The 61,897-nt window shown below is 24.9% G+C and overlaps 1 protein-coding gene across 3 annotated transcripts; it reads left to right on the forward strand.

Annotated features, from left to right (window-relative positions):
- Positions 1 to 18,444: 18,444 nt before the first annotated feature.
- On the forward strand, positions 18,445 to 35,127 carry LOC145840145 (cathepsin L-like). 3 transcript variants are annotated; one of them, XR_014370102.1, is made up of 13 exons: positions 18,445 to 18,642; positions 19,580 to 19,630; positions 19,697 to 19,772; positions 20,021 to 20,195; positions 21,108 to 21,238; positions 22,082 to 22,236; positions 23,017 to 23,194; positions 28,103 to 28,179; positions 28,504 to 28,556; positions 28,627 to 28,681; positions 30,686 to 30,835; positions 33,928 to 34,052; positions 34,699 to 35,127. XR_014370102.1 is itself a non-coding variant. In XM_082947291.1 (12 exons), the coding sequence occupies exons 1-12, from the start codon at positions 18,454 to 18,456 to the stop codon at positions 33,982 to 33,984; spliced, it is 1,347 nt and encodes a 448-aa protein (XP_082803417.1). In that variant the 5' UTR covers positions 18,445 to 18,453; the 3' UTR covers positions 33,985 to 34,294. The 3 variants fall into 3 exon arrangements, 2 of the variants coding, with proteins under 2 accessions (XP_082803417.1, XP_082803418.1); XM_082947291.1 differs by lacking the exon at positions 34,699 to 35,127 and having other exon boundaries at positions 33,928 to 34,294; XM_082947292.1 differs by lacking the exons at positions 33,928 to 34,052; positions 34,699 to 35,127 and adding an exon at positions 33,538 to 33,808.
- The last annotated feature ends 26,770 nt before the right edge of the window (positions 35,128 to 61,897 follow it).

Here is a 61,897-nt window from a genome sequence, read left to right on the forward strand (position 1 = left end):
ATAAAACTTAAACTAAGTATATAAAATAATAAACATCTTATTTGACTCAGTTTAAAAACTTTAGTACAATTATATGTATAATTAATTATTATTTTCTAATTCAGTATTATTTTTTAATAATGTTATGTTATATGTAAAGTATTTAACATTTTATTTAAGCCATAACCACGAAAGTTTAAGAAGTTTTCAATTAAAGTTATTTTGATTAGTTGTCTGTTAAATCTTAAGTATCTTTATAATAAAACTTAAAAAATGCGTTTTTTTCTTTAATAATTTTTTTTGTATTAAAGTTTTATTTGTTATTAATTAGCAAATACTGCAAAAATATAACAAGTATAAAAAATATATACTTTTAAGTACTTTGTTTGTGACTCTATAACAACAATAAAAAATATAAATACTTAAGCATTTTCTATTGTCGTAAAAAACAATTAGCCGGATAAAAATAAGTAAAAATAGTATTTCAATGCTTATAAATCTAAGCATAAAATTTGTTTTGCATTAAAAATATTTTTTGAATGTTTTCAAAAACAAAACTAAAAGTGATGTAGTTATATTTGTAATATTTCTAACTTATCAAGAAAAATTTGAAAACTTGAAAACTTATGTAAATGGGATCAAAAGTTTATGTGACATACATTAACATCATAACTGTCTGACATTTACAGACATAAAACTAACCTCAACCAATATTTAACTTGTAATATGTCAAACTAATGTGAAATGTTATGTATAATTGTAAATTAAATCTATTTAATCGCAATTGAAATTGCTAATATTTGGTTTCGAAACGTAGAAAAATAATATTCAATTAATGATACTAGTTAACTATTGTCTTACGTATCCACTTTTTAAATTGATTCATTCTTTTTCTTGTATGGTAGTATAGTTTTTTTCTCCTATCATACTTTTAAATTTATTAAACTTGTTAGAAAAACCTTAAAAGTTTAAAAACCTAGCGCCATAACTTTTGAAAAAGTTTTTAAGTTTTCGTGATGTTTATGTACAAAAAAGGCTTAATAAATAATATGTTTATCAATAGTAGTTACAAAATAGTTTTTTTTTAAACAAAGCTATTGATGTTAAAAGCAATTTAGGGCTTTCTGTATAAAATCTCGTTTATATGGGTTATGTTAGGATAATTTTTTTTTTATTCAAATATTAAGTTTAAAAAGTTTTAAAATATTTCAAATTTTATAACGTATTTAATTGAACAAAAATATAAGCTTAAATTTTTATGAAAATTTAAACATTACCGGTTATTTACGATAAAATTATCAGCAAATTAATTTAAAACAATAAATATATAACATTATCCACAAATGACATCATCTTCATAATTCTTATATTTATTAAATCTTACAAAAATTAGTTAAAAACTATATGTAATGTTAAAATATTAAATTATAAAACAGTCTAGGTGTTTACTGAAACTTTGTTTATTTTAAAAATATTTCTGTTTATACTACTGTGTACATTGATAATGTTTCTTTAAATAAATTTTTTGATTAAATAGTTATTTCTTATAACAGTGAAATGCAGCTTATACAATAATACAAGTTAAGAATTGATAACTGTAATATTAGTAATAATGAGTAATTAAAATCTTTTGAAAAGAAGGTTATCAACATATAAAAATCCATTTTACAAAAAAAAAATTATTAATACATATCCTATACCTTTTAATTAATTTATAAAGAGCATTATTATATCTAAGTGTAAAGACTTTTAGATAACAATAAAGATTTAAAGTAAGCTTTTTACGGCAAAAATTGTCCGAGAAATTAAATTCAAGGCTTTAAAAGTTTCCTGAAATAACTTTCAACGTTTACACCTATATTTAAACACTATAACTTTAAAAAAGAATAATAACAGAAAATTAAAGAATTGCATTTAATTTAGTTTCTCAGACAATATAAAAGAAAAATTATATTTTGAAGTGTACATAACTATAAATACTTTTTAAATAATGTAAGGGCTACTTTTAGAACAAGTCAATTTAAATAGAATTATCGAAGTAATTAATCTGTGGTTTTAAACTTCTCTCTAGTTTAGGGTGGTAGTTTCCTACTCTAAAGTTATTTTGTACTTTTGTAAGTTTTAAAATAACATTTTTTTATAAACAGTTTTACAGTTCAAAATTATTTTTCAATGTTGTTTTAGCACTTTCTTTAAGTTGAAAAAGACAATACATCATAAAACTAAACCTTTTAAATTAATATTGAAAAAATTTTTTTAGAAATTTATTGTGTTTAAAGAGTGAGTGTTCTTTTAAAGCCACTAAAAAACTTAATTTTTAATTGCCATTCTACTAAAGCTTTATATAAAATATCCTGGACAAAACGTTAATAGTTATTCATGGTGTTGTCTGTTCGATAACCGCGAGGTTTTTTTTTTGCACAAGGATTTAGGATATAATATTTTAAGTATCTTTTGTTTTGTAATTTAACAAACTATAAAAGAACTTTAAAAACGTTTTTATTTAACTGTGAACTTTACAGTTAAGAAAACGAGCCCACTCATTTACACAGGAAATCGCGCAACACAAACTTTATTTGTCAGTAGCTTACTACTTGCTTACTAATTGAAAATAAGAATTACTAGCTTAAGTTTAACTTACAGAGTCAAATTAGAATTTAACAAAAAACTTAAAAAAATTTGTATATAAACTCTGAATAAATTGTATTTAAATTAATATTTTATATTGTTACTGCAACAAAAAATAAATAAGTTGTTTGACTTTGAAAAATTCTTTAAATATCTTTAATGATTAAAATGATTTAATAACTTAAAGGTTTTTTTTTTGTGCAGAAGGTCCTAGGACAAAGTATTGTAAGCATCTTTGTTTTATTCGTTTTACAAACTAGAAAAGATCTTTGAATGTAAGCTTTACAGTTAAGAAAAAAAAAGAACTCATTTACACAGGAAATTATGCGCAACACAAACTTTAATATAAGCTTACTGCTAAATAAAAATATTAAAGTTTTTCTAAAACCTTAAATAAAGTTTCAACAATACCTTTGAAGGTGTGCTGTGAATGATAAAAAATAAAAATAACATGGAATTAATTTTAAAAACTTTACAAAGCAATTATGTTGTTTGAGTTATTACAGAATACAAAATAAAACTAAAACTTTTGCGAGTCATCTTTAATTTATTATCTTTACTTATGCAATATAACGTTAGTTTTCTCAATTATAACCTTGAATATTTAAAATAAACGGAATACTACTACCATGCCCTCAAGAATTAGCTTTAGTTTTTATTTTATATTCGAATAACACAACTTATATACATTTTCTTTTGTTGACCACCCTTTGCTAGGTGTCAATACGCACAGTGTGCAATAAGTTATAAAACTTTTAGAATCATAAAAAGCTTTTTTATTTAATTTTAAAACAAAATTTTTATTTACGTAAAAATAGGTCAAAAAATTATTTTAAACGGGAATAATTTTTATGTATTTTAAAAAATATACAAATAACTTAAGAGACGTAACTAACTAAAATAAGGTTTAGTTAGAATGATATACAAAAACTTGTTCTTACAACCTTAAAAAAGAATTTTAATTGAACAACATCATAAGTCTATCAAAAAGAAAGTTTCTTTTATATTAAAAAAGTTCTTATTCGAAAATTAAATTGAAGTTTTATGCCTTATTGGTTTTTGTTAGACAAAAAAAATTATAATAATAAACATCTAAAATCACTAAGTCATTAAAATTCAAAGTTAGAAGTAGTTAATTCAAAAAAAATTATTTTTATCAAACTTTTAAAATTATTATTAGCTTAAACTTTTATCATTAAAAAAAAATTGTTTTAAAACTACAATTTAACTAATTAAAGATTGACAGCAAGTTTGTTTATTTATTTTGTATATACAATATAACACTTAACTTTATTGACTTCAAAAACAATTTTCGTGTTTTTTATTAATTTTTTATGTTGTTAATCGTTGTCTTTATTCTTGAAAATAAGTATTTTGTTAGTTCCAATTTACTAAAATTGTATGTAAATATAATTATATTAAAGTAACTACTTTAGTTCTAAGTTAGCTAAAAAGTTAGCTTTAAGTATTACTTCTAAAGCTTTTACTGCCAATGTTGAGATTTTAGTTAAATTTGTTTTATGTTCTATTAAGAAAAAAAATATCAGTAAAACGAAAAGAAATAAGGTTCAACAACAGTTTATTGCTAAAACAAAACAATAGTTGTATTAAAGAATTTAAAAAAAAAAGAAAAAAGCAATCTTAAAACTTGGTTTTTACTAGAATAAAATAGATAAATATACGTAAAAATAGTAAATAACTACAATTGTGTGAATACACTTCATAAATTTCGGTAATACAAAACATTGTAAAATGTTTTCTAGGATCTTATCAGTAAATCAAAGCAGCATGGTTTTAACAAACTTTTCACAAGTTCAAAGGACTTATGTTGAAATTTTCGACTTTTGGTGCTTGAACTCGATGCGAACTCTCTTCAGCAATTGGTTTGGTTTCAGGTAAAGGTGTCTTTTCTTCGGAATCAACTTGCGATATTAGATATTGATTGAATTTTTTGACTTTAGGTGCTTGAATTCGATGCGAACTCTCTTCAGCAATTGGTTTGGTTTCAGGTAAAGGTGTCTTTTCTTCGGAATCAACTTGCGATATTAGATATTGATTGAATTTTTTGACTTTAGGTGCTTGAATTCGATGCGAACTCTCTTCAGCAATTGGTTTGGTTTCAGGTAAAGGTGTCTTTTCTTCGGAATCAACTTGCGATATTAGATATTTATTGAATTTTTTGACTTTAGGTGCTTGAATTCGATGCGAACTCTCTTCAGCAATTGGTTTGGTTTCAGGTAAAGGTGTCTTTTCTTCGGAATCAACTTGCGATATTAGATATTGATTTAATTTTTCGACTTTTGGTGCTTGAATTCGATGCGAACTCTCTTCAGCAATTGGTTTGGTTTCAGGTAAAGGTGTCTTTTCTTCGGAATCAACTTGCGATATTAGATACTGATTGAATTTTTTGACTTTAGGTGCTTGAATTCGATGCGAACTCTCTTCAGCAATTGGTTTGGTTTCAGGTAAAGGTGTCTTTTCTTCGGAATCAACTTGCGATATTAGATATTGATTGAATTTTTCGACTATTGGTACTTGAATTCGATGCGAACTCTCTTCAGCAATTGGTTTGGTTTCAGGTAAAGGTGTCTTTTCTTCGGAATCAACTTGCGATATTAGATATTGATTGAATTTTTTGACTTTAGGTGCTTGAATTCGATGCGAACTCTCTTCAGCAATTGGTTTGGTTTCAGGTAAAGGTGTCTTTTCTTCGGAATCAACTTGCGATATTAGTTTTTGATTGAAATTTTTGACTTTAGGTGCTTGAACTCGATGCGAACTCTCTTCAGCTATTGGTCTGCTTTCAGGTAAAGGTGTCTTTTCTTCGGAATCAACTTGCGATATTAGTTTTTGATTGAAATTTTTGACTTTAGGTGCTTGAACTCGATGCGAACTCTCTTCAGCTATTGGTTTGCTTTCAGGTAAAGATTGCGACTCTTCAGGATTACTCATCTCACTAATATTGAATTGAAGCTGTGGCAGGTAAGTTTAATATCAAGCTGAAACTTCAACGCTTTTAACGTTTAATCTGTAATGTGTGGTTCAACTGTGAGCAGCTGTGTATTGAACTGAGCGGAAACCCACTCGTTTCAAACGCCCACTCGCTACAAACACACTGAAACGCTTAACACGTGAAGCCGTGTTGAAAGCATGGTAAGAACATGATACGAGCGTGATTTAAAATATTCTCTTTTATTTCAATCAAAAAAAAAAATTATGAAAATTATTTAAGTAAAAAATGTTTCACTCAACAAAGCACTTTGCTACTACTATAAAATCTATTAAACAAAGCTCCTTAAATTACTGATAATGAATATGAAAAACCATTGATGTTAATTAATATGTTGTACGAAAATTAAAAATGAAAAATTTGTTTGGAAAATAGTTTGTAAATTTGCTGATGTGCTTTAAGTTAGTCGGAGCTGAAAAAAGCTTAGTCAGCAAAAAAGCTTAGTCTTTTAAACTTAGATTGACCTATAAGTATCTTTTACAGTAAAGATTAAAAGAAAGTAAATAAAATAAACTCTTTAAGCTTTGAAAAATAAAGATATATTTATAAAAAATACTCAAATATGTTTTTGTTATTTACAAACAGTTTTATGTTGATGAAAGCAATCAACTTTTTAAGAAGAGGTAAATTTAAGTTCCTATAAAGAAACTTAATTTGCTATTTGGAGTCGCTTAACATTGGAGATTTTCAAACTTCAAAAGCTGTTAGTTCCAGTTGTTCTAAAACGTTGTAAAAACTATGCAAATAATTTGTATGTCATATAACGTTTGCAGTTGATAAATTTAGATTGATTTAATTACTTTTATTTCTTGAAAAAAAAATCTAACTTTTGAGATATGAGATAAAAAATCTGTATGTTTTGATTCTGTCCTAAAACGAAATAAAAAGGATAAATGATATTATAATGAAAGTTAAGTTTTAACTACTGTTAAACATATACCATTAAAAAGATAACTACAGTATGTAAAACAATCGAAATTTCTTATAAGTTAAAAGTCAATACTTAGTTTACAATAATTTTAACTATATACGAACTTTTTCACTAATTTAATTGTGTCTAAAATACCATAAAAGTATTAATTTCTTGAATGAATAACAAAAAAATACATCTTATTTAACTTAATTTTAAGAATAAATGTATATGAAATACAACAAATTTTAAGCATTGAAAACTAAAACATTCTGTTTAATTATTAGTGGTAAAAAATAAGTAAAAATGTCGGAAGGTATTTCAGGAATTTTTCAAAGTCAAACAATTTATTTATTTTTGTTTGCAGTGACAATATAAAATATTAATTTTAGTACAATTTATTCAGAGTTTATATACAAATTTTTAAAAGTTTTTTTTTTATATTTTAATTTTATTCTGTAAGTTAAAACTTAAGCTAGAAAATCTTATTTTTAAGTAATAAGCAAGTAGCAGTAAGCTTGTATTAAAGTTTGTGTCGCACGAATTCCTGTGTAAATGAGTGGGCTTGTTTTCTTAACTGTAAAGCTCACAGTTAAATAAAAACGTTTTTAAAGTTCTTTTATAGTTTGATAAATAGCAAAAACAGATAGACTTTAAATATTTTGTTCTAAGACCATGTGTACAAAAAAACGTTGCGGTTATCGAACGGATAACACCATGAATAACTATTAACGTTTTGTCCAGGACATTTTATATAAAGTTTTAGTAGAAAGGCAATAAAAAATTAAGTTTTTCATTATCATTTAATTAACTCACACTCTTTAAACACATAAAGTTCAAATAAACTTATTTTAATATTAATTTATAAGCTTTGGTTTTATGATATATTTTCTTTTTCGACTTAAAAAAAGTGCTAAAACAACATTGAAAAATAATTTTGAATTGTAAAACTGTATATTAAAAAAATATCATTTTAAAACTTTTAAAAGAACAAAAAAACTTTAGAATGTGAAACTAAGTTTTAAACTAAAGATGAATTACTTTGATAATTTTATCCAAATTGACTTGTTCTAAAAGTAACCCTTACATTATATATAAAATATTTATGTTTATATACACATCAAAATATTTTTTTTTATTGCCTACACGACAAATTAATTTAAATGCATTGTAGAATTCTTTAACTTTAATTGTTATTCTTTTTTTAACTTATAGTGTTTAAATATAGGTGGAAACGTTGAAAGTTATTTCAGGAAACTTTTAAAGCCTTTAATTTAATTTTACTAGCAGTGATAACTTAAAATGATACAGTCAACACAATTTTACAGAAATTAAGCACGAAGTTTTAAAAGTTTTATATTTGAGGCAAAACTTAAACTTTTGTTAAATTCTTATTTCAATCTTTATGTTAAAATTTAACCAAATAAACTTTTCATTCAGAATTTAGCTAGTGTGACAAATAAAGTTTGTGTTTCACTCGATTTCTTGTGTAAATGAGTGGTTTTTATCTTAACTTTAAAACTTACAGTTTGAAATTTTGTTATATTATTTTAAATTGTTTTATAGCTTGTAATACGTCAAAAAGAGATGCTCAAAATACTTGGTCCCAGGACTTGGTGCACAAATAACCGTTCGGTCATCGGGCCACACCGTGGGCACCACGGGTGTCCTATGACGTCATAGGACCCTTGAGATTTTATACAAAGTTTTAGTAGAATAATAAAAAAACAATTTTTTCAGTGAAATTAAATAAAATGAAACACTGCTAAAAGACAATAAAGTGTTATTGAATTGCAATAAACGGTTTACTTTTATAAAAATTACTTGTGTGGTTATATTCAGTTTACAATGATTTCAAAGCAATGATTAAAAACTAATTTTGAACGTTAAACAGTTTATGTAAAAAAACTCAACCTAAATTTAGACATTATAAAGTACAAAATAATATTAAATTTGAAAATTTAGATTTAAAAAAATATTATTTACTTTGATAAAACTATGCAAATTTACCTGTTTTAGAAATACCTTTACATTATCTTTAAAATATATACACTAAATATATATTTTTTATGTATAAACTTCTATACACATCAGATTACACTTGTTAAATAAAAAAGCACTGTCAAAAATACTCACTAACTTTAATGCATTGTGTTAATCATAAACATTTGATTGTTGTTTAAACTGAAGATATTATTATTCGAAAATACTTTTTTAGAAGTTATTGTGAAATAAAAAAGGTATTAATTTCAAACTTAAAGACAATGAAATTTGCTTGAAATTAATATTTAGTTATAATACAGCACCCTTGTAAAGAACATTCACGTGAATACTTATAATTGCAGAAAACAAACTTTAATAAAATATTCTAAAAGAAATGTAAACTACGTTTTAATTATAACTAATTAAGACATGAAAAGCAAAAAAAAAAAACTCTAGGTTTATAAATTGTATCAAATTCGTTGATTGGAATATAAAAAATTAAACTTATAGGAAAATATTTTCTCTTAAACAAACATCGCGTTTTATGCTTTACTTTAGTTAAATTACTCGAGAAACGGCTTAAGTAGTTTTATTCATTACAAAAGTTTGTAACGCTTTAACCAAACCTATATATATATATATAGACATTAAATGTTGATATTCTTTGAGATTTCAACACAATAATTGACAACCAGTATTGAAATTATTTAAATATTAAATCGAAAATATAGAAATTTTTTAAATTGAAATTTTCTAAGCAAAAGCTAAAAAACATTCAGGGTTCCCCAAAACGTTTATCATAATGCCCCCTTCGTAGAAAGTAACGCCCTAACTCCTTTCCCCTCCTCCCGGGTCTTTCCAAACATCTACTTTGCGTATTGATTTTTTTGCAAATAATTGTGAATTTGTGTACACCAATAAGCACTGTGATTCATTACTGTTAATAGTTGTTAAAACACAGTTCTATACGGCTGTATAGTGCAGTGGTCGCCAAGCAGCTAATCAAATTATGTGTACACCAAGCTGAAAAAATAAAATCGATGCACCCCAAGACCTAATTTTGATAAGCGCCGCTAGTGGTGGGACTACGTAAACACTTTTAATAGTGCATTTCTCTTTAAAAGTCATAACTCAGTTTGTATTTGCATGCAGACCATTTAACAACTGAAGCAAAACTTTTTATTTGATCCTATTTTTAATTGACGTCTTTATTTGTTTTACCTTATTTTAACAATTATATTTTAGTTATATGGCTTTGTTTTACATACCCATTAATTGAACACTTCTCTGCAATCATTACAAATTCCCCCGTTCAGTATTTTATACTTTATCAAATATTAACTACAAACTTAAACTAACTCTATGCATTTTATTGTAATCTCAAATTTTCGTGCACCCCTAAATTAGTTTCGTGTACCCTAAAAATTTCGTGCACCCTAAAAAAGATTTTTTACACTAGTGGGCACTAGTGTACACCTTGACGACCACTGGTATAGTGTATACTTTAGAATTTCTTTGAAAAAACTTATGATTTCCTTTTTCAGATTTTATCAACATCTTTTAAATGAGTATAAGCAAAATTTATTAGTTATAATTGTTACTTACTGTTTTTTTGCACATTAACAAAAGTAATAAAGTTTATAATTGAAAAAAATACTGGTGTGGCTTTATTACTGTAGTGTTTTTGCCAAATTGTTAATTTTTTTTTTAGTTTAGTATTTGATTCAAAAATAACTATGTTTTTTTAATTATTATAGTTTTATCTTGAAAATATCGATTATTTAAAACTGTTTAAGATGTTTCAAACATTTAATCTTTAAAAGTATATACTTTGTAATGGCTACATTTATATAATAGATTTTAAGGAAATTAGATTGAAAGAAAAAATATTTTGGCAAGTTTGCCATAATTAAATTGAAATTAAAGCATTTGACTACTATAAGACACCAAAAAATAAATATAATATTCTACAATTAAGTTTTGATGTTTTTAAAGAAATACTAAAAACATATTTCTTTATTAAATAACTATCTACAACGAAATATTTATTTAAAAACATAAACTATTATATGGTCTGCATTACCGATTAAACGTCATTAAATCGGTTACACGCGTATATCTTAAAGTAAAAAAAAACATAAATTACCAAAAAATCAGATCAAAACTTAAAACGCGTGATTGTCAGCTGCATATTAATTGTGTTGACGTTATACTATTTATTTACAACTAATCTTCATCAAACAAAAGTTAAGAACTTGTGAGGTTTATCAAAAAGCATGAAACATGTTAAGCGCTTATTTTGTTTGATAAGTATTGTGCTTACATATAAAACCATAGTTATTCATATTAAAGTTTAGAAAAAGCCTTTTAGATTATCAGACTACAAGCTCTCAGTAGACTGAGATCCTTGTTTCGTTTTTATTAAAATTCATAGGTCAGTCTCGACCAAAGAAACTTGCAGTCGTCAAATTACCAACAGTTATTGATCATCCCAGTTTTATAATTAAAACTTAGTTTCGACTAACTCTTGTCAGACGGCATATAAAAATTCAAGGTTTGGCAATGACTATCGTCGGCTATTACAATTTTTTTGGTTTTGGTATAAATTTCTGGAAAGAATGATGTAACCTTTTAGCAAACTCAAACAGGTTAAAAGTCAATTTTGGTTGAAAATGTTAACAGTAAAAAAAAAAAACTTACGTTGTCAAGCGTGTAGTATTGACGAATAAAGTTTAAATACCTAGAAGTTTGAAAACAGCGATATTTTAATCTTTGTCTATGAAGACTATGCTTTGTAAAAAAAATAAATTCTAGTCTATTTAGAAAATTATTTATTAACCTACTTAGTTATGCCTTAAACAGCAGTATTAAATTTCTGCAATGAATTTTTATATTGTTTTACAGAAATAATAAAGTGATTTTTAGCGGACAAATATTTTATTTGAAAGCTTGTGACACAATAACTGAAAAAAAGTATAATAGCACATTAATTTAAGACCATCAAAAGCTAAGTAGCACTCAAATATATATATTTACGAAGTATAAAATATTTTGAAAATTTTAGAAAGATTTTGTTAAAATCAGTAGACTCGTTTTTTATGAGCTTCTTTGTCTAGTAGTAAAAATGTTTATAGCTATTAAAGATTGATACTCTTAATCGTTGTTACTGTTTATAAGTAATAAACTTTATTTGAAGTACCATATTAATAATTAAGTTAATATTATCATTGTACTTTCAATAAAAACAAATAATAATTAATTTTGTGTAAACTTTTACACATAGATATGAATTGTTTATAATTATCTATTGTACATTTTTGTTAAGTTGTGTCACACAAATGTAAAATAAAAACAAATTTTTAAGCTGTTTAACTGTACATGAGTATAAATAAACAAATTATTTTTTTTCATCAAAATTTTTGTTTTTTTACCTACTTTATTTAATCGATTACTCTTATTTATAAATCATTTTTATTCATAATTACTAGTTAGATAAAAAAAGTTATTACGTGTATAAAAATAAAGTAAAAAAAAGCTTTTTTTAAGAAACTTTAGGAAAAATTCTTTTAAAAAAAATTGCATTAAAATGACAAGTAATTATGCAATGCATTTTGAAGTGTTTAATTTTATTATTTTGCAATCTTTTCTTTTAATTAAATGCAGTTGGTGCTTTAATTTAATCGAAAAAAAAAAATTATTGTGGATAAGTATAAAGTAAAACTATTTGAATTTTGAAAATACATTTTTACATAATTAAATATAGAAATCAGTAACCTAGTATTAAAAGATAGAACCAATGTAATTAATTTTGCATAATGGTCTAGAACAGGGGTTCCCAACCAGGGGTGCTCGCACCCCTTGGGGGTGCGAGGCAGCATTCCAGGGGGTGCGAGATGGCTTTTTATTTTTGTATGATAAAGAAGAAGATTTTCACTCTCTGATAAAGTTTATAAAGTTAAAAAGTACAACTTGTTTTAAAAAGAAGTTGGCTAATTTTCTAAATAAATAAATTTTATTAATACGTCATAGAGCTAGAGCGCTTTTCTAGAAGTAAATTCATTTTACTATTTTTATTAATAGCTGTTAGTTTATAATTAAAATTTTAGTAAAGCTTTCTTAGAGTTTTACACCTTTAATTTTAATCATTTATTTCTTAACTGGCCATTAATTGTTTAAAACAGTTTATGAGCTAGCATCTATTTTAATTGAAATATTTAGATAAAAATTAGTATCTTCAGCAGGTTTTTTATTAGCTGTTAAGTCTATTACATTTATAGTGTTATCTTTTTTTAAGCTTAGTTGTGCAGCAAGTGGTGCTTAAAGATTTAACATCAGTAAATTGTAAAATTCTCAGCAATTACTGTGTGTTATACCATTTAATAAAACTTGTTTTTAGCTTTAGTGAAACCAATTTTTATAAATCAGCAAAAGTTATCAATACATTAACTTTATTTTATTCATTCTTTTTTTGAACTTATACCGTTTACCTTTTTCAATCTACTTTTTTCTATTTGTGTTGTAAGCATACAAACTTTTTTTGTATTTGCTTTTATACATATCTTTTGACAACTTAAGACTAAACATCTTTTAATTTTTTAAAATCTTAAGTCAAACCTATATTATTTTTAAAACCTCCTAGCTGCTAATAGTTTTGAAAATAAAAGATTACATAAGCTTAACTTAGAACAGCTGGTTTTTATTTTTTAAATACATATATTCATAACAAAATGTATAAAGAGTTTAGTTTTAAGTTAAAGCCTAATATTTATTACTTTTCTAGTATTTTTCCCTCACTTCTAATACTTTTTCAAATCTTAAAAAACTAAATAACGAAGTCATAGGCTGAAGCATTGTTTTTGTATAAACTTAATGAAAAAAAAATTCTTAGTAATTAACTTTTTTATTTTTCTTAAAATACAGTTTATTTAATTAGTACTCAATCATGTCAAAGATAAGGAAGTGGAATGATAGTTAATTAATAAATAATTACAGCATATAGTGTTAGGGGTGCGAGATCAAATTAACAGACTTTAGGGGTGCGGGGCATCAAAAAGGTTGGGAACCACTGGTCTAGAAAAACGTTTTAGTACTTTTTAAAGGATGATTCTAATTTCTAACCTTTTTATGCTCAACAGCTGAAAAAGTTTATTTAATTATAAAAATGAGAAATAAGGAAACTTAAAATGTAAGAAATTAAGTTTTTATAGGTAACAAATATTAAGCTACAATTTTAGCTATTCAATAAAAAAAAAAATAAAAAAATAATAAACAGATAACTATGCAAAATTTGCTTGTAAATTATACTCGCGAGTTGCTATGATTTTTAGCAGTATGTTTTTTATTAATTTAAAAGTAAACAGTAATCATTGACACTGTTTATTGAACACCAAAACAGGGATTAAAATGTTTGCCACAAAGATTTGAAAAACAAAAAAAAAATTAATAATCGAATCATATTCCATCGATTATAAATATAAGTAAACATATGTTAGTTGTTAAATTTAAACCAATAACTAGTTACTTATATACAGTTTATTAAACGACAAAAAATACGCTCAAATTGTTTTGTCCAAGGATCTGGTGCACGTAAAAAACTTTCGGTTATCTAGTCGCACACCACGGATACCTTTTAACGTCTTGTCCAGGACTTACTTATGAAGTATTATGCTTTTTTTGAGAACAGCCGTAATCTACAAGGTCCGTAGTATTTTTTTTTACAAAAAGTTTATATTAATTAGGCTGATTTAACTTTAAAAAAGTTATGAAATATAGGTCTAGTCGAATTTTGTTTATGTCTATATAAAATAGTCTAATAAATATAATGTATTGTACATAACAGCTTTTTTTTGTGCAATATTAAAGCAGAATAAAATTATTCACGTAATTTTTTTTTTCTTAGTGTTCGGCTTAGTTTTTTCTAACTTTTGTTATCATATAACTTTACAGATTAGGTTGCAATAAATCCGTTGAGTGTTGCAGACACAAGTTTTTGTTTTGAATGCTGAAGTTTTTGCTGCAAATATAGTCATGTGAATACAATAACAATGTTTACAGCAATTGAGGTTAATTTAATTGATTCTAACTAAATTTCAAGCAAATGCTGCAATAACTTGGTTTCAACTTAAAAACTTGATAGTTGTTGTTGAACGTTATTTTCCTTATATGTTTTTTAATTGTATTTATTATTGTTTCATGTTTTATGATGTTTCAATTTTGATTTGAAGTTTTAGTTAAAATAAGGGGTTTTAATTGTGGCTTTACAAACTCTTTGAGTTGAAGAATGCAAGTTCTGTCCTTGACGTTAAAAGGTATCCATGGTGTGTGGCTCAATAACCAAAAGGTTCTTTATACAACAGGTCCTAGGACCAAATATTTTGAGTGTTTTTTTTTTTCTTGTTTTTTGTTGTTGTTCAAAACTCATAGCCACAAAAAATTGTTTTGTTAAGGGTAGAATTTGAACTATAATTTTTTTTAAAAAACAAACAGTTTATAAAAGTATTTGTTATTTACTCTTTTAAAAGATAAACTTATGGAAAAGTCAAGCAAGCAAGTTCATCACGTATGAATTTAAACCTTTAAAAATGTTTACTGTTGTAGAAGGAAGATAAAAAATTGTTAATACTAAAAACTGAAAATTTAATTTAAAAGTTCTTAAGCAAAGAAAAAACCATAGTTAGATGAAAGGTCATCAGAAGTTGCAATAACTTATCTTTTCTCTAAACAGCTTGTCTTCATCTATATCTGTAAATAGTTATACAGGGATTGTGCGCGTCAGGCTAAGTTAGGCTAAATCAGTTTTTTTGAACAAAGTTGAAAAATGTCAGGCTAAATCAGTTTTTTTATTTAAAAATTTGAGAATCTCAGTTTTTCTCAGTTCAAATGCTTAAATATTTTTGTTAAAAAAAAATTGAGAAATTTTTTAAAGATCAAATTGAGATGTGAATTTATTTCTAAATAAATATTTAGTTATTTAAGACAAACTCAGTCAGTATTTGTAAAAATTAATGCTTAAACCTTTTGTTAAATCTCTAAAAAAATTTAAGAATCTTCATTATTTGTTTCAAGTAGATTATATACGTCATAATTATGAAAATTCATTGAAAAATACAGTTTAAACATTACAGTTTAGTTCAACAACTTAGCTGTTTGTTTGAATTTTAATACTTGTGTAAGCGTTTCATTTTAAATTTCAATAAAATACGACAAAGCACTATATTTTAAATTTAAATCTTTTGGTTATAATGTTTTTATTTAGTGCTCAATTAAGTTAAACAATTGTGTTTAGTAATATATATTAAATTTTTACACTAGAAATATATTAGTTATAATACTTATTTTAAAACTTATCACAGAATTTGTTATTTTAAGGGCATAGGGGGTAAATCACCTTTTTCACAATTTAATCTTGTTTTATTGAATTGTAACTAAGCTTATTGAGTTGCTTTTTGCAGATTTTTAAAGCTCAAAATATTTTTGAGATAAAGCTGGTTGAAGTCGGAGACTACAATAGTACTATATAAGATTACCAATACCTAAAATGACTTCTAAATGGGATTTTCTTTACTTTGAAAAAATGTCAGGCTAAATTGGTCTCATTCAGGCTAAATAAAAAAAAATGCGCGCACAAACCCTGGTTAAAGTTATTTTTTATTTAATAAATATCCTTAAAACACCACGTGCATATATATTTAAAATTTTATTTTTATACATTATATTTAATTCTTTATATATTTATATTTGTTCTTTTTATTTACCTTAAGGTCTCTATTTTTAAAACTTATTTACTTACTTGGAGCTTTTTGTTTCTATACTTGTTTTATCAAAGTGTAAAATTGAAAAGTTAAATAGTGATATTGGTGCAACATCATTCTAGGAAATTACCAACATATTTTATATTTTAAATCAACAGAAAGTTTTTTAGGCAGAATATCATCAATTTCACTCTTCCCTCTATTTTAGTATAATATTAATTAATAATTTAAAAATAATAGTTTAACTAATTAGTTGAAAATTAAAGGCATAGGGTAGTAAGGAACTTTTTTTAGGTCTTAATTCAATTTTAAGTATCTTATACTTAGCTTCAGTTGCTTTTTACCCATTCTTATAATAAAAAGTAGTTTTAGAGATATGAGGGGACAGGTCAAAGAAGTTTACTAGGGTCCTCTAAGGAAAAGCATTAAAAAAATTAAGAAAAGACTGTTCTGTAAAAATCTATCTTCTGCAGTTTTTAATCATAATTTTTTATACTTATGAGTATAGTCTTCAGTTAACAGTAAACAATCTTTTTGCTGTAATTAAACATATTTTGTTGTAAATAGTACTTATTTTGGTTACAAAATTTTATTTTAAATCAAAAAAAACAAGTTCAATATAACTTTTTCAACTTTGCAACAAGCATTTCCTGAAAATTTAAGACCAAGAGCTTAAAAATAGAAAAACCAGATAGTTTTATTATGAGGTTTTAAACTTCCGAGACAAAGTTATGGTCATTATGTTTTTATTGGAAACACCAAAGTTAATTAAAGTTGTTTCACTTTATAAAAAGTAAATCATAGTTTATACTTGAAGATCTATACAAAAAAGACAATGTTTTTTGCTAATTAAATTTATAAAAAATATCATTATTTAAAAAAAAAATATTATATTAACCAATTAAAAGTTATTCTAAAAAATATCCTTTTTACAAATAAAAACTAATAAATATCTAAATAACTGTGTTATTCTTTTTATTTAACATCTTTTTACTAATATGAAATTTTTAGGTCTTAAGCTTGATTAGCTGTTTTTATTACTAATTTTCTTCAAACTTATCATAAACTTAGGCTGACTTTCTCAAAGTCCAAAACAATTTTTTTTTGGTAATAAAATTGACTTGGTAAAAGTTTATTCTGGTGAAAGAGAACTTTACCAATAAACTTGATTCTGCTTACTTTAAATTGTCTTTTAAGTAGTTGCAAATAGTAGTTGCAATTTTTTCAATTTTGATCAAATATTGTAAGCTGTAAAGTAGTACTTTATTTATGCACTTCTGAATAGAAGTTTGTAAGATTAAGATACAAAGTAAGTTGGTAGTATAAAATGTCTTTAAAAAACAGATGACAGTAAAAGTCTTTTTTTAATTTAAGCTTTATATCTCAATTCAAATGCTTGGACTTAAAAATGTTTGGTACTAAATTATTTTTTTTATTTTGTTATAAGCTTAAAAAGATTAGTTTTTTTTACTGAGCTTTCAAATATCAAAGGTAAAAGCCTAAAGTGTCATTCTACATTACCACATTATTCCTTATGTCATTCTAAAAACTTAACTAAAATCTTTTACAGCTTTCTCCAAAATAATTACTATTGAAGTAAAAGTTGTTTGATAAAAAAAGCTAAAAAAGTTTTAAATAGTTTACGGATTTAAATTGACTCATAACAAACTTTGATTGTGCAAAAAACTAAATTTAAATTAACAAGGAACAGTGTGTTTTTGTGACTGCATTATAACTAGAAAACATGAACATGTCCAAGCAATCTTTTAAAAAGCTAGTTGATCCTTGTTTTTCTTAATTTTCACAAACATACTTACTAAACAGAAAATAAGTTTAGGTGTACAATAAACTGTGTGTGCTTCTTTAAGCAAGACTATGTTGTTTTTTGTTAATGATTGCTTTGTAATTAACAAATTAAAAAATTCCAAACATTCTTTTAAAAAGCAGGCTAGTAGATCCTTGTTTGAAAAATAAAATCCATTCACAGAAACTAATTATACATGTATAAGAAATGGTGTGTGCTTGCACTTTTTTGTACATTTTATAATTTAATAAGATTATTTTTATGTGTAGATCATTGCTTTGTAATTAAAAAAAGTAACATTTCTAAATGTTAAAAAAAAGCAAGCTAGTAGACCCTAATCTTTCTTAATTTTACCCAAAAATATTCATTACACAGAAACAAAGTATAAATGTATAATAAGTTGTGCGTGCTTGCACTTTTTTGTGCATTGGCGCGCTTGAGCCATGGCATGATGCTGGGAGGGTACAGGGTGGTCAGCCTCACGCCCATAGAAATGGAACAGCAGGAGGTTGTTGCTGAAAAGATCAGTGCACAATACAACTTGGAGAATTTGAAGCTTGAATGCGCGGAACGTCAGGTAAGATTGAAAGTTTGTCATGAATTTAGAATGATTGTTTTGTGTGTTTTGATTTTTTTAACAAAGTGAACATGTCATTGTACAAATATGTTTTTAGGATGTACTAAGCAAAAAAGGACAGGCATCAAACTAATTAAGATTTATTAGTAAAAGTTAAGTTATATAATTATTTCAAAATATTTATTTTAACAATATTAATCAAATGTAAGTTCATAATAGTTTAGTTTGAAATTTTCTGGTTATATATGTTTACTATTTATCTTTCAAAACAGTAACAACAATTAAGTGTGTTTTTAGTTTTTAAGGTAATCAGGGTTGCCAAAAAACCTGGAAAAAACTGGAATTTGCCAACTTGGCTAACAAACCTTAAAAACCTGGAATTTAGGTAATTTTGGAAAAAAAAAAAACTGGAATGTTGAACAATTTTTACAGGTTAAGTAGAAATTTTAATTTGACACAAAAAATCTATTATATAAATCAGTTTTTTCTCATCATCAAAATTTTTTTATTAAAAAGCACAATTTAAGTAGCTTTACTGTATCTTTTCAATGTTGTTATACTACTGAACATAGTTTTTAACCTTAAACTTAGCTTCAAACTAAAATAGACCCTAAAATATGTACTTATCAATCAAGTTTTTTTTTTAGCTTCAAACTTACTTAGCAATTAAGCAAAATCTAATTTAAAAATCAAAGTTGTTAAGTTATGAGGTTGCTTTATTCAATTTAAAAAATGTATATTTAGTAACATGTTTACATGGGTTTACATAATTTCGTCACTTATAAAGTTTAAAACGTTCATTATAGTGCTACTTTTTTTTTTTGATTTTCAAGCTTCTATCATATAATAAAACATTAGTTTGTCATATGTAAAGATTTTTGTTTTAAAAAATAAGAAAATAGTATACTGGTTTCAATACCTGTTAATTTTATAACAGTTGGTGAATGGATTAAACTACAGATTGTTCTACACTGCTGGGGATAAAACGGTTGGTTATAATTTTTTATTAGTGTTTTCTCATAGTATTTATTTTCTAAACTACATATTTTTTCAGTATAGAGTGAAGTATTATGTCAGCTTCAGTCGTCAAATCGATCTTAATTCAGTTGAAATGGGGAGTGGTATGGAAGGTATTGAATGTTTTCATAAAGAATTAACACTTTTAACTCTTAGCTTATATTTTGCTTACTTTTATTGGACTAACAGTTGATTTTTGTAAGCTTTAGATTGAAGTTATTTTCAACTTTTGAACTAAAAGTTTAAAATTAAAAAGTAAAAGCTCTTCATTGAAATTTCACTTGGCAAAAGTTGTCTGCCACGTTTCAAATGCAAATCAGCAAATAGAAACTAGCATTTTGCTACACGTCATAATTTCTAGACAAAATGCAATCTTGCTTGGCGGAATTGCACAAGCAGAGCGCGGGAGGCGCCAAGAGCAGGAGGCGCAGATCGCTGATGTCGACCAAGAGGAAGACTCTGAAGTTTTCAAAAGGTCAGGAATACATGGCCTACTTGTTCGACACCTTCAACACCCATTTCAACAGAACATACGGGTTTGTGTTATAATAATATTAAAAGGTAGTGAATATTATTTATAAATAGTAGTAATTTGACTACTTCAACACCCATTTCAACAGAACATGTAATAGCTTGTATAATAATGTATTAATAATTTTTTTGAATAACTTCCTGTTTGTGTTGAGTGTATTTATAAATAAGTTATCAGGGTTGCCACGAAGTCAGGAAAAGTGGGAAAAATTAAACCAAGAGTCAGGAAAAAATAAGGGATTATGAAAAAATTTTAGGAAAATTAAGAAAATTTAATATAAACATGCTCTTGATAAAAAAAAATATTATCACTACAAACTCCATTTTGCTAATGTTACTTTCAAAAAAAGATTGTTTCACAATTCTTTTTTTTTCAGGGTTTAACTGAGTATTTGGAATAAATTAAAATCTTCTATGATATCATATGTGTATTTACTATGTCAATGCAAGTATTTTGCTTATAGAGCTGTTTATTGCATATAATCGATCATGCCCAGATGGTTAAAATGGTGCAATACGAGTTATATGACTGAATCAAGCAAAATAATTGTCGTTTTAACCTTAATATAATGGATAATTAAGATTGAGAGATTTATATAGTTTCAAGGTTATTTTATGTATTTTTGAATTTGTTTTGCTTAAGAATTTTATCAAAGAGTCAAGAATTTTTTTCAGCTCGGTCTGTGGCAACCCTAGTTATACATAATATAGTGTTATTTGACAAAAACACTAAACTTTTATATATTGATAAAAGTTAAGAATGACACCTATAAAATAGAATATGTTGTTGTTTTCTATGAGGAACATAACAACATAATCTAAATAATGTTGTAACTGTATAATGCTGTACCTGACATTATTAAGTATGTAACACTTTAAAAATGTGTCTGTATTATATAATTTGTTGTTTTCTTCAGAGAGGACGACACTGAAGTTAAGCAGAAAAAATTTGAAGTTTTTGCCGAAAACATGAAGCTGGTCAGGCACCTCAATCAGGTGGAAAGGGGAACTGCTCAGTACGGGATGACCAAATTCATGGACATGACCAGTTTGTTTTAAATAAAAATTTGTATATATTTATTATTTTTATTAAAGCTGCTCAGATGACCAAATTCATGGACATAAACAGTTCGTTTACATTGATGCTTTATAATTTAAAGTGTTTTGAAAATTAGAAGTACACGATTCAGCATTAAAACTAGACTTTTAAAGTATCAAATATTGATTGTTGTTGGTTGTCACTGGTTTGTTTGTCTTGTTGTTTTTTTTTTAATTTTAACCAATTAAGAAATCATAAATTTATCAGTACTGGATGACCAAGTTCATGACCAGTATGTTTGTAAAAATTGTTGTGTTTGTATCTACATGGACTTTTGTTAAGGCGGTTTTCTAACAAAATGTGTATAAGAATGTGCTGTGAGACATTTATCGGGTTAGTTTGTCCAAAAAAAAGTGTTCATCAAATCAACAGCTCAATAAAACACATGTAGCTCAAATATTTATGACATAAAGTATTTAAATACTACAATTCATTTAATTATTACAAACTGTCTTTACACAATCCAAACATTTTTTTGTTTCATTAATGAACTTGTAAAATTACTTTTGAAACATTTACAATATTGTATTCAATTTTTCTAAATTTTTTTAGCTAAAATCAAATTACAGCCGATGAATCCGGTGAGCCTTTCTTTTATAAGCCTGAGGTTTAAATTCTTTATATGAAATATAAATATTATTTTGAAATGAGTCAAAATATTATAACTAATCTGTCATAAAATTTTTACTTATATCATTTTTGTTCACAGCCGATGAGTTCAGCATTTTTCTTAGTTTTCAATTTTGAACAAATAATAATAATATTTACAATAACTTTAATTTTTGTTCACAGCCGATGAGTTCAGCAAGCACTTCAGGCCGGGGTTCGTCGATCACTTTGGGGAGAAACCCAAGCTAGCAGACACCAAAACTTTGTTGAAATCCACCAAGATTCCCGATGAAGTTGACTGGAGAAAGCTGGGTGCCGTTACTCCTGTTAAAAATCAAGTGAGATTATAATAAAATTAAAAGATAGTGATTAGTGTAAAAAATGTATTTAGGTTTACACTACTTTATATATATATATAGGTTTAATATTGTTACCCCTGTGAAAAATCAAGTGTGAATCATTAGTTTTGCTACAATTTAAATGAAATAAATACCTTCAATTTTTTTTTTTCAAATCAGGAGCAAAATAATGATTAAACATCATTTTGATATAAAGTCTGATTTATATGCAGCTGATAATGTGTTACTACTATATGCAAATATTTAACAAAAAATATACGTTTGTGTATAAACATAAAGATTACTATTTTGGTGAAAACTAGCAAAAATATTTAAACTTAGCAAAAAATAGGTATGAAAAGATAAGTTCAGGTAAAGGTTGTAAAATTAAAATACAAAAAAAACCTATGTAAAACATTAAATAAGTTTTGGTTATCATGCTAGATGACAGTTCATATTTAATTCTTATGAAGTTATATAGGAATCATGCTGTTCTTGTTGGGAATTCTCAACAACTGAACGTTTTTTGTTATTGAGGTCAAAGTATGCTATTTATGATTAAACCTTAGAGGAACTGTCTAAAATATAAAAAAGGACTAATTTTTTTTTTTTTTTAAGCTTATTGTTTTTATTTATACTATTATAATTGATATTTATTATTTATTACCACTTATTATTTTAGTTTCAATTCAATCTATTTTGTATCAGATATATTTCAAACCTTGCAATTTGTTCATACAAACTTATCTTGTTCGTTTTTATAATTTTATTCACACACAGGGATCGTGCGGTTCATGTTGGGCGTTCTCGACGACCGGCAACGTGGAAGGTCAGTGGTTCAGGAAAACGAAGAATCTGGTGAGCCTGAGCGAGCAAGAGCTGGTCGATTGCGACTCCATAGATCAGGGGTGCAACGGGGGACTCCCCTCAAACGCGTACAACGTTATCAAGAAATTAGGTTTGTGTTATTTGTATGTACATTTTTAAATTAAAAAGACTTTAAACGGGGGACTTCCTTCAAATGCTTACAATGTTATCAGAAATTAGGTTTGATATGTTTGTATACATTGAAAAAAAAATATTTATTTGAATATTTTTGATGGTGGACTTCCTTTTAACGCTTACAATGTCATCAAGAAATTAGGTTTGTGTTATGCTTTTTAATTTTGATTATTTTATTGTAAGTTTTAAACGAAGGACTTCTTCAAATGCTTACAATGTTATCAAGAAATTAGGTTTGTATTATGCCTTTTAATTTTGATTATTTTATTGTAAGTTTTAAACGAAGGACTTCTTCAAATGCTTACAATGTTATCAAGAAATTAGGTTTGTGTTATGCTTTTTAATTTTGATTATTTTATTGTAAGTTTTAAACGAAGGACTTCTTCAAATGCTTACAATGTTATCAAGAAATTAGGTTTGTATTATGCTTTTTAATTTTGATTATTTTATTGTAAGTTTTAAACGAAGGACTTCTTCAAATGCTTACAATGTTATCAAGAAATTAGGTTTGTATTATGCCTTTTAATTTTGATTATTTTATTGTAAGTTTTAAACGAAGGACTTCTTCAAATGCTTACAATGTTATCAAGAAATTAGGTTTGTGTTATGCTTTTTAATTTTGATTATTTTATTGTAAGTTTTAAACGAAGGACTTCTTCAAATGCTTACAATGTTATCAAGAAATTAGGTTTGTATTATGCTTTTTAATTTTGATTATTTTATTGTAAGTTTTAAACAAAGGACTTCTTCAAATGCTTACAATGTTATCAAGAAATTAGGTTTGTATTATGCTTTTTAATTTTGATTATTTTATTGTAAAATTTAAACGAAGGACTTCTTCAAATGCTTACAATGTTATCAAGAAATTAGGTTTGTATTATGCTTTTTAATTTTGATTATTTTATTGTAAGTTTTAAACGAAGGACTTCTTCAAATGCTTACAATGTTATCAAGAAATTAGGTTTGTATTATGCCTTTTAATTTTGATTATTTTATTGTAAGTTTTAAACGAAGGACTTCTTCAAATGCTTACAATGTTATCAAGAAATTAGGCTTGATTTGTACTTTTTAATTTTGTTTAATATTTGCAATACTATACTAAAATTGTTTTATCATATAATGTTATTAAGAAATTTGATAAATAGTTAGAAATAGTTGTATTACTATTAGTTAGAATTTCAATTTAAATTTACATCAGTGAATTTCATTTTTTGCGTACTAAGTTACCAAAAAAATAGGTTTGGTTTACTTTTTTATATTTGTTTAAAATATTCTATTTAAATATTTGTGATGGTAAACTATTTTCTAATACTTAAAATGTTATTAGGAAATTTGGTTAATTATTAGAAATAAACTATCAGTCAATGTTAAGTTTTAAATTTACAAGAGTAGACTGCCTTCTTATGAATAAAATTTTGTCAAGAAATTGGGTAATTTGATTTATATAGTTTTAAATTATTTTTTTAGGGTTCATTTGTATGTTGTCAAAAAAATAGATGTAGTGTTTTTGTTGCACTAATTTAAACTTTATTTATTTAACTTTTAAATATTATAATACTCAATCATATAATCTAATAATGAGTACAATTTTATCAAGAAAATAGGTGGGTTGATATGAATAATACTATTAATTCTTAGACTATTGAAATTTTTTCGTAATAATAAATTTATTTGAAAAATGTACATTATAAATAAAAAATAGGTTTGTTTTATTTCTGTTTGTTCTATTTTCAGTTCTAAATGATCTATATCTAAATTTCAGTTTTAAAATTCTTTAAAGTTATACAATATAACAAATTTCTTTAAATGGTTGTTTATTATTTTTGATGGTGGTTTAAAAGACATACAATGTTATTAAAAATAGTTGTATTAGTTTATTTCGTTTAAAGTTGCTAAGAATGTTATAATATTGTTTATCTGTACAAAAAAAGTTAATTGTTACATTTGAGTTTTACACTTTTTAAAGATTAAGTGTTTTTAGTTAATATATATATATATATATATTTTTACACAACTAATATTTTTATATTTTTATCATGAACATAGGTATATTAAAAAAAAAAAAACTTATTCTTTTATAACTAAACTCCCTTGTTAATAAAGTTTTGGTGTTTTAATTCAAAATAGTTACTTTTAAGTTCTTAGTTCTACGCAAATACTTAAGAATTTTAAATTATCTCTTCATGAACTAAAAAATAAATTGATATATTATTACTACCCAAAAATTATTGTAAGTGTAGGAAGTTTTCAAATAAGCATTAAATAAAATAATGTTTTTTGGATATAGAAAGCTAAAAAATTGTAATAGACTATAATGAAGTTTCATTATAGATAAACAAAACATATGACTAAGAAGTCCTAGTCATTTTTATTTTGTTTACGCATAACTTATATAGATAAGTTTAGTTGTTTTTTCAAATTTATATAGTATGGAAAATAATGTTTAATAAAATAGATTTTAATATACAAACACCAATATATATATTTATTTTTTTATTGATTTTTCCTGTAGAAATATATACAAATTTATTTTATACAAAAGTTATTTTTAGTAAGAGCCAAAATTATTATACAATTTTTTCTGACTAGATTTGAAGATATGTTTACTTAAAAGTGAAAAAAGTGTATACTTTAATACAGTTTGGTGAAAATAGTTTTAGTTTTTAACAAGTTCTTCTTAGTACTTAACTGTTTAATAGTAAGACTGAACAGTAATCTATCAATTTAAAATTGTACTAACTTTAGAGGATCTAGTTTTAGTTTGGTCCAAAAACGATTAAACATACAAACGTTTAATTCTCACTAAATTAAATCCTATGTGCAAAGAGTGACCATAAAAAAAGTTAATTAACTTTTTAATCATTCTGACGTAAGCAATGAGAAATGTTCATATCGAAGTTAAAACAGGATATGAAAAAGTAACTGCTTTCAAAGATTTTTTAAAATAATGACGTGGTAAAAATTTAGCTTTGTAGTTTATTTTTTTTATATTTATTACTAATATTTATTAAAGTCAATGTTTGCCTTTAGTTGTTTGTTTCGCTTCTAATTGCTTGAAAAGTTTGTTTTACAAAAAGTTGAAGCATTTTAAATATTTTTCACAACAGTTCTCTTTAGAATATTTTCGTAAATATACTATTGTACATTATTAATACAACAACAGGACGTAACCTGAATATTTAGATTTAATAAAATTCAAATCCGTACAATTAAGTTCAAGTTGTTTGGAGTTGTACTAAATTAATAATAAATTTTTAATAACTAAATAAAGTAGGTGCTTGGTACAAATTTTTAAGTATATTTCAGTGTTTCACTTACGAAATCAACAGTTTAGTTTATCCAAATACTTTTTACAAACTCAAACATTAAAATATCTATAACAAGGTTGAATTTTATTTCAAAATTTATCAACAGTAATTGCAAAACAGTTATTTTATTTTTACTAGTGTTCAAACGTTGTTTAAAATTTAATAAAACTTTTAGTTTTAAAACTTTTTATAATTGAAAATTTTACTACGACTAAATTAATAAAAGCGCAGGGTTCGTGCGCGTCAGGCTAAATCAGGCTAAGTCAGGCTACATCAGTTTTTTTGAAAAAAGTTGAAAAACGTCAGGCTAAATCAGTTTTTTTATTTAAAAATTTGAGAATCTCAGTTTTTCTCAGTTCAAATGCTTCAAAATTTTTGATTAAAAAGAATTGAGAAATCTTTTTAAGATCAAATTAAGATGTGAATTGATTTCTAAATAATGATTTAGTTAATTAAGACAAAATCATTCAGTATTTGTAAAAATAAATACTTAAAACCTTTTGTTGAATCTCTGAAAATTTTTTAAGAATCTTCATTATTTTGTTTTGACTAGATTATATACGTCATAATTATGAAAATTCATAAAAAAAATACAGTTTAAACATTAGAGTTTAGTTCAACAACTTGGCTGTTTATTTGAATTTCAATACTCGTGTAAGCGTTTCATTTTAGATTTTAATAAAACACGACAATGCACGTCGTTTTGTTAAAAATCTTCTGGTTATAATATTTTTACTAAGTGCTTAATTAAATTGAACAATTGTGTTTAGTAATATATATTAAATTTTTACACTAGTATTAGATATAACACTTATTTTAAAAATTATCACTGAATTTGTTATGTTAAGGGCATAAGGGGGTCAATCACCTTTTTCACAATTTAGTCTTATTTTATTGAATTGTAACTAAGCTATGATGAGCTTCTTTTTGCAGATTTTTAAAGCTCAAAATGTTTTTGAGATAAAGCTAGTTGAAGTCGGAGACTACAATAGTACTAATTAAGACCCCTAATTATCTAAAATGACTTCTAAAGAAGATTTTCTTTACTTTGAAAAAATGTCAGGCTAAATTGGTCTCAGTCAGGCTAAATGAAAAAAAAAATTGCGCACGAACCCTGAAAGCGGTTAAATATTTTAATTTTTTGTTATAAGTCTTCTGCACACGGGCGCAAGTATTTCCTACATTTAAAATATCTGGTTAATATCCATTGGTTAAGATGTAGGCAAAATATTTGTTTTAAACTATGCGATTATAGATAATTCGATTAAATTAATTAGTATTTCCTTATCCTATCAAATTTATTTAAACCAATCACAGGGAGTCTTGATCAAGGGTTTGCATAAAGTTATTATAAGAGTTCTTAACTGAAAGTTGTGAACAATTATTTAAAATTTTTAATTATTTTTTTACAAGGCTATCAGCGCGCAACAAGAATCAGTTTTTTAGTAGAAGATAATTTGATATAAAATCTTTGTTATCGAATCGCATTTCTTTAAATTTTTATACTTAATTTAATCCGATCAAGTCACTTCACTTTTAATTTAAACCAATCGCAGGAGGCCTTGAAACGGAAGGGGATTACCCGTACGACGCCGCTGATGAGAAGTGCAAGTTGGACCAATCAAAATTGAAGGTTTGTTGATAATTCAGTTTTTTTTTTTTGTGGTAAAAAAAACATCAGTCCCAAACTCTACCCCTTGCAACGATAAACGTTTTCCGGGGATAATTTCAGTTTCAAATGATAACGATGAATCAAAGTTGAATGTGTAAAAAAGTAAACAGTGTTTATATTTCAACTGATAATCGCAAGCTGAAACAAGACGCATACAAGCTTTGTATAACAGTCTTTCACGTTTTAACGATTTACAGTAACAAATACTTATTGAAATATTTTTTTTCACTACAACCTTAAATGTAGTCGACAGTCTATTGAAAATGATTTATGTAAATATTAAAGGTGTATGTGAACGATTCTGTGGCTCTGCCTACAAACGAGGATGAACTTGCCAGGTAGGAATGTTTTATATACTTATTTTATACATAATTTTTTTCAGTTGTTTGTTAACATTATTTGTTTCAGATGGGTAGCGGAAAAAGGACCGATCAGCATCGGAATAAATGCTAACCTTATGCAGGTTAGATAATTTATTTAGTGAATTTTATTTGTATTATTATGTTTTTATTGTTACTAATAATCAGGAATAAATGCTAATTTCATGCAGTTGATATTATCTAATTAATTTTGTTTGTATTATTAGATTATTAGTCATAATGTATCATTATGAGAAATGTGTATGCATAAAAAACTGTGATACTTTACAATGTATATGTACATGTTAAAGTGTAAAGTGAATATGTTACGCAGGCAACATGAATTGATTTAAGTGACTGCATTTGAAATTATCTAAAAAAAGGGAATATAAAATTAATATTTCTAACTTGTTTTGCACTTTTTACTAGGAATGATGAATATAGTGGGTAGTCTGTCTTTTTTAAATAAAATCTAAAAAGCTTATCATAAATTTAAACATTTCAAGTTTAAAATAGTAATTTTCTAAGTTTAACAATTTTAATATAGTTAAGTAATGTCCTTAGGTACTATCGAAGTTAGTTAAACTTTTATACATCTTGAATCTTTATAATGTTTTATTAACAAAAAATAAGTACAAAGTTCAAAAGTTATAAATATATATATTACATTTAAGTTTTTCTTTGATCAATAGGTTACCTGAGTTTATTGAAGAATATTTTTTATAGTCAGCATTAAAATGTGTTCTTATATAAAACTAAAAACAAATTTTCACGTCTTTCACAACAGCAGTAGTAGAATAGTCATCAAAAAAAATATATTTTTTTTAACTCGTCAAAATAAAACTAACTAACACTGTATACTAAACATTACAAATTAAATACTCATCAAAAAATTTTTGTAATTGAAAACTCATCAAAAGTTATCGTTATTTAAAAAACTTATCAAAAAATTGTTGTGTTTTGAATTTTTATAAAAAAAATAATCGTATTTAAATAATTGTAAAAATTATTGTAACTTGAATGCTTGTAAAATAATTAACGTAATAAAACACTCATCACAAGTTCGACCACTTGCTTGACAATAGATATTCTCATAACTCAATTATCATTTTTTGACAAAACAACAAAGCGATCTTGCAATTGAGATACTTGTGATTTTCAAAATTGCAACGTAGTTTGATGATCATAAGCAAAAGAACTGTAACCAACAACTATAGATTAGCTTTTGACAAAACAATGAAATCATCTTGTTTTGAAATTTGTTACAAGCACCTACTTGACTTATTTCAAATAAATGTTAATAATCTATTACAATTCCGAACAACTTGAACTTGTTAATACGAGTTTTTCATCGTATTTAAAACCGTAATTAGTTAAGACTCAGTTTAATTACATATTATTTCTTTTAACAAAATCTGTTAGTTAATGTGTTCAAAATAACTTTCAAAAATATAACAAAATATTTGTTTTTTTAAATCACTACTAATTAAAAACTATCCATAAGTCAGTTGTTTTAAAATTTGTGTAATTTTATTTTACTTAATTTTTAAAATTATTCTAGTGTTATCAAACTTTAATAATTCTACCAAAGCTATTTTGTATTTTCAGTTTTACATTTTCTAACTCCAAATTAACTTTTATGAGCAATGTTTATATAATATTAATAGTAAAAAAGTTCAATTAAAAATATTAATTTTTTTCGAGTATTTTTGAACTTCACATGAAAATAAGTTTTCCCATTGACTAATTGTTTCACAAAATTTTTCCAGTGTTTTAGCAACCTGAAACTTTCCAATTTCCTGCTGTAAGAGGAATCAATAAATTTTACAGTTTTACTTCAGAGAAATTTCTTGAAATTCAAAAACAAAACTTAATTTAAACTCATTTAAGAGAAGTAATAAATTTTACATTAAATCATTACAAAAAAAAAATTGAGCAGTTTTACTTTTGGAGAATTTTCTACCCACGAAAGATAATCTACAGACCATTAGGGATTATTAATTTATTAAGTGAAAATTTTTAATTGACATTCAAAAACGTCTTTGAAATTTTTCAATTCAATATCCACCTGAGAGGCATAAATCAGTTGTGCGTTAAATCAATTTCAGTTTTACTTTGGGGGTATTTCCCACCCGTGGAAGATTTTCTGCCGGCCGTCGGGGATCGATCACGGGGTGCTGATTGTCGGGTACGGGGTCGAAAAGGAGAAGCCTTATTGGATAATCAAGAACTCGTGGGGACCGGATTGGGGCGAAGAGGTTTGGTTGTTTATTATATTATTGATTATATTGTTCATTATATTGTTTATTATATTATTTATTATATTATTTATTATATTGTTTATTATATTGTTTATAATATTATTAATTTTATTATTTATTATATTATTTATTATATTATTTATTATATTGTTTATTATATTGTTTATAATATTATTAATTTTATTATTTATTATATTATTTATTATATTATTTATTATATTATTTATTATACTATTAGTTGTCTTAGTCTATGGTTAACTGTTTAATTTTTTTTCAGTATTGACTTCAAAAGTATTTTAGTTGCAGAAATTTGTTAAAAGTTAACAAAAACTATAAGAACATTTTTATTATATATATTATTATATTAATTACTATATTAGTTGTTTATATATAGTATATTATAGTTATTTACTGTAAATTTAAGGCAAGGGTGTTTGATTATTTGTTTTTAAAAAGTTTATTATAATTAGGAATTAATTTGTACATTTTATAATATTCAATATTTTTATATAGTTATGGTTTTAGTTGTACAAAACAGTAATTATCAATTCAATATAATTATTAATTGTTTTTAATTTTATAGTTTTACTATTTAAGTTTTACTTTTGCTGTTTATTATATTTAATTTATTACGTTCATAGTTAACGTTTAATCATAAATTGATAATTAATATTTTATTGAATTTCCTTAACATTTATAATTTTATAAAAAAGTGGTAATTATTATGATATGTTTATTATTTTAATGTGTGCTGATACTTTTTAATTATCAACATTTACAATTTGCAAAAACAAATTAAGTTAAAGAAATTATCAAAATGATCAAATAGCTTAAATACTCAAGTTTTTTGTAACAGCAAACTATAATTATGAGAAAAAAAGAATTGTAAAAAAAATTTATGTAACCAACATTCTTTTTTTTACAAAGCCTATGTATTTCAAAATAAACTTTTGATAACTTTCAATTACTTCACCAATCTTAAGGAAAAAACTTTAAAATTCTTCAGCATTTTTCGAATTTTGAGGGTTTTATTTTTAGAAATTAAAATAAATAATTAGTTTTGGTCAAACAAATGTGACAATATCAACGAACAGCAAGTTTAAGTGTAAAAACTTTTTTGTAAACTCAAAAAAGACTAATGCACTGTATTTGTAGCAAAAAATATTAAAAGAGAACTTTTTTTTAAATTGTTTTAATTAAACTGAAGGCTTCTTTAAATCTAAAATTTAATTTAGATTTAGTTTACAAAGTTTCCAAAAAAAAATTTTGAACAAACTGTTTTACGTGAGTTTTTCAATGTTGCAATCATAGATTTTAAATTATTAAAAAACTTGCAACTTTAAAAAACTACTTAACAGGAAGTAAAAATTATGATTTTAATTTTATTACTAATTTAGGTTTTAATTTTACTCCATTAAAAATAAGAAAAATATTTTTTTTGCCAAAAAGAGTTGCTGTTATTTTTCTATCATTTAAAAATTATCATATTTCAACAAATATTAATACTTTGCAAATTTTGTGCTAATTTAAAACGCCTATGAAATTTTTATGATATGCAATAATATAATAATAATAATATAATATACATCTATTTGAAATTGTACAAAACAACTTTTATGACTCGCTAATAGTTTGTAACGATTTCCTGTTTAAAAGCAATAAAAGACCAATTGCTTTGTTTTTACTCAGTAAAATTAAAAAAATATTCTAGCTTTTATGTATATATATATACAATATATATATATATATTTTATTTATCTTATTATATAAAAACTATAATTTATACAGCTGTTTCACACATGAAATGTAAAATTTCATGTGATCGTCAGTAAGTTACAGTTTATTATAATAGTGAACAGAAATTTCGATTTAAAATTTTTTATAATAATTGTGACGTAGTAATGGTACAGTTTATTGTACGATTAGCTGAATTCGAACTGATTTGAATTTGAACAGCTGTTTAGCTGAACAATCAGTTCGAATTCAGCTAATCGTACAATAAACTGTACCATTACTACGTCACAATTATTATAAAAAATTTTAAATCGAAATTTCTGTTCACTATTATAATAAACTGTAACTTACTGACGATCACATGAAATTTTACATTTCAATGTGTGAAACAGCTGTATAAGTTATAGTTTTTATATAATTAGATAAATATTTGGCTCCAGTATAATTTGTCGAGCACTATCGATCAGAACTTTTTATAAAACTTTTAATATATATATATATTTATTGCAATTATTTTTTACGTTTATAACAAGTTCATATCTAGTTGTTAGTTTTAAGATAAGGTTTAAAAGGATTTAATTGAAACTTATTGTAAATTTTTAGACTAACTTAAAATCGTTAGGTTTCAAATAAAAGTTCATTAACAAATTTATTTTATATAATTTCGTATTTGAAATTTAATCAAAATAATTTGAAAGCCTTTATTGACCAATGCATAAACTAAAATATTACCACTAAAATATTATACAGACATATTACAGAATATTTATTATTTAATTTGTTCATGTTTAACACTAAATATTTGATTTTTATCTTCAGATATATTACAGAATATTTATTATTAGTTTTTTATTTCATATTTATTACTAAGTATATGATTTTTTTGAGGGATATTACAGAATATTTATTATTAGTTTTATTTTTTGATGTTTATTACTAAATATTTTTTATTTAATTTTTTTCAGGGATATTACAGAATATACAGGGGAGACGGTTCTTGCGGCGTCAATCAAATGGCGACATCTGCAATTATCGATTAAAATAATAATTTTATTTTTTCTGTCAATTATTTGAAACTTTTAAGTTTTGTTGCCTTACACTAAAAGAAGCTTTATTTATACCAAGCTGCAATATATGTAAATATTTGTAGATTTTTTTAGCAGTTGTTTTTGATGAATTCTCACTGTAAATAGTTTTTATTCGTAACTCGCAAATAAACGCTTTTTTTTTTTATAACTTTCAAACAATTTTTATACAAATATTCCAAATGTTTCATCAGCTGGTATGTTTACTTAACATTAAGGTGTAGTTTTAAACAGTATTCTTATGTTAAATGCTACAAATATTATTTATAGCCCTGTGGAAGACTTCTTTTGTGCGGCCCAAAGATGGTAACAAGCGTCGCAAACTAACAAATAACTATCAAAAAACCCCCGACAGTGGGATTTTCTAATCTTAAGTGTGGACAAACTTTTACAAAGTTCTTATATTTTTTTTATATTTAATATTGGTTATCTCTTTATGTAGATATCAAAAATAGTTAAAACAAAAATTGTTTTTAGTTTCATCATTAAAATCATTGATTTTTATTACAGCCACAAATTTTTGCTATGTAGTTATTTCTTCAGAAAAAATTAGCCTATAATTTACAATTCTTATTTGTGGACAAAGCAATATTTATTTTTATGTACTTTAAATAACAAATTAAAGTGTTTCTCTGAAGATGTTGTTTCTAACTTTTTTTAGATATTAGAACATTTAAGACTATTGTACCTTAAAAAACTTATGTATTTAACTTTTTTCAAATTCAAACAAAAAATTAATAGTTAATGTATAGTAATGTTGAATAAAAGATAAATTTACAAAAGAATATTATTTTATATTTAAATTTTTTTTATTAAAGCTTTAAGCTAAAAATAATTTAAGAAGATCTTCATATTTTGTTATTGAAAAAAAATATTATAATTTTTTTATTTTACAATCAAAGTATTTAAACAATGAAGTAAGTCAAGACTTATGTATTTTAAAACATTATGTTAAGTTTAATACAATAAAAGTAATAAACATTAAGTTATTAAACTTAATATAAAATATGAGTAAAAATTAGCTATAATATCTTACTTTAGCTTTCCAGTTACTATGGCGATAAAACAGCTGAAATTGGTGGCTTTCAATTTTACCATGCCTGTTACTTGTATCCATAGTCGATGGATTGATGGAGTATGACTCGATTATTAAAAGGTTTTTGTTGTGCAGGTCTATGTGGCAAATATTTCAAGCGCTCTTTTTTTTTTGTCGTTCAATAGACAGTATCAATGATTAATGTTTACCTTTAACCTAATAAAAAACATGTTGCTAAAAAGAATAGCAACTAGCAAGTATAATTTATAAGCAAATTTTGCATAGTTATCTATTTAGAAATTTTGCTTTTTCATTTACGAATAAGAACAGATAGATTTGTAGCTAAATATTTTTTACTTATAAAAAACTTAGTTTCCTCTATTTTAAAATTTCCTTACTTCTCATTTTTTAAAACTTAATAAACTTTTCTAGCTGTTGAGCATATAAAGGTTAGAATCACCATTCAAAAAGTATTAAAACGTTTTTACTAGACCAAAAATCAAAACTAATCTGATTGGTTCGATCTTTTTATACTAAGTTACTGTTTTTAAATGTTTAATTATGTAAAAAAATGTTTTTTTTTGAATAATTTAACTTTAATCTCATTCACAAAAAAATATGAGTTTTTTCAATTAAGTTAAAATAACCAACTGTGTATAATTCAAAAAAAGGACTGCTAAGTAAATAAGCACTTTAAAGTGCAATGCGTAATTATTCGTCATTTAAACGCAATGCTTTTCATCTGAAAGAAACCTTATTATTATTTAAAAATACCTTATTTTTAACTAAAATAAAATTTTAAGGCACGTAATATTAAATTTTATCTAGCTAAGTACTTTAAATCTTTATAAATAAAACTAGTCATTTAAATATAGAGGTTACAAAAATGAAATTTTTGATAAAAGAAATAATTTGTTTTTTTATACTTATGTACAATAAAACAGTTTAGAAATTTGTTTTTTTTTTAATCTTTGTAACACATTATAATACAGATGTACAAAACATAATAAACTCATTATGTTTCAATCATAAACTTTTCAAATATATTTGTTTACAGAAATTTTGATAATATTTGTTTTTATTAATAATACCATCAAAGTATCAATTTAATTATTAATATAATATATTAAAACTTTATTACTCTAAACTGTAAAAAAGCTTAAAAATTTCAATCTTTAATAACCTTAAACAATTTTACTATTAGAAAAAGAAGCTCATGAAAATTAAATCTACTGATATTAGTAAAGTCTTTTAAAAATTTAAAGATATTTTCTTATTTCATAAACAAATAACCTTGAGTGTTACTAAGTTTTTAATGGTCTTTGATTACTGTGCTGTTTTATTTTTTTAATCAGTTACTGTGTCACAAGCTTCTAAATAAAAATATCGGTCTTTTCAAATCACTTTTTTTAATAAAGAAATTCATGACAGTACTTTAATACTGCTTTTTAAGGCATCACTAAGTGGGCTAATAAATAGTTATTGTTTTTAAATAATTTATAACTTTATACTTTTTTTTTAGAGAATAATTAATTTCGCTGTTATAAAACTTCTATTTATTAAAAAAAATCGTCAACACTACACGCTTTAGAATCTAAGTTTTCTCTATTTTTTACTGTTAACTTAAATTAAACTTGTTTGAATTTTATATGAGGTCACATTATTATTTCAAGTAGCGAAACTAAATTTAAAAAAAAACTGACGAGAGTCATTGAAGCTAAAGCTTGAACTTTTATATACCGTCAGACAAGAGTTAGTCGAAATTGAGCTTTAATAACAAAAATGGAAGATAAATAACTGTTGGTAGTTTGACGACTGCATGTTCCTTTGGTTGAGACTGACCTATGAGTTTAAAACGAACTAAAAAAACGATACTGGATCTTGAACTATTTAGAGCTTGTGATCTGATAATCTAACTAAATGACTTTTTCAAAACTTTAGTGTAAAAAACTTTTTCTTTGTATGTACGTACATAGCAAAAGAATACCATGTGAATCTTAAATAGAATATAAATTAAAAAAAAACATTTAAAATATTGTGTTTAATATAACTGCCTAAAATAAAGTCTATACCTAGGCAACCATCATATCCATTAGACTGATTTCAAAACTTTAGTTTTTGAGTTCACAAAACTCAAACAAATTTTGACCATTTTAGGACTTAATCAAAAATTTAAGTTCTTTTTTCATTAAGCTATTTTTTAATCAAATGTATAAACTTTATTTAGCCTTTGTAAAATATAATCATGTTTTGAAGTATCTTGTATAAGTATTGTTATTTTCAAAACCGGTGTACAATACTTTACAAAAACAAAAATATATATACTTTTATTAACTTTAAACATTACATGACTGTACATATTTTAGGTTGTAAGTTTAGGTTTAGGTTGTAAGTATTAGTTTTAAAAAATTTATAACAAATCATTAAAAAAATATTTTTTAGGCATTTGTACTACATTAAAGTGACTACTTGAATGGTAAAAATATTCAAAAGTCAACTAAAAGTTCAAAAATATTTTAAGTAATTTTACTGCTTAAAGTATTTTCTTAGATTAAAAAAAATGTATTAATATAAATATTAATACTTGGTAATTTTTGAGAGAAGTTAGATTAAAAAAGGTTCATAATATCTAAAAAAGAGCTAATTGTTTTATAAATATGTATATTAGTGTGACTACTAAATTTTCTTTAGTCGTTGCATTGATGAAAATTAAATTGAACATGTTGTGTTTTAGTTATTTTATTATAAATTAGATATGAGTTCAAGTGGAGAAGAAAGGTCATCGTATGAAGGAAACCAGCAATTACGAACAGTTTGTTATTGCTTATGTGAGAACTGACTTATATCAACTAGTCTTGATTGAAATATTTTTTTTAGCATGTTTCAAAAGTCAGAATATAAAAATTAATTAATGCTAGAATGTTTAAGTTTTGTGTAACGATTGATTAACTTACAGAAGTCAGACGCGAAAGCTTACATAGATTTAGTGAAAGAAACTTTCAAATTCACTCCCAAAGTTTACAGTGATTTCATCAATATTATGAAAGACTTTAAATCAGATAGGTTCAATATTATTTAAACAATAACATCAAATTCTTTTGAGTTGATTTTATAAGTTTTGAAGTAGTTTCAGTAAAAATTAAAGTCATAAGTATCATAAGTGTTAAAAACTTTTTCAGATTAAATTTAGATGAAATAATTTTAAAAACACGTATTTAATTCAAATTATTAATACCCCATAAAAAGTACCGAAATTTCAGGCTTGATACCCCTGGTTTAATGCAAAAAACCTGCGAGCTTTTTCAAGACCATCCGAACCTGATTTTGCGTTTCAATTTTTTCCTACCGGATGGATGTATAATCGAGGTTTGTGGTTTTTATTATGAAAAAAAAACTTAAAAAACGTTGAGTACTAGTTATTTTGTCTTTTATTTACGAAAACTTTTGTTCTCTACACTTTGTTATATCAAAAAAACATCAGAAAAATTTAAATTAATTTAAAAAAATAATAATTAAAGACCATTTAACATTCTTTTAAAATAATAAAATGAACAGATAAAAATATTCTTTGAAATAAGGGTTTGATTAGACAAAAGTTTAGTTATTTTAAATAGTATTTAAATATACATAGCTAACTAAAATAAACAAAGACAGTTTTTCTTTGTACAATACATTGTTGATTCAAACTTAATATCAATTATACAAAAACATAACAAACAAAAAATGTTTTATCAAGTAATCGCGAGTAACTAAATATGATCATGGTATTATACACAGCAGAAGAAACAATCTCCGAATAATTCTCAAGGAAATGTACCAAAATATCAATTCAGGACACCAAATGATGTTGTTGAATTTGTTCCACAGGCCACAGACAATCGACAAACAAGTAATAAAAATCAACAGAAATAACTTTGAAAGTGTTGTTAATTTCTCAAATTTTTATGGCACTAGCTTTATTATTAATTACATTGTATTGTTTCTTTTTATTAATTTGATTCGAAGTTACAATTATAGCAAACGGTTAAATTTGTAATCAAAAGCCATACAGTTAGTTATTGTAATGTATTTTTTATAAGTTTACATCTTTAGTACCTTTTATAAAATTAATTTGGTACTATTGCAATGGTTCTAAACTTTTGGTGTTTTATTATTTTAAAGAGTATCCTTATTTTCGTTGTAAAAGTTTTATATTTCTTTCTAAAGACTTTTGTTATTTTTCTTTGTGTTTTCAGTAGTTTGCTCACGCAAATTCTTGATTAAATTCTTTTACTTGTTATTACATAAACAAATATTACAGTGATCCTTTTATTTTTTAATATTTTCTACATTTTGCTGCTTATATCTTTGTAAAGCACAAATAAAGTTTCTGCAATTGAATAGTCTCGTTATTTAATTTATTAATAGTTATTAGTTTAAGTGTAGTTAAGTTTGCGTAAAACTGGTTATAAATAAACCAAGCTAGAATAAGGTGAAATTGATTTAGATTTTAATTTTCATTGAATGTAATTTGTTTGTTTCTTTTCTCGTGTGTATCGTTTAAGCGGCTCGGGTTTTAATGCCCGAGTCCATCTTTGCACAATAAACTCCAATAATAATAATAATAAAAAACTATATAAATATAAAAAAAGATTATACAAATTTCAGGATGGTTACCTGATATTCAAAAAAAAAAATTGCTCAATGTACAAATATTCATACATTTCAAAGCTTACTATAGTTTTAAAATATTAAACTTTTTCCTTAATTTTTTATTACATTTACAACTAGAGTTAAAAAACAAAATATTTAACTGCATAAGCTTAACTTGAGTAAATTATAACTATCGAAAACAATATCATAGACATTTTTTATAATGAGAAAATACTAACGTATAATGACAAAAGAACCTAAAGAATTAATTGATCCCTGTTATAACCGAAAGTTTACTTATACCAATACTGATTGAAACATATTTTTAATTGATAGTTGGAAAGAATTTTATTGTTAGTAACATAAGATTGACTAAATTACTATTTTTTATCAATTGGATAGAATTGAACAATGACATAATTTTAATGAACTATCCAAGTTTTAACTCAAATAATTCTTGGAAACTTATGTGAAGCAATTAAAATAGAACTATTATCGATTTTGTGAGAAATCCATCACTACTCTAATATCTAGAAACATATTTTTACTGAAGACCAGTAACTACAAAAATTTTGACTTTCTACATTTATATTTGTATAAGTTTTGTTAAAGTCAGACTTTTTTAATTTTCTTCTCACCAAACACCAAAGTTCAAAAAAAAAGTTTTAAGATTTAAATTTGTGAGAAAAAGAATTTTATATTTACAAACAAAATAGAAATCGATACGATTTTTTCCAACTTTAAGATTAGGTTCGACTGTGCCCTGACTCCTCACCTTTAACGCACAATGTTTTAATTAAGCCCTGGTTAAATTTAAGTTACTTTTTTTTTTTTTTAAAAACAATTCCAAGACTTAATTAGAAATAATTTTTTGCACTTTATACAGCTTACATTTACTGAAGCTCTTCACTTCGTTCATTATGCACCAGAAGGCATAGTGTTTTCAACGGATTTAACTTTTTTAAAGTTTTATGGTGTTCTTTTTTTTTTCATTTAAACACCTTTGTTGAGCACAGATAACTAACTATTTGCTATCGCTAAATTACAAAACAGTGCATTTAGACACTCTAAATAGCTGTTACTTATTAAATCACACCAGGAGTACTAATTTTTTTTAGTGAAAGTATAGACGTTTTTGTTCAACAAGTATGTAAGATGCAAGCCACATAAACAATAAAAACGATGGAATAAATGTGAATTTTGATTAGAAAACATTCATCGGAAAGAAGATTAGCTGGTTGAAATGCATGTGAGTTCCTACTTCAAGTAATAGAAATTTTTTATGTAAAATGAACTAGGTTTAATTAACTCTGAGCGCAGAAATAGCCTCAAGGTCCCAATAAAACAATTAAAAGTGTTTACGTGCTTCTACCGCCGGCGACTGCAAAGGTTTCAACTAGCTTCAGAACCACAGTGCTTCGGTGTTCTAAAAGCACAAGTAACATTAGTCGCAAACGTTATGAATAATAGAAAAGTATCTTAACGTAAAATAGTAATACTTATTTACTAAAATTATAAACAGGAGTTACACTAATTTTACGGCTACTGCTTTGTAGAGTTACATTAAAACATGTTCGAAAATTAAAAGTAGTATAATGTTTTCTATAAAATTACATGTTCAAAGTTTTTTGATATAAACTGAAAAAAAAAACTTAATGTTTGGTTTTTTTTTTTTTTTACAAGCTTAATATAAAAAAAATCTAAGGGCAATGAAACGCAAAATAAGATAGATGCAATTTATGTTTAGGAGGTAAAAGTCTATTAAATTAATAGTAACAGTCGTAGTTAGGTTAACGAAACTTTAATAGAATGTTTTTTGTTCCAAGTTAAAGCGTTAACAAATAATCGTCCAATTTTTAAACTTGAAAAATATTTCTATTTTACAAAACTTGTTTTTAAATGCCCATACATAAAGTTTGCTTAAGCAAATTCATTTACTTATCTTTATTTATTTTCATTGACTTTCATCAATATTTTTACCGATATTGTTTTCCTTTAATGATGATCCTTTTTAGCCAAAGTATATATCAAGCATACTAGCATTTTTAATTTACTTTTATGATAATCTTACAACTTACAAAATAGAAAATAAAACAAACGAATATGTTTATGCGAAGTTTATAATATTTATAAAATAAAACAAATCAAGTTGAAAACAACAAAGATTGATATTGATAAAACTTTAAGACTAACGAAAAGAAAGTTTGAAAGAACAAACACAAAAGCGCTTCTCTTCAAAATTAACAAACAAACAAATTGATAAAGTATTTTTCAAATTTAAAAACTCTGTAAAAAACGCATGGTGTTTACGAACAAGATGTTAAACTAGTTTTGACATGCGAAATAATGATTTTCCGAAGGAAAATTCTGCATTTTGCCGAATGAAGAACCTCTGCTACAACTAATCATCATGTAGTCCCGGTTCCTATGACTTAATGGGTAACCATCGTGCCATTCAAGTTGGAATTGTGACGGAAGTGGTCTGCCGTCCGCGAACCTCCAGCTGCCCGTGCCTTCTTTCGTGATGCCGATCCAAATGTGAGTTTCAGGAATGCTGTTGGTTTCACAAAACTTCCTGTTGGTAACATGCTAATGTTGAGTTAAATTTACTTAAATGCCTAAAGTTTTATTTATTTTCTATCTAATTGATGTACAGTTGAAATTTACAAGGTTGTTTTATTAATTATTTTTTTTGTTAAGCAACGCTGACTATTTAATATTACATCTAATCGCTATTGATTACTTTATTTATTATTTCTATCCATATACACTGCAATTTTTTTAACTTAACAGTATTTTTATTAAATTACAAACATATATGCTTTTTCACCTTCTCTCGGATGTTGTTGCGATTCCGTGCATGAGCAAATCTGATCCGTGATCTCGACAGAATTCCCTGGCTGCGTGCCATTTCAAACTCCGCACTGCAAAGAAATTCAGCACTTTATAAGAAACAAACAAAACTCATGCATCGCAGAACCACATCGGTTTTGCATGAATGTAGGAAACTGTGTTCAAAAAGAGAATAATTGAAAATAAGTTACTTGCGCAACTGAACGCGTTCGCGTCGAAGCTTGGTTTCAGCACACCTCCCCTGCACTTTCTCAAGGCGTCTCCTTGTTTGTAGGACAAATTTACGCAGGAAAACTCAACAACAGTGTTGTGCGCAACTCTGACCGATGAAGTGTTGGCTGTAGCGCCTTCTATAACAGGCAGCTCACAACCTGAAAGTTTTTTAATGGTGTTTAATTTAAGTTTGATAAAAAACTTATTTTTATTATGTTTTAATTATAACTTATACCTTCTCTTACAGTTACAGGAAACACCTTAGGTGTACTTGAAAAACATGCTAAAAGTACATGCATGAGCAACTTTATGAAACTGAATGCAAAAAACAAACTTAATGCTTCCTCGACCACATCGGACAGGTGCGAAATTGCAGCCGCTTGCCCCCGGACGACTCCTGACAGGTTCCTGATGGTTTCCTCCTGTCGGGAGATGGTTTCCTCCTGTCGGGAGATGGTTTCCTCCTGTCGGGAGATGGTTTCCTCCTGCAGGGAGATGACTCCGTTCTGACTTTCCAGTTTCCGGCCCATAACCGCGATCTCGGCCCCGTGCTCGGCTAAAACGTCCGAATTCCGCGAAACCGCCTCCCCGTGATCGGCCCCCTTGGCGCCGGTGCTACCCCTCTCGCCCTTCTCCCCCCTTGGCCCGCTCTTGCCACGTCTGATGACGTCACGAGCGGCGGGGGGAGAAAGGGGCTGGCCGTGGTCGCATGTGGTGGTGCAGACCTGGCAGGAGGCGGGACCGAGGAGGCAAATCAGGAGGAAGATCAGGATGTTCAGGAGCTTCATGTCTTGGAAGTCGGGTTGAGTGTGGCGCATGTGCAACGCTTTCGTTGGTGTGCTTGTGCAGAAACACACGCTATATATATATATATATATATATATATATATATGTGTTTTTGTTTGCGGAAATGAGTTTGCGCATTTTGTTTGATCGGCAAGCACAAGGTCGATGTCGATGAACTTTTTTTCTTTTGAAAATATGGATGACTTCAAAGAAAGCAAACAGAAAAGGGCGCAGCATTGCGACAAAAGCAGTAAAAATTGTTTTGCTAAAAAAATTTAATGCCGTTGAACTTTTTAAGTAAAGTTTAACGGACTTTAAACGAAGTAAATGTAAACAAAAACGGCACAACAAGCCTTGTTTAAGCGCTTAGAAGCGAAGTTACACGTAAAATAAAGCAAACAAAATGTTTGATTTATTGCTAAACAAAATTTCGTTGAACTTTTCAAGTAAAGTTTAACGGACTTTAAACAATGTAAATATAAACAAAAACGGCACAACAAGACGTGTTTAAGCGCTTAATAGCGAAGTTACATTTAAAATAAAGCAAACAAAATGTTTGATTTATTGCTAAACAAAATTTCGCCGAACTTTTTAAGCAAAGTTTAACGGTTTTTTGATCAGGAAAAGTAAACTTGATAGGTCAGTAAACGTTGGAAATTATTCGAAAGAAATTTTTTTCGTTAAAATGAAATTTTGATCTTCTGTTGGTTAGTCGCTGTTAAGTGGTTCAAATGTCAACAATTATCAGGATTTGTTAACATTAATTGTTGATATTGTGCTAGCAGTTGTTGCCTTTTACCAGTTTGTTTTTGATTTTTAGTAGTACAGTGCTTCCTCGCTAATCCGGCCAAGTTGGGCAAGATTTTTTTGAAAATACGGCCGGATTTGCCTTTGGCCGGATAAGAATAAAATATCGCAAAAATACGTTCCTGACGAAACCAAATATAAAGGGCGCTGTCTAGCTTGTCTACGACGCCTCCCTCTACTCTTTTTTTGCCGTTTTAGCAGCTCCAATTAGTCCCAGCTCCTCTTTTTCGGCTTTAAACTTTTTGAAATTTTCTTCGCCTCTCAAAATTTCATTTAAAGTTGACTTACCAATGTTAAACTGGGTCATTATAACAGCTTTAGGCACATTATTGTTTGCCATTTCGCAAACTTTTAACTTGTTTTCAATTGCTAGTTGAACGTGTTTTCGTTTCTTTGCAGTCTTATCCATTTTTTAACCAGATATTTTTATTGTAGTATATTAAAGTGTATCTTGCTTAGCAAAGACAGAAAACTTGCAAATGAATAATAAACAAGTTTGTTACAACTGAGCGGGAAAGGTATAAAAAAAAACATAAGATTATACAAATGATACTTTATTATGACGTAACAATATATTGCTTGCATACTTATATAAATTAAATTGAATACTTTTTCGAAGTAAAATGAAATTAAACGCTAAAAACGCTAAAGTAAATAAGTCGACTTCTCGACTAAAACCGGCCGGATTAGCGAGGAACCGGATTAGCGAGGACCGGATTAGCGAGGAAGCACTGTAGTACTTACAAGTGCAAATTTTTTTTTTACGAAAAATACTAATATAAGATTAGCTCATTAATCTGTGTTAGTATTTATTCATCATATTAACTATATATTAGTAATACAACAAACTGATAAGTAAAATAAAATACCAACTACTTTTGCACAGTTTATAATTCAAGTATAAACGGTTTTGTAAGAAGCGTAAAATTTATGTTTTGTAATGTATTTTGTTTTAATTTGAAATAGGTTAAACTATCTAAGTTTAAAATATTTATAATTAATAAAAAAAAGTTTAAAAGTTATGTTTTTAATAGAGTATTGAAAGACACAGAAAATAGAACAACAAGCCATATTTACATTTAACTTGTTTTCATTACCCTTTCCGTGTATATTTTTTCAATTGATTTTTATTTAGTCGTAAATAAAATTTATTAAAAAAAGTAAAACTAGTTCAGAAGTAATAAAATAAACAATCGGAGTTACAAAACAAATCGAAATTGAAACCGATACCAAACATTACTTATAATTGATGAACGGTAAACAAGGAATTACGTGTGAATATTTTTCGACCAGTTGATATGGTTTTTACAGAATAAACAAAAACCAATGAATTTCGCAAAGCTAACACGTATTTTTAGCTGACGTGAGGCAAACAAATTGTTTTTGAATAATAAACATAGCTTGGTGACGTTGAACTTTTTTGATGACCTTTATCAGACTTTAAATAAACAAGGTAGAAATGCAATGGAGATGATTTGTAATTGTTTTGTTAATTTAACTAATTATAACTTTTTGTATTAAATAAAAATTATTCTCAATTTACCTGAAGGTTACAGGTTTATTTAAATAATGATATAAGTAAAACTAATTTAGTTTTAAAATATGTTTTAATTATTAAAGTTTTTCTTTTTTTAATCTTTGTTGATTATAACCTTTTTCAAAATTTTTTATTTAAAAAGTGTTCATAATTGTTTTGCAGTTGTATTTTTTTACACAACTGAAAATAATGCTGTACATGTTTATCGTATTTATGATTTGTTTTTAGTTTTAAAAACTTTGAAAGTTTATTTATTTTCATAAGAAAATTGCATCGTGGGTAAAATTATGCGCAAGTTAATTTTCATTCGACAATTTTGTCCAAAGTAAAATTAGTGTTAAGCTGATAAGTTTTAATTCTAAAATACTTATTAAATAACGCCAACAAATTATTTTACAATTATTAGAAAAATAGTAAACTTTTAAAAAAAAAACGACTTTAATCGAAAATAACATTTGGTTATTTAAAGTTTTTTAAAAAACTCTAAGCGCAATAAAAGCTTATTTAATTTTGTATTTTTTATAATACTTAGTAATAAAGGGTATAAATTGAAATTTAATTTTGCATTTAACTTTTGAATGTTTATTTTTATTTTAATTTAAAATCAACTCGTATGTTTTTCAATTTATGCTGCACAACTTAAGTGGCTGTAAAGACCATACTTTTAATTTATATTTGTAATCCTACGTGAAAAGTTTTTTATTAGTTTTTTAACTTAAACTCCTACTAGTTTAATGACTAACATAGAGTAATAATTGGTAATAAAAGTGTTTATACACTTATTTCTATGCAGTTCAAATTATATTTTCGTAATTCGTATCAGTACAAACTATTATTAAAAAAAATGTTTTCACTAATAGACAACTGTTTTCTTTTGTACTAAATTACTGGTTGTATTAAACAAATACCATTAAAAAAAAAATTCTAAAATAAATTTTACTATCGCTTTCAGCACAAAATTCTACTTCAAAAAACACCAAACACTTTATAAAAAGGATTAAAAATAAGCAAAATCGATCCTTAAAACTTCAAAGCTTTGAACTTATGCTATTTGGTTTTTCGAACACCTTTCAAACTTGTATGTTTTTGCATGATATGAGTTAAAACTAGCAGACACTAGTGCTCGAGATATGTTCATAAAAAATATCTCTGCTGTAATTCAGCTTTATTTATTTAGTTTATTTCTTAAGGTTTATACTTCAAACATTTCAGTAATTGCTTGAACAAAATCTTTATGAGTGAATCTAAATGTTTTAATTTAAACTTTGGCTTAATATAATAACATTAAACTTGAGATTAATAAGTTTAGTTTGTGTAACATACTATACAAACTCATTGATTTGTTAATTTATTCATAAAATAAAGCTTCACTCGAGTTTTAATGAGATCATTAGTTGTAATAAACACCTTAATAATAAATTAGGAAGACATTGAGGCTTAGCTAAAATTTACAAACTATATTTTAAACATAAAAAAAAAATATTATAAAAAATTTAAGTAGGTTAAAAACACTGTTAAAGACTAACTATATTGATATACTCTACAAATAAAAGTAGCATTTATCTAAAAACCATACCATATGTAGTCATTGAATTTATAATAGGTTTTATACAAACATTTCATACTTCACAGTAAAAATTAATGCAGTTATAGTAACAAACTTTAGTTTTGAACATAAGTTTATCAAACCATAAGTTATTAAACTATAAGTTTTTCTAAACTTGGACTTTTTTGTTTTGTTTTACTTATTACATATTTTATATTTTACATACCTTCCATTTATTTGTTCAAAAACTTTTTTCAGATTTATTCTAAACGACTGATGATCTCTCGTATCTTAATACAAAAGTGAAACTATGTTTTGTTTATAAAAACTGAAAAAATAAAATATAATTTATTTCCTCAGAGCTACTTTTGTTGAGAATTTTCAATCGTTTAATATAAATAAAACTGCAATACTATTATAATTATGCACATTTTTAAGCAAAATAATTGAATAATAATGAACAAGTATAACTTTTTGTTGGAAATTTTTAACTTTTTGTTCTAAACTTACCAACACTTGAAATTAAATTTTTCCATTGTATCTGGCAGAAAATTTTATGCTAAAAAAATCTTAAACACTTTATCAAAAGGATGAAAAATAAGCAAAATAGATCTTTAAAGCTTCAAAGCTTTGAATGTATACTAATTAGTTTTTTAAATAAAACAAATAAAGTAAATAAGATTTTCTCAAAGACTTAGCTTTTAGTTTAAATCATATCTGATCCTCTACAGCAATTAGTATTCGTTTAAATACTGTCATAATAAACTTATTTATGTTTAAAAACTTAAGTTAACGCGAATTATTTGAAATAAATTTACTGGTACCTGTTAGATACTGCAAGTTTAGTTTACGAAAAATGTCTATATCAACAAAGACATAACCGTTTTGAGTCAACTTAATCAACATGTAATTATAACAAGTTCAACAGTCAACTAACTGATTTTTAAAATGTAATCCTAATATCTTTACCTAGGCAACCGACATATCCATTAGACTGATTTCAAAGAAGTACAAATTCATATTAGCATTTTAAGCTTTGAGTTCACAAAACTCAAACTAATTTTGACCATTTTAGTACTTGATCAAAAACTTAAGTTCTATTTTTCAGTAATTCGATTTTAATCAATTTTATATCCTTAATTTAACCTTTGTAAAATATAATAGTCTTCTGAACTATCTTATATAAGTATTTTTTTTTTCAAAAGTAGTGTACAAAACTTTACTAAACAAAATTTTAAGTATTTATATTAACTGTAAACAAAACAAGAATAAAAAGATTTTGACTCTATTCCAGGATGTAAGTATTAGTAACATAAAATTATTATAAATTTTTAACAAAACAATAAACAAATATTTTTAAGGCATAGTAACTACAGATTGAATGGTAAAAATAATTAACGCTAAACAAAAATTTCAAAAATTTTATAGTTAACTTACTGCTTGAAGTATTTTTTTAAATTATAAAAATAAATTAATATTAATATTAAAGTTTGGTCAGATCCACAAAGGTTTATAACATATACAAAAAAGCTAATTGTTTTATAAAAATTTATATTAGTTTGACAAGTAAATTTTCTTTAGTCGTTGCATAGATGAAAATTAAACATGTTGTGTTTTAGCTATTTTATTGTAAACTAGATATGAGTTCAAATGGAGAAGACAGCTCATCAAACGAAGAAAACCAGCAACCAGAAAATGTTTGTTATTGTTTGTGTAAGAACTAATTTACACCAACCAGTCTTCATTGCAAAGTTTCATAACTCAGCATAAAAAATTAATACTAGATTGTTTATGTTTTGTGTAACGATTGATTAACTTACAGCTGCCAGACGCGTTAGCTTACATGGATTTAGTGAAAGAAACTTTCAAGTTCACTCCTGAAGTTTACAATAATTTGATATACATTATGAAAGACTTTAAATCAAAGAGGTTTAATATTGATTAAACAATAACATCAAATTCTTTTGAATTGATTTTTTTAACTTTTGAAGTAGTTTCAGTAAAAATTTAAAGTCATAAGTATCATAAGTGTTAAAAACTTCTTAAGATTAAATTTAGATGAATTGATTTTAAAAACACGTAGTAAATTCAAATTATTAATACCCCGTAAAAAATACCGAAATTTCAGGCTTGATACCCCTGGTTTAATGCAAAAAACCTGCGAGCTTTTTCAAGACCACCCGAACCTGATTTTGCGTTTCAATTTGTTCCTACCGGATGGATGGAAAATTGAGGTTTGTGGTTTTTATTATTAAAAAAAAATAATAAAAGTTCAGTACTAGTTATTTTTAAGTGTTTTATTCACAAACACTTTTGTTCTCTATACTTTGTTAGATCAAAAAAAAACATCATAAAACTTAAAATTAATTTTAAAAAATGATGATTAAAGACCATCTAATATTCTTTTAATTAATAAAATGAACAGATAAAAATATTCTGTGAAATAAGGGTTTTGATTAGACAAAAGTTTAGTTATTTTAAATAGTATTTAAATATAAATAGCTAATTAAAATAAAAAAAGACAGTTTTTCTTTGTACAATACATTGTTGATTAAAACTTAATATCAATTATACAAAAACATAACAGACAAAAAAAGTTTTATCAAGTAATCGCGAGAAACTAAATATGATTATGGTATTATACACAGCAGAAGAAACAATCTCCGAATAATTCTCAAGGAAATGTACCAAAATATAAATTCAGGACACCAAATGATGTTGTTGAATTTGTTCCACAGGCCACAGGCCACAGACAATCGACAAGCAAGTGAAAAAAATCAACAGAAATAACTTTGAAAGTGTTGCTAATTTCTAAAATTTTTAAGGCACTAGCTTTATTACTAATTACATTGTATTTATTCTTTTTATAAATTTGATTCGAAGTTAAAATTATAGCAAACGGATAAATTTGTAATCAAAAGCCATACAGTTAGTTATTGTAATGTATTTTTATAAGTTTACATCTTTAGTACCTTTTATAAAATTAACTTGGTATTATTGCAATGTTTCTAAACTTTTGGTGTTTTTTTATTTTAAAGAGTATCTTAATTTTCGTTGTAAAAGTTTTATATTTCTTTCTAAAGACTTTTGTTGATTTTTTTTGTAATTTTGATTTTAAAGTTTCTGCAATTGAATAGTCTCGTTATTTGATTTATTAATAGTTATTATTTTAAGTGTAGTCAAGTTCGCGTAAAACTGGTAACAAAAAAATCCAGCTAGAATAAGGTAGAAATTGATTATAAAAAACTTATGATCTAATACAGATTTCAGGAAAATTACCTGAAGTTTTAAATAAAAATATTTTCTTATTGTAATAATATTCATACATTGTAAAGCTTACTGTATTTCAAAGTATTAAAAATTTTTTCATTAATTTTTTATTACAACTAGAATCAATAACATAATAATTTTCTGCATAAGCTTAACCTAAATTTATTAAAATAAACAGAAATAATATAGTTCTTATGTGAAAATTCTAATCTATAATGGCAAAAGATAATGAGAATTAATTGACCCCTATTATAACCCAAAGTTTACTTATACCAATACTGTTTGAAATATATCTTTATGTTGGAAACTTAAAAATATATATAGTTGGAAACAGTTCTATTGTTAGTAACATAAAATTGACTAGATTACTAATTAATATCAATTGCATAAATTGAACAATGACATAATATTAATAGACCGTTTCATTTTTAATTCAATTAGTTTTGGAAATTTATTTAGAGTAATTCAAACAAAACAAGTTATCGACTTTGTGAGAAATTGAGCAATACTTGAACTTTATTTAATACTATGATTGCGTTAAATCTAAATCTAAAAAAAACTAAAATTATCCTTTTTGCAGAGAATAATAAAAAAAAAGTTTATTTGTTCTGACAAAGTACAAACTTATTTAGATTTAAATTAAAATAATTCAAAGCTTCTAATAGAATTGGACTAGCAATACAAGTTAATTTAAAAACTCGCATTGTAGCTTATATATAAAATCAAATAAAATAAATTATTAACGTAAGACTAAATATTTTAAAAGCTGCATAGATTTTTTAAATACATTTTTAATAACAAAGAATTATACTATATCACGCATAATTAATAAAAGTTGCATTTACAGCATTACTGTTAAGAGATAAAGATTTAAAAGGTTCAAACTAATTAAAAGTTTATAGTTCTATTACTTTGTTGTCAGTTATTAGTAAAAAAAATTTAAACGCATTTGATTTTTTTTGATAAACTTCACAAGGTCTTACATTTTATTTTGTTGAGATAATTTGTAAAAAATGGTACACCTAGATGTAGTTGATTTTATCTGACATGTACGAAATTTTAAGTCATCATTAGAACATTGTTAACTTATGTGGTTGTAATTAGACAAGTATTAAACCAATTTACGTTTAAAGTAAAACCGATAAACAACTTATAATAACTGAAAGGTACTTTTCGTACCAAGTCAATGGGCCAAATATCTTTATTGTTTTTTTTGTTGTTCCATAAAGCATTAATTTATTTGCAATTTAAGTGTTACAGCCATTATAATTTATATTAAAAAAAGAAGTAATTGACTTTTATTTCGGTTTAGCTGGTTTGAAAAAAAAAGTCAAATGAAGTTGAATTATAACTTATGTAAGTGTACTTAAATGCAAACAGAGTAAATTTTTATCAACAAAAATGTCTTATTTGTTACTACATAACTATATATATATAAACTATAAAAGATATTTTTAGTTACAACTTTTGTTCTAATAGACACTAATTTCACGTTATTTACTGTTAATCGAACTGCAGCACAAACAAATTGTTCATTTTTAATTGTTAAACATATAATTGTTGCAAAAAAGTAATCGTTTTTTGAAGTAAAAAGCATTTAAAATATGTTAATACTTTCGGAATTCCAAGTAAATGTTACAACGTTGATAGAATTAATTCAAAATTGACATTCACGCGTTTAAACGTTTTAGATAAAAATTTTGATAATTTATATGTTTATAATTTAACATATACGTGAATTTACGTTGAAAGTGAAACCGAATATAAATTAGTATATTTTTTTACTTTAATATTGCCAACTTAAATTAACTCATTAAATTAATTTAAACAACAACTAACTAACTCTTTTAAAATAGAAACATTTAGTAAGGAAATTTTAGGTTATTTGATTAATAGTATTTAGAAAAACGAGTTTAACTAGCGATAGTATTAAAGTTCACCTTCTTTATATTTTTTTAATTCTTTTTCGTTTTAATCATGTTAAGTTCTCTGCTGCTCAAGCCGATAATTTTTTCAAAAAATAAATAAGATTTAAAATCAATTTTACTAAGGTACACTGTAAATTAATAATAAATAAGATAAACGTTAATCGTTAATAGAATTAATTTGCAACTGACATACACTTAAAGGATTTGATTGAATTTTGATAACTTATGTGTTTCTAACTTAAATAATAACATTAAAACCGATTTACGTTGAAAGTAAAACCAATTCAAAACGTGCAATTTTTTTTTATTTTTAGAAGTCTTTGAAACTTTTTTATAATTAATTTAAAATTAATGTAAAATACATTTGAACTTATTTAAAGGCTAGGAGAGCACACAAAACAATGAAATTTTTTTTGATAAGGAAACTAATAGCAAAAAAATAAAAAGTATTAACAGTACAAACTTAAGGTATGAAAATACTAACTTTGATTTGCTCATTGTTTACTTACAAGTATAAAATAAATAAAATTCCTTAATATTTTGACGTAAAAACTCATCAATTTTCACGAATCGTAAAAAAACAGTTTGTCCGAACTTGAGATATATCTAATAGTAGATACTTTATAACTTATGCGAGTGAAGTAATTAAAACTCAATACTCACAGTTTTACAATGTGTATTTATTTTCACTAGATCTATTTTTGTTGTCATAAAATTCTACTTTTCAATAATTTTAATATAACTTCCAAAACGTTTTTTTTTTTCAAACAAGATTCAACTTTAAATAAAGCTTCATAACTTAACTGTATAAGGCAGTGTGTTTCAAACTCGTTTTGATAGTCACCTTTTTTCAACGAATTAAAAACCAATCGTCATTACAAACCCAAAAAGATCGAGCGTAACTGCAAATTATTCGTTTATTGTCGTTTAGGCCGTATTCTAATATTTATTGTAAACCTCAGAGTATCTAGAGTAGTTAGTTTTTGCCGTCTTCATAGAGGAAATCGCTCAGTTCCAACCCGATCAAATCGAAGAACCACTTACCGGCCAAGGGTAAGGGTTAGGGGTAACATAGTACAAAAGGAATAAGTAACAAATAAAACATAAACAAAGTAGGTATAAAATAAGTAACGAAAAAAAAAATTAAAAAAAACTTAATGCCCATAAATTTCAAATTCGTTATCTTTCGGAGAAATCGATTTAAATCAATGTTACTAAAGTTATACCCATAAAACAACAATTCAAAAAGGTCCTTATTTCAATAAGTTTTTTGAAATAATGTATTACTAACAGGCTTGATCGTAAAAGTATGCAGACCGTTTTCCAAATTACTGTTATGAGAAAACATTTTAAACTTTTAAAATAAAGCATTTTTTGTAGTTTTAACGCTTTTTGTTAGTTATAAACATCAAACAAAATGTCAATGAAAAATAAGATAAACTGTAAATAAATAGTTTACTGTTGAGAGAATTAATTTTAAACTGACACTCATGCATTTTTAAGTTTTGATCAGATTTTGATGATTTATGTGTTTATAACTTAACAAATAAGCGTGAAACCGATTTACGTTAAAAGTAAAACAGAAAAAAAAATATAAATTTATACTTTATACTATAGAATAGAGATAGTTAAAATTGAATTATTAAAAAAAAACTAGTTTAAGATACAGCTTAAATACTTATAGTTTACTAGATAAATTTCAAAATATTTCTTTTAAGGAAGTTTTAAGCTAAGTAATGAAATGGTTTTAAATACAAGTATAACTTATGAAAACACTGACTTTACGTTGTAAAAGGCTTACTTGGTGTATTAAAAATTGCTTTCTTTTAACTTACTTAAAAATTTATTTTATACCGTACAACTTTTGACAACAGTAATTGTGCTTTGAACAAGCAAACATTAAAGTAAATTTTTTTCTGATTATAAACTCAATATATAAAAATTATACAAATTAATTTCTAATATTAATACAATTAATAAGTAAAACAATTTTTTATACCAAAAGACAAAAATACTTTCTTTTTGATTTAAGACAAGCCTTATCTTGTAAAAAAAACTAAGCTACAATTTATTTAAAATATTTATTCTACTCTCAACTAAATGTACACAGTTAAAATAGACTTTTTATTATCGAATCTATATAGTTGTTTTTTTTATGTCTAAAATTGTACTAAAATAAAAGTGCCTCTGTTTATTGTAATATTAAGAGAAGTTTCCTAAAAGTCTTAAGTAAACTTATTTTATTTAATCTTATTTATTAAAATAAGCTTTATAAACGCTAATGCTTTTATATTATCAAATATGTAGTTATTAAATGATGCTCGTTTATTTATCAGATACGCAAACGAATATTCAATATTTATTTTAACTTATTTTTTTCATTAATCATTCAAAAAACATAGAATAGATTCAAAGTGTAGAAAGCAGAAGTAATATTAAAAAAATTTGTATTTATTTTATTGATATCTTAATTAAGTAACATATTTGAGTTAATAAAGTACGAAATACATATACTTAAAAATGAGATAAACTGATTCGTGATATAAGTTTTTAAAAGTTTACAGTAAATTTATATCAAAATTTATACCTTTTACCGATCAAAACTACTAGATTTTTTAAAGGTTTTTATAGTGTGAAATAAACTAATACAAAATTTGTTTCTTACCATATTAAGTTAAATTGATTAAAAACTTAAAAGATAACTTGCTAAGATAAAGAATTAATAAAAAAAATTAGAAACTAGATACTTTATAACTTATACTATTTAGTTAATATAATTTTTGTATTTTATAATTTTATAATGTATGCATATTAATTTATTCTGAACATTTTTACTTTTAAGTAAGTTTTAATTGTTAATTAATTGAGATTAAAGTAAAAAACTAGATACTTTTTATTTTTCAACAAATCTTAACTTAATTAAGGCTCTACGTTTTTACTTTCTGATTTTTTTTTGTTTTCTCTAAATCTAATAATAAAAAAATGTAGACATTTCAAAAAGCTATTATACGATCAACATTTTAAAAATTTTAATCTTAGCAATCTTTATAGTTTTGACACTTTGCAGTCAGTTATAAACAAAAATAAATGCTTATCACATTTGATGCTTTTTAATAAACCTTACAAGTTCTTAACTTTTTTTTGATTAGGATAAGTTGTAAATAAATAGTATAATGTCAACACAATTAAATTGCAATTGACAATCACGCGTTTTAAGTTTTGATCAGAACTTTGATAATCTATGTTTTTATAATTTAACAAATACGCGTGAAACCAACTTACGTTTGAAGTAAAACCAAACAAAATTATAAACTTATTTTTGTTTCACTTTAGACTATTTATATTAAAATTTTATCAACTTTGATGCATTTTAATAAATTTCAAATGATCTAAAGCTGTCTTTTTATATAAATTAAAAATAAATGGTTAAAAGAATTAATTTGAAACGGACACTTACGCACTTTAAGGTTTTGATCAGAACTTTGATAATTTATTTGTTTAGAATTTAATAAATAGGCGTGTAACCGATTTACGTTAGTAATAAAACCGATTTAAGATAAATAATTTATATTTTATTAAAATATTGAACTTTTTAATAAAATATTGAACAAAATTAATCTAAAATACTTTAAAAGATTACTTATGTGTCACCAGAGTATATTTTCTAACAATTAACCAAAATTTGAGCTTTTTAATCAACTGTATTTTAAATGCAAGTTCCATTTATCAAAACAAAACCTTTACGTTGAAAATTGTTTACTTACTGTAATAAAACTTTATTTTAACTAAATCATCTTTTTTTTTACATCAACCGGCATATCTTAACAAAATTATTGTTACTTCGAATAAATAAACTTGAAATAAGTTAACAATTGTTTGGAAAATCATGATCTTTAAATAAAGTTTATTCCTTAAAAAAAATTATTTCTATTATTATTGTGGTTGATTAGTTAGACTAAGTTTTTGGATTAAAAATTTCAACTTTATCATTAAGATTTACAGCAAGTCCTATGATGTATAAAAAAGCTACAGCTAAAAAAATTCTACTCAAAACTAAAGTAAGTATACAGAATTTTGTATTGTGTTGACATATTTTTTTATATAAGAAAAAACTCTGTATATTGAGCTGATTTTTTAAAAGTAATATGTGAATAAATTTTGTTCAATGTTGTTTCAAGTTTAGGTTAGAAAAAACTAAAGCTTTTTAATTGTGAAATATGTACTACTTCTTTATTAAATATTTTTTCTAATTCTTAACGCTTGTAAAAATGAACTAAGAACTTTCAGAATATTAAAATTTTAAAAATAAAAGTAATTTTTCTTTAATCTATATCTTTTTCAATAGTTTCTGAATTCAGTAAGATATTTTCATTACTAAAGTGCGACAAAAAACTACTTAAAAAGTTAAAATGTTTCTTAGTATAATTTGCTGTTAAGTTTACAGTAAATTAATCCAATTGAATCTGACACATCTATTATAGGATTATAAAGTGTAAAACACAACTATATGAAATGTGTTTGTTTTCATACTTACAGAAATTGATTAAAAGTTTTGCGTAAAAAATCTTTAATTCTTTTTACTTGAAAAATATTATTCTTCCAAACTCAAATGGCTTTATGATGTAAATGTTGTACAGTTTTTGAAATTAAACTAATTTAACCTTTTAATTTTTATTCAACAACATACATTTATGTTTTTCTAAACATATTGTTAGCCAATTTTATTCTTCATTCAACTTAATACTTATTTCAAACTAGTTAAAATTTTATTTTTACTTTTCAAAACTCAATACTTGTTTTTGTGAAACAAAATCGCTAGAATTGTATATAATCTGTTTTGTAAAAATGCTACAACTAATGTTAGGTTTTGAATATTATTTGAATAATAAAATCATCTCAAGTATAATCACAAAAACTGCTACATTTTAAACATTTCAAAACTTTAAATGATTTTTTTATTAGCTATATGATTCAGACAAGCTAAAACTTACCAGCTTAATTGTATTTTGACAAATTGAAAGGATCTTAAACTGTTTTTGATCAAGAAAAGTTGTAAATAAATGGAACATCAATTTTTCGATTTTAATTTTTGATCAGAAATTTTTTAATCTATTTCTTTATAAATTAACAAATAGCGTGTAACCGGTTTACGTTGAAGTAAAACCGATTAGAAGTTATCAATTATAACTCACTGTATATCAAGTATTCACACGTTTGTTATAAGTGTTGTTTATCTTCTTTTAAGAGTTAATTTAAATTTATATATACATTTTAGTTCTTATCTTTTCATAGTATATTATTAAACACAAAATTCAGTTAATTTTCGTTTAGTTTTAATTTCGTTCATCTTTTTTTTTGTTTAACTGATTGTTTTAATACTAAAGATTTAAATATTTTAATAATAATAAAAACTATGTGTAATAGCTCGTAAGAAACTTTATAACCATGTGGTGTACAACTCGATAACCAAAAGGTTCCTTTGTACACGAGGTCCTTAGACCAAACTTTTTGAGCGTTTTTTTTTATCGTTCAATAAACAATATATAATAATTTTTTTCTATTAATTTAAACAATTTGTAACAATACATATAAAACTACTTTAGTGTAAGTAAATAACATTATATTGCATATTTTTTTTGTTAAAACATTTTATATTTTAAATTTTTTTAAATTGGCTTTATCTCTTATGTTTTTTATTTACAATTACTTCTAAACGTACTGTTTTCGGAAATTTGAATAACATTTTTACAAACCGATAGTTTTTACTAGAATAATCGATCTTTATAGCAAGCAAGTTTGAGTTGTTTTATAACTAAAATATTCATTAATTAATTCTATTGTATTTAAATAAATTGTATACTTAAAAACTTTTTCATGTAATTTTGCTTTTAAATAGTGTGTTAAACAACAATTCATAGGTTACAAATAAAGTTTTTACTTTTTATAAACTGAAATTTCATGTAAAATTATATACTACAAGAAAATCTTTTCTTATCGAAAACTAAAGATTAAATCACATAAAGCTTTAACTAGAAAAAGCAATGTATTTTCCATTAGCGTATTTTCGGTTAATGTTTGTTTATAACTAAATATTGTCTTCTCAGACAAGTTGTTTTTAATTTCACTAAGCTGAATTATCCATTGAATATTTTTTGTGAACGTAGCGTTAAATAAACTTTTTATTGAATATGCAATAAAGCTTCTAGATAACATTTATATATTAGAATTAGTGAACGCTTCTATTATACTTATTTGAAACTTGTTTTGTTTGAATCAAGCTAAGCAGTTTCAACAACTTCGATGTTTAGATAAAATTCTGTATAAAACAATAACAGTATTTTAATAAATAAAACATTCACAGAAGTAAAATATGGTCTAAATATGTTTAAAAAACAGTTTTTTTTAGTAAATTTGTGTATGCAGAAACTAAACTATAAAATATCTACCGAATAAACTAATAATATATATTACTGATATATTACAAAGTAAAAAATATAGTCACTAAAAGTAGTTAAATAAATTTAGCTGTTTTAAAATTTGGTGTAAAAAATAATCAATTTATCAACTTTAATATTTCAACTCTTACAAACTAGAACATCACAATTTAAACCTAAAATTTATTAGATATAATACTTTACAATTTATAAAATACTTAGCAAGTTGTTTTATTTACTGTATTCAACGAACTTGCTCTGTTAAAATCTCTACTAACAAAATAGTTTTTGCAACTAATAGTTTTTTATCATCCTTCATTTCATTTATATCTTTTTAAAACGAAACTTTATTGTTTTTTGTTTTAGTGTGTATCTTTGTTTTTCTGAATATTTTTTGATTGTAAGTCTATTTTACTCTCAAGAACAAACATATTTATTTTTATACAAGTTTAATCTTTACATAAAATGTCACATACTTTGCACCATCTTTGTACAAAATTACTATAAATATCTTAGATCCTAAAAACTTTTTTTATTTTATATATCAATATGTTTTTTTTTTGAAGTGAAAACCTGTTATTTTTGATAACTATTAACAATAAATGTTTTAAACGTTTAAACTGATGCAATGTTTTTAGGTTCAATTTTTTTTGTTAGTTTTAAAAACACTTATCACCATTGTCTAACTTCATGGATTAACTAGATCTAAAAGCTATCTTTATTAAGATAAGTTGTAAACAAATGGTACAACTCTCGAAGAATAATTTGAAATAGACATTCACGTATTTTTAGGTTGGATCATATTTTTGATACTTCATGTGCTTATAATTTTACAAATAGCATGAAACCGAATTACGTTGGAACCTAAAACCGATTAAAACTATTAACAAGTCTTATATACAACATAACCAATTTAAATTCATTGGTAAATGAAATAAGCCAACAAAACATGTAAACTCACATATATATCAGCAGAGCACTTTGTATTAGAAAAACTATTTACCCGTATCAATATACTAATAAAAATAATGAAAACTACCTATAAAATTGAAAATAATAATGTATACTTTTATTAAAATTAACCTTCATACTGTAAATACTGCCACTCAGCTAAATTTATGTACATACTGTAAACTAAAAGTTAGAGTTTAATAAAAACTATAGAAAAATATTTGTATTAGTACTGTTTGGGTGATAGTTAAAAAGAGTCTGCTCAAAAATAATAATCTTAAAAGGTTAAAAAAAGTCTCTTAGAAAGTTATTTTTAGTTTAAGCTTTTAAAAGTTCATTAGTTCAACAGTAAATCAAATGTTTAGTATATGAACTAAATTTATTTTGTTATATTAGTATCTTAATTTTGTTTTAGTTAAGTCATGCGTATCACTTAAAACTTGCAAAGTAAAAATACAAAAAAAAATTGTGCTTACTACATTGAAATATTTCATAAAGTAATATATTTGAAATACTTAAGTACAACCTACAAACTTTGTAAATCTTTTACTGATGTTAGTTGTTGTTTTTATTTTATAGTATATTGAACTAAAATTTTGAAATTCTTTTATGTTAAATTCATAAGAAGTTAATTTTAGAGCTGACTATACAATGTAAAATCTAACTATGCTAAGCTCGTTTGTTATCAAAAACAAATTAAACTGATTAGAAATTTTGTGTAAGCTCCTATAAGTTTCAGTTCTAAGAGAGTTTAAATCATAAAATTAGTTTTTTTTACATAAGTGAATGTATTATAACTACACTTTTTATGTATCATAATATGTATTTGCGGTTTTTACTAAACTTTAATTAGAGCCTGATTTTTTTATGGAGTCTGTTTTACATAGATATATATATATATATATTTTAACAATTTTCTAGTTTAATGAAAACGGAATATTTTTTCACTGAAGCAGTATCACTAAAAAATGTATGTAATTATTAAAAAGGTAAAAATTGTTACAGCTTTATAAAACTGATAGTTTGTTACTGTTTATAACGAAGTATATGAAATATCTTTTATTTTCAGTAAAACGACGTTTTTTTAAATGTTTTTACACAAGCAATTCGTAACAACTTTTTTTTACTGCAATGATTTATAAAGCATTTTAACTTTTTGTAATTAAACATTATCAATAGTATAAGCGATTGATAAATTAAACTTAATTATTTAACCAAACTGATCCAAAAAAAAATTTATAGATAGATGTTGAAGAACACTATTTTTGTAATAACTTATATTTTGTTCAACGTCAATAAACAGTTTTATAAATTTTGGATTTTTGTGTAAAATTTAACTTAAGATAACTTCGTACATACAAAGTAAATGTTTTAGTTCACGATTTTTTTGTATCTAAAACTCAACAAGAAGTTAAAATACAACATATTTGAAGTACTTATCGTGCGAATAAAAACACATTGAAAACAGCAGTCTGGAATTCAATTGTCATTTGATGAACAGAAAAAAAAAAAGAGATTAACTAAACAAACAAATTGAAATCCACTTAAAGTTCAACGTCTGGACTTTAAAGAACGTTTTGTATCAATTTACTTGGAGAAAACTTACAACTTGAGTGAAATTACGCATATTTTTCAGACAAAACGTTTGTATTTCAAAATTTAATTTTAGTTGTCTAACTTGTTATGACAGTAGGTTTTAAAATATTAAGTGTTACGTCTAGAAATATAAAAAACATAAACTTCGTATAAAGGTCTATCTGTAAGGATTTTAATCGGATATATATTTGAATAACATGACTAAAAACTTTTTTTTTAACAAAATATTAGTTTAAGTAAGTCGAGACAAATCTAAATTTTTTCTGAACTTTTTTAGCTGAACAGAATACTTTATTAGTACATAATTTATACAGTTTGTTTTTATACAAATAGATATAAAACAATTAAAAGCAATAAATTATACTTATATAATTCAGTTTTCAGAATCTGAAATATCTGATAATTATACAACTGATCAGACGCAAAATTCCTTCCATTCAAGTTTAAATTCATTTTTGCCCGCAATTAAACCAAAATGAATAAATTAAAACAAATTAAATTAATTAAACGTAGCCGGTAATCAGATTATCATTGGCTGCGGCAGGCTGACGTCATAATCTGTTTGGTGTTCTGATGTCTGAAGTCGTTGTCATGGCGACCGCCAGGGTCAGAACCATCAAAGCGTGAAGTCACGCATGAACGATTTCGAGA

This window comes from Thalia democratica, chromosome 7, assembly GCF_965202585.1.
Source record: "Thalia democratica chromosome 7, ktThaDemo2.hap1.1, whole genome shotgun sequence".
Classification (NCBI taxonomy): Eukaryota; Metazoa; Chordata; class Thaliacea; order Salpida; family Salpidae; genus Thalia; species Thalia democratica.

Coding starts and splice junctions, on each gene's coding strand:
- LOC145840145 (XM_082947292.1), top strand. CDS start 18,454: ATGTATAATAAGTTGTGCGTGCTTGCACTTTTTTGTGCATTGGCGCGC. Junction 19,631..19,696: donor ACACTGCTGGGGATAAAACG/GTTGGTTATAAT, acceptor ATATTTTTTCAG/TATAGAGTGAAGTATTATGT. Junction 28,180..28,503: donor TGGACCAATCAAAATTGAAG/GTTTGTTGATAA, acceptor TAAATATTAAAG/GTGTATGTGAACGATTCTGT.